This window comes from Apium graveolens, chromosome 3 (assembly GCF_009905375.1).
Source record: "Apium graveolens cultivar Ventura chromosome 3, ASM990537v1, whole genome shotgun sequence".
Lineage (NCBI taxonomy): Eukaryota > Viridiplantae > Streptophyta > Magnoliopsida > Apiales > Apiaceae > Apium > Apium graveolens.
Window position 1 is genome coordinate 72,747,008 of NC_133649.1, and position 72,089 is coordinate 72,819,096.

At 35.8% G+C, this 72,089-nt stretch overlaps 1 protein-coding gene, 1 non-coding gene and 1 pseudogene across 2 annotated transcripts; 1 reads left to right on the forward strand and 2 right to left on the reverse strand.

Annotated features, from left to right (window-relative positions):
• Positions 1-24,936: 24,936 nt before the first annotated feature.
• Positions 24,937-25,231, reverse strand: LOC141716114 (18S ribosomal RNA; annotated as a pseudogene).
• Positions 25,232-27,562: 2,331 nt separating this feature from the next.
• Positions 27,563-31,559, forward strand: LOC141710769 (phosphoglucan phosphatase LSF1, chloroplastic-like). The gene is made up of 7 exons (XM_074513301.1): positions 27,563-27,798; positions 28,368-28,454; positions 28,895-29,110; positions 29,633-29,738; positions 30,141-30,221; positions 30,305-30,401; positions 30,486-31,559. The coding sequence occupies exons 3-7, from the start codon at positions 28,914-28,916 to the stop codon at positions 30,503-30,505; spliced, it is 501 nt and encodes a 166-aa protein (XP_074369402.1). The 5' UTR covers positions 27,563-27,798; positions 28,368-28,454; positions 28,895-28,913; the 3' UTR covers positions 30,506-31,559.
• Positions 31,560-33,098: 1,539 nt separating this feature from the next.
• Positions 33,099-33,205, reverse strand: LOC141716144 (small nucleolar RNA R71). Its single transcript, XR_012572864.1, has one exon. It is a non-coding gene; the product is annotated as a small nucleolar RNA R71 (small nucleolar RNA).
• Positions 33,206-72,089: the final 38,884 nt, after the last annotated feature.

Genomic DNA, 72,089 nt, shown 5'->3' on the forward strand with positions numbered 1-72,089 from the left:
ACTTTAAAGGAGGAAGAAGCTAGATTTGCAGCTGAGAAGACAAATATTAAGTCTAAAGCTTCTGATGCAAAGAAACCTCCAAGGCCTAAGGCAAAAGGCATTGTGATCAAGGAAAGCTCTGAGGCTTCAAATCCCAAGACAAGATCACAAGTTGAAATTGATCCCAAGGAAAAGGGAAAGGAAAGATTGATGAACCAGTAAAGCCACATGAGATGAAGATTCCTCAAATCCTGATGAAACCAGTGTGCAAAATGGTTCAAGTTTTTGATGATACAGCTGCTGAAGATGAAACTGTTGAAACTCTAAAAAGAAGGAAGATAATAGAAGAATTCAAGACAACCTCTGATAGAGCTCAAATTGTTCAGAGGGAAGAATAACAAGCTACAGAAGAAACAACAAATTCTGATCAAGTCATCAAGAAATCAACCTCTGATAGTGCTCAAGTTGATTTGAATAAATTGACAGTTACTGATAAGAGAAAACTCCTATGGAAGAATGTTAATCCATCAGATCCTAAGAAAAGTCAACTGTTACCTGATTTCATGACTGTTGGATTGAAAGCCAGAGAAGCAAGAGACAGAGCTGGATTAGGTTCTGAAGAAGCCAAGATCAAGACAGGAGTTAAAGTACTTACTAGAGATCCATTTTTATTGACTGACAAACTTCTTGAAGAAGTTACACAGAAACACCTTGATAAGGTTATATCTGTTCACCTGGTACTGGACGCTCATGATAAAAGTAATGTCAAAGAAAAGCTGATTCTGTTTCTTGAAGATGGAAGAACATACAGAATGTCAGAATCAGATGTGCTGAACAAATATCTGAAATAACTTCAATTCTTTCATTATCTTTTGGAGATAAAGTCTGAGATTACTAGGAAATAGTCAAATTTCATCATGAAGACCATAAGGGATAAATCAAGAATTTATGGATCAAGGGTTACAGAATTCATTCCAAATATAGTTAAAGATGATGGAAGTGAAATTCCAATGAAGAAGGATTCTGCTAAACTTGAAGTTATTTTGAAAGAGAAATGTCTGTGCTATAATGAAGACTCATCTCATCCAAGAGTAATCAGACTTGGTGATGGATTGGAAATCACATCTCAACACTTAGGACTGCAATCTACCAAATTGGAAGTCAAGATGAAGCAAGTCAAAGCTACATTAGATCAAGTCCCGAGGAATGCAGAAGAGAAGCTGATATCAAACTTTATCAAGAATCACTTTGGATTCAGATTGACTCAATAAATTTGGTAAAAGCTACAAGGACTGTAAGTTGTAGTTAGTTGTCTAATTAAAACTCTTATTGCATTTGTACTTAAATGTTTTTGACATCATCAAATCTATTAACATGTATATTTTTCATAATTTACAAGTTGGGGGAGATGTTAGATATATTTGTGATGTCATGTCTAATCCGTTGTGTTTAGTTTTAGAACTTAATATCAGGACTTACTGGAAATCAAAACTTACTGAAGTCAGAACTTATATCAGAACTTAAGGCCATCAGGATTTATATCAGGACTTAAGTGCGGATACTTCAGATAAGCAAAGCAACTGATTTACAGGAAAGGATCGTGACTAAAACAAGAGAAGATATGCATGAAGAGTTAGAAGACTAAAAGACTTGTAGAAGATAATATCTGATTAATATATTTTAGGAGACAAAATTATATTCCATATCAATTAGAAGATATCTTGTAACTGTGTATTATATAAACACAACATATGGTTTACACTATAAGTATTATAATTCACGAGAAAGATTATAGATTGTAACCTAGCAGCTCTTAGTGGTATTGTTCATCACTGAGAGAGAATAACTGTTCTATTATAACAGAGTTTATTATATTGAATATACTTGATTACTGTTACATACTTGTGTTCGAAATTGATTTGATTGTATAAACACTATATTCAACCCCCTTCTATAGTGTTCTGTGACCTAACATCTGACTTCAAGCATCAACTAAAGGTCACTGCTCAGTACAAGAACTCTACAAGGTCTACACTCCAAGACTCATGCAAAGGTTGATAAGGTTCAGGAAACAACTGATAAGCTAGATATGATGCACAAACTAAACAAGAAGATGTTTATCAGACCAATTCAAATAAAAGTGGATGCTATTGAGCTTGTTCAAACCAAGAAGCAGGCCCAACTGGATGAGGTATTACAAAATCAAGCTCCTCAACAGACTCAGTTAAATGAGATCCAATCTTCAGTTAAACTCCTTCTTTCTCTACTCCTGACAGATGATGCCAAAAAGGGGTAGAAGGTAGTTAAGTCCAAATGCTCACCAAGCCAAACACTGAAGAAAAAGGATGATCATGGAGATGACCAGGGAAAATCTGAAAAGAGTAGAGGTCAAAGTCAAGGGAAGTAGCTGAGGAGAATTCCCACTCAACAAACAAGTTCTCATCAGAGAATGTCTGGTAGCAAGAACTCTGATAGATCTACTATGCAAGGGAGGAATAAGGAAGGAAATAAGCCAACAGATCAGGATGTTCCTTTGTTGATCACAAATGCTGATACTTCAAATACTGATGATCAAGTTCTGACAATTACTTCTGATGTGATAGTCCAAGCCGGAAGCCAAGAGTCACAGAAGTTTTTGCAAACTTTGAAATTCAAAGGAAAGAAAATAACATTCTTCTACAAAGATCCCAAAATTCAATCTATTGATGAAGAATTGGCCAATAGACTATTCCTTAAGGATAATCCAGGAGTGGATCTAGAGGAATTAAGAGAAGAAGAAGCTAAATTTGCTGCTGAGAAGAACAAGGCAAGTCAAAAGCTTTTGATGCTAAAAAGCCACTAAGGCCAAAAGAAAAGGGGATTGTGATAAGAGAAAGATCTGCAACAGAGATTCCTAGATCAAGGACTAGATCTCAAACTACTACTGACCCTAAAGATAAAGGAAAAAGAAAAGTTGGGGAGACAGTCAAGAAACATAAGATGAAGATTCCTCAAATTCTAATGGATCCTGTGTGCAAGATGCTTCAAGTATTTGATGATGCTGCTGTTGAAGATGAAACAATTGAAACTCTGAAGAGAAAGAGGATGATAGAAGAATCTAAGACAACCTCTGACATAGCTCAAGTTGTTCAGAGTGAAGAAGTTCAGAACTTAATAAATCCTGAAGATATTTCAGAACAACAAGCTACAGATGAAACTGCAAATCCTGACCAATTCATCAAGACATCAACCTCTGACACTGCTCAAGTTGACATATACAGCTTAACATTTGAAGACAAGAAGAAACTGCTATGGAACAAGTCTATTCTAGTTCAGCCTAAGACAAATCAGATGTTGAATCAACTTACAACATTTGGGGGTAAAAGCAAAGCAAGCTAGAGACACTTTTGGATTAGGTTCTGACAGAGAGAAATTCCATACTGGGATAGAAGTTGATATTAGAGATCCGTTCACATTGACTGACAAGCCATTTGAAGAGATCACACAGAAGCACCTTGACAAAGTATTTTCTGCTCAAGTAGTGATGGATACTCATGGTGATTATGAAGTAAAAGAGAAATTGATCTTATATGTGATTGATGGTAGAACTTATAGATTATATGAATCTGATGTGCTGAAGAAATATGTCAAAGAGATCCAATATATTCATTATCTACTGGAGGTAAATTCTGATGTTACCAGGAAATGGTCAGAATATATTCTGAAGACAATAAGAGATTTACTCAGAATTTCTGGTGCAAGAATGACAGAGTATACTCCAATGATGACTGAGGATGATGGAAGAGAAATTCTTATGCGGAAGAATTCTGCTAAGGTAGAAGTAATTCTGAAAGGAAGATGTTTATGCTATAATGAAGATTCTATACATCCAAGGGTAATCAGACTGGGAGATGGACTTGAAAGAACTCTAATTTCTGCCCTCAGAGCTGCCATATATCAGATTGGTGATACTGAAGATGAAGAACTACAACAAGTCAAAGCTCAGTTACTTGAAGTTAAAAGAAATGCGGAGACCAAGCTGGTATCAGACTTTGTAAGGAATCATTATGGATTCAGGTTGATTCAGTGAATTTGGTAAAAGCTGCATGGACTGTAAGTTGTATTTAGTTGTGCATATAAACTCTCATTACATTGGTACTTAAATGTTTTTGACATCATCAAATCTATAAACTAGTATATTTTTATAATTTACAAGTTGGGGGAGATTGTTAGATATATTTGTGATGTCATGTCTAATCTGATTTGTTTAGTTTCAGAACTTATTATCTGAACTTAACTGGAAACCAGAACTAACTGAAGACATGAAGTTATCAGAACTTAAGCCATCAGAACTTACATCAGAACTTAAGTGCGGATATACTTCAGGGATGAAAAGCGGCTGATTTACAGGAGAGGATTTGGATTAAACAAAAAGAGATATGCTTGGAGAGTTATACAGCTAAAGGACTACAGTTGATAATCTCTGATTGATGTATTTTAGGAAACATAACATATCATATCAATTATGAGATATCTTGTAACTGTGTAGTATATAAACACAAATTAGGTTTTATACTATATGTGTTATCATTCACGAGAATATTATTCATCGTAACCCTAGCAGCTCTTAGTGATATCATACATCACTGAGAGAGTAGATAAAACCTACTGTAGCAGAGTTTGATATATTGAATAAACTTGTTTTCTATTACATACTTGTGTTTATAATCGAATTGATTATAGATACTATATTCAACCCCCTTCTATAGTATCATTGATGGCTAACAATATAATTAATATATAATTGGTAATTTTATAAATGTTGGGCTTACTAAGCATGCCTAACTCCACATTAATATGATATTGTCCGCTTTGGACCGAGCCCGTACCGGTTTGTTTTTGGGTCACTCCCAAAATGCCTCATACTAATTGGAGTTTTCTGGCTGCTTATATTCTAGCAAACTGCCCCTCCCACAAACGATGTGGGAAAACTCTTAATAATTAGGCATGGCAAAAGGGACGGTAGAAACATGTTTTACAAATACCAAAACCGAATCCGGTTTTGTTTCGTTAACCTGAACCCAAACCCGAACCCGGTTCAAACCTGAATTACCTAAACCGAACCTGAACCCGTCGGGTTTCGGTCGGGTTCGGGTTTCACCGAAACCCAAAATATTTTTACTTCACTCTATAATTAGCACTCAACAGTTAGCAAAATTTAATTAATTTAGCAATTTTAGGATAAAAGATAACATGTTAAAAGATTGAAAATGATATATCAAAAGGATCAGTAGGCATGAAACCATAAAACCATAAATTGTAACACTTCCTTGAACATTCTTTAGAAATAAGCAAAAGGATTAAACATCTGCCTTGTCTAGTTAAAGAAAGTTGGAGAGAAGTATATTAGTAAAATATACTTCCAAAGTTTAAACATAAAAAATTTACAATAATACTGATTTTAAAGTTTCCAACTTTCTCAAGAGCATTGCCTGTCAAATTTCTCTATTTATATTAAACATCAATAACTGCTCCCTCGCTCCATTTGTAGATCATCACCGGCTTGACCAGAGGCAATAGCTCACTCAGGCACAACATTTTTCTTGAAAATGTAATCCCTAAAATCAGAAATAAGTTTTAGACAGAAAGATTTTAAAAATATAACTTGCAGCTTTCAAATTCTCGTAGATAGTACAATTGTACAATAGGTACTTAAAATTTCCACAAAACAAGTTCCAGTTTCTTTCTAAACTAACTGTGCTAAGAAAATAGGAAAACACCCTTTCACATAAATTATGCTAAATTATAAGTAATGACCCACTGGACGTGCCACACCTGAACATATGATAAACTTATAAAAACATGTGGTAAAACTACAAAACTAATAAAACTTGAAATAAAACAATTCTAAGTTAAATAAACTTGAAATGTACATACAACAATCTATACTAGAAGACATGATTATGAACTAGATTCCCCACTGATTCATTGATTGGGCTACTAGGAATCTGAATTAAAGTACAAGTAAAAAATTTCATTACCAGACTAGATTTGTATAATAAATTCAATATAGATGTTGTAGAGTTTCTCTGTACATTGAAAAAACTTGGGAATCAAACTGCCAGCAACATAAAATATTTATTTTTACACAGGTTTACCGGGGATTCTTTTTTCTAGTATCCAAATAAATATTTGGTTAGCTCTAATACAACTGAATTTTGAGCACATTTTATAAGAATGATAACTAATCACCAAATTCTTAAAGTTTACAAAAGTTCCATACTTTAAACATAAAGCAAAATGTAACAAGAAACAATGACAAGCCAGAAGATAAGATCAGATCAAGCCGACGAGCAAAATAATTGATTAAATGATCTAAACTTTTAATCTAAATTTAAGACAGTACAAATGTATTTAAACACCAGATAGTAGATACTACTAAATAAACAAACCTAAAAGACATTTTCCTATATTCTGGATCAGTTTTTCTCAGATTTCCCTGATCTGGCAATTTTAAAACTATATCAGCTATAAATTTCCTTTATTCTCCAACCTGGTTAACTTCTTCGGATTTTCTGGATATACATGTTCTCTCACATAGAGTAGTTAAATGTAAAATGATGATGTCCTAATATTGATGATACAATCTGCTCTACTTGGATAAAAATCTTAAATTTTAAATCAACACCAAATTACATTTTTAATATGACAACTAAAAGGAACACCTACAGAAGCACTTGTAAAGTAATTGAAACTCTATTTTTACAAATTTAAGTACTACATTAAAGCAACAGAAAGAGTACCAATACCTCAAACAATCAGAGTTCTCGAGTTATACCTGAATCCTCCACCTCCATATCATTATAAATAGTAGCATATCCCGAAGACGACTCACTTGAATTAAATAAGTTACATCAATAAATAGCAAAATAATGCGTGTATTTTATTTGAAATTTAAAAAATGATTATAAATGATACTATCTTTCACTTCAGCAGCCCACAACCAACTTTGAGCACACATCAAGGCTTCTATTGTGGTAGGATGAAGTCTATTACGATGTGGACTCACCAATCTTCCGCTAGAGCTAAAGGCTGACTCCGAGGCTACAGTTGATGCTGGAACAACTAAATAATCTTGAGCCATGCAAGCTAAGGTTGGATACTTAGGTGCGTTTAACTTCCACCACGATAACACATCAAAACCCTCAGCCTTTGTCCAAACATCCTCATCCAAATAATGTTCAAACTCATATTTTATGAAGTCCACCTTACGTTTTTTGGTACTAATAAATAAGTCATATTGTGAAGCATTTTCGGTACTAACTATTTTTGATAAAGTACCAGATTCATCATTACCTTCTACACTTGAATTTATTTTTTGATGGTACTCCCTTAGCAAAGAGAAACAAAGAGTACGAACCTTTTCAACTTAAGTGAGAGCGGGTGCTCCAAATTTTTTATCAAAATAGAACTCTAATACCTCCAACTTGTATCTAGGATCTAACACCGTGGAAACTCCAACAATACCATGAATCACATCCCAATATTTCTCAAATTTCAATAACATTTTCTCTGCCATTTTCTTTATAACAAAATTTGGACTTTCCCACCATTCCGTCATGGCAAGGCGAATCTCACAAATATTAAAAAGATTTCAACTTTTCACACACTTCTTTAGTAAATTCCCATTCTTTTGGAGAAGGGACACTTTTTATATTGAGTGTCCTTACGACTCAATCTAATGAACACATCCCTATACAGTAATGCAGTTTCAAGCATCAAGTAGGTTGAGTTCTACCTAGTTACACAGTCAAGTCCTAACTTTTTAGTATTTGAATACGTAATTATCGGACCGTTTCCTCAAATCTCTCTTCCCTTTTAGGTGTTGTTGTCCAATAAGCAACCGATTCCCTAATTTTTCCAACGCCAACCTTTATTTCATCGAATCCATCTTTTATAATTAAGTTTAAAATATGTGTTAAAAAATGCATGTGAAATAAATTACCACCTGCCAAAAGTGATGAATTATCTAACCTTTCTAGCATCGATTCAATCATGGCATCATTGGTCGTACAATTATCAACGGTCACACATGAATTTTTTTTCCAGGTTCCAATCAATCAAACAATCAACCAAATGCTCACATAAGACATCTTTAGTGTGTGGACAAGGCACATATATAAACCTAAAAAAAATTCCAAAATAGACAGCAATTACTAAATAGTCTAACCGGTCATGTACTAAAACTCAATATTTAGTAAAAAGTAATTTGCATACCTCATGATACGAATTTTCAAAGTTCATGAATCATCAATGACATGTGACGTGACTTCCTTGTATCCTTTTTTTGATTGCTCGCGATCCACATGTCCGTTGTGATAGCAATTCTACTTTTGTTGCTCTCCATCAAACTCAATGCTTTCACTTTTTCAAACTCAAAAATTCAAAAAATCTCACTTTTTGTTGTATTTCTACATGGAACCTTAAATAGCGGTTGCAATGAAGCTGAATACCTCTTAAATCCAATATGATCAATAATAGAAAGAGGGTATTCATGCATTATTATCATAGTTGCAAGCTCTTTCTTGGATGCAGCTTGATCAAAACTATAAGAGGTCATATGTGGATGATATTTATTGAAGTTTCTTGTCAAAAGTTTATGTCTTATATTTTCATTCTTCCAATGCTTCTTCGTATAATAATTCTTTAAGTGCGACGTTCCAGAAGTACCTTAGCACAAATTTCTTCTGGGCAATATTTACAAAATGCTCTTAAAACACTGTTAACTTTCCTCCTAACAAAATGGTTCCAGACTTCACTTCTTAATTTTGTACCACCCTTTCCTTCTTAATTGTTTGATTGTACTTGAGCATCATCATTACCGTTTAAATCCGGGCCAGTTACATCCGGGCTTGAATTACTATCATTGAAGCCTGACTGAGGTTCTGGTCCAGAGGGATTTGATTTTGTTGGTTCAGAACTTTTATCTACCGGTGACTCAGAGTTCATGATAATGATTGTGTGTTGGTGTCAGAGTCTGCCATAAATAAATACGAACATAAATCCACATTTTTAGCCTTTAGACATTTAAATTAATAAAAAAATCAACACATGAATATTATATAGGGTTCAGAGTTTAGAATTAATTAATAAGATACGAATCTTGTATTCTTAAATCTCAATAAATTATTTAAATTATCAAACAAATATAGAAAACCTAGGGTTTACAGTTTACTAATCTTACATTCTTACTTGCTTTGTTGATAAATCGAAGAACGTCGTAATTGAATATGATTGAAGAATGTTGTAATTCAACCTGCGCCGCACCTTGTAGATAGAAAATGTACTACCTAGGGTCTGTGTTTTGTGAAGAGGGAAAGGAGAGGAAGTCAGGAAGACGAGACAATTTAATGAGTTGGAATGTCGGGTCTATATCAGTAGTAGTACTACTAGCAATAATAAGTAACGTTAAATATTTTAAAACGGGTTTGGATTCGGGTTCGGGTTCAGGTCGGTTTGAAACGGGTTTTGGGTTTTCGGGTCGGGTTCAAAACGGTATGGCCTAAAACCAAACCCGACCCGAAAATACTTCGTGTTTAAAAATTAAACCCGAACTCCGACCCAAAATCAAAAAAATTGGGTTTGGTAAAACCCAATTGGGTAGGTAAGGATCAGGTACCCATCAATTCGGTACAAATTGCCATCCCTACTAACAATCTCCCCTTCACACATCGGGCACGACACCTGTCAATTTTTCCTCCTAATTGTATGATCTGGCTCCCCCTTAACCCATCCTGGAAGTCTATCTAGCTATCTGCTCCCCTTAGGCCCATACTGGAAGGCCCACCTGCCTTTATTCCTAGAGCCCATACAGGGTAGCCTATTTGCCTCCTTCTAGGTCCATTCTGGAGCCCACGTGAGATTGTTGTAGACCTTTATAACTTGAAGCTCTTGTACCACTTATTGGGCCTTTGCTGAGCAGGCCTGACTCCAGATTAGTATGATATTATCCACTCTGGGCCGGTCCGGGCCTACACGGGTTTATTTTGGGGCATATCCCAAAAGGCCTCATACTAATGGAGTTTTAGTGGCTGCTTATATACTAGCATTCCACCCCTTCCACAAACGATGTGGGATAACTCCTAACAATCTCTCCCTTCACACATCGGACTCTACACATGCCAAATCTGTCACCTGATTGTGTGATCTGCTCCCTCTGAACCCATACTAGAATCCTTTTGGCTTTATAACTCCCCCGAGGCCCATACTGGAAGGTCCACCTGCCTTTTCCTTGAGCCCATACTGGATTAGCCCATCTGCATTTCCCTAGGTCCATCTGGAAGCCCAACTGAGATTACTTTGGATCATGATAACCTGGCTCTAATACCACTTGTTGGGCTTGCTAAGCATGCCTAACTCCATATTAATATGATATTGTCCGCTTTGGACCTGGCCCAGAGTGGACAATATCATACCAATGTGGAGTTAGGCCTGCTCAGTAAAAGCCCAATAAGTAAATTATTGTTGGGTTTGTGGAGTCTATTAATTAAGCCTATAAAAATAGATTATTTATATTTAGATTAGTTTATGGATTAGTCTATTTTTCAGATTTGGACTATAATTTTGATTTAGGCCTAGTTTCTTCTCTTATAAATACTAATGTAATTGTAAAATTATAACACAAAAATTGTGAGAGATCAATACAAAATTAGTGTGGCTTGTGGAGTAGGAATTTCTGAACCATGTAAATCTCTGCTTGTGTGATTTTCATTTATTTTCTTGTTCTTTGTTATGGGTAAGAAATTAGGGTGTATTTAATGTTAGGGTTCGTGAGCTTCGAGGCTCTATTTGACTGCTCACGTGCTTCGTGACTCAATCTGCCTTCACAAGATGCCTACGTACCTTATTGTATGCTAAGGATCAAGTCAAAAACATAGTTTTGATTTGTAGGGTGAGACATTTTATATAGGCATGGGATGCCTTTGAATTGGATTAGGGTTAGGAGACTTGGTGGACAAGTCTCAGATTTAGAGTGGACTTTGGAGTCCTATTATGCAGTCAATGGGGTTTCTTGGAGGTCAATCTCCAAGGAATTATATCCCTATTTGGATTCCACTTATCAGCTACTTTTACCCGTATTAATTAATTATGAAATTAAGTAATATTCAGGATTTTGGGCCCTTTAAAATGGGCTTTATTGACATCCCAAACTGGGCATAATTAATGCGATATTAATTACGCAACAAGGCTTTATTTTACTCATTTTTTCCCCAACTTCTGGGAAATCGTAAAAGATTTTACAGAAGTTAACTTCATTTGTTCCCTTACAGGGTATTGTTTTTAACGCAAAGTGTGGAGTGACCTATACATTTACAACGATTTGTTTTATTCGAAGCTTTAGGATATTTTTTGGAATTTCCATATTTACTTTCTGGAATTTTCCTTAATTTCCAGGAATTTTCCTTGATTTTCTAGAATTTTCCTTAATTTTCAGGAATTTTCCTTAATTTTCTAGAATTTTCCTTAATTTCCAGTAATTTTCCCTAATTTTCTGGGATTTTCCTTAATTTCCAGGTATTTTCCTTGTTTTTTGGAATTTTCCTTAATTTCCAGGAATTTTCCTTACTTTTCTGAAAATTTCCTTAATGTTCAGGAATTTTCCTTAATTTCCTGGAATTTTCCTTAATTTTCAGGAATTTATAATTTTTCTGAGGCTTTCTTCAAATTTTCAGGATTTTTTTTGAAATTCTCATTTTTCTGTATTTTTCCAAAATATTTCCTTTTCTTTTTTTTTATATAATTTCGACCAGGAATCCCCTTCGACCAGGATCATGATCGGAATATGGACCAATTGCTTCTAGTCATGGCCATTTCGGTCTGGATGCATTTCGATCAGAATCCTGACCAAATTTGGTCAGGATTTTTGGTTTGACTTGCGTTCTGACCGAATTAAGGTCCTCAATATCCTGGTCGTGTTTATTTCGGTCAGGAAGATTTTCGGTCAGAATTCTGACCGAATTTGGTTAGGATTTTTGGCTTGACTTGTCTTCTGACCGAATTATACATCCATTATTTCTGGTCGTGATATTTTCGAGCATGAACTTTTTCGGTGAGAATCCTGACCGAATTTGGTCAGGATTTTTGGTTTAACTTGTCTTCTGACCGAATTATGCATCCATTATTTCTGGTCGTGATGTTTTCGAGCATGAACTTTTTCGGTCGGAATCCTGACCGAACTCGGTCAGGATTTTTAGCTTTGACCTAATTCCTGACCTATTTATACATCAATTACTTCTGGTCATGCAAAATTCGATCAGAATGACTTTCGACTAGAATTCTGACCGAATTAGGTCAGGATTTATTAAATTTAATTATAAGCCTTACTTGAGCTTTTCCAATCTACTAATATGACCTATTTGTGCTGGTCAAATTGGGCCTGTACTTGGGCCAACTGGATTGGGGCTTTGGGATATAAACCTTGAAGGAATTTACGGATGAGCGGAAGCGTGAAATAATATTTATTCCGTAAAAACCATATACCACACATATAGAAAAACATATAAAAAGGAAAAACTGAGGAATCGTACCATACCTTGTGAATCAAAGCTTTATAAAAATGGAATGCTAGCAGTTGCTCCTCAATATGTGAAGCACTCTATCGGTATCCACCAAGAACGATCCTCTTCGATGAACCTTTTTATAAAACTGAGCTTTTATAAAATGGAGTTTTGAGAGAGAGAGAGAGGAAGAAGATGGAGGCTAGGGTTTTCACAAAACCAAAATTGTGTGTAAAAAGAATGAGCCATCCATCTCATTCTATTTATAGGGCTCTCCTAGGGTTTTATAATATATCTTTATATATATTAACCCCCACATTTTATCTTCATAAAATGCTTTAATAATAATTAAAACTATTTTAATCATTATTTCTTTTTCTTAACTATTTAGAAAATAATTATCTCTCTTATTATTTCATCAAAGAAAATATTCTTTTATGGTATGACCCTGTAGGTTCAATATTATACCGGTAGTAGAAATAAATAATAATAAACTTTTATTAATTATTTACATGAATACTAAAATTCACTAAATATAATTAACTGATTAATTATATTTATTCTACATCGTGAGTGATGCTTCTCAACATATCGCGACTATCCGGATAATATGAATTCACTGCTTAGAATATCAAGAACCTGTCAGTGACTAGTTACCGTACAATGAATTCCTTCTACCCTTATAATATCCCGAATAAATACAAGACATGGATCTCGTGTCAAGCCTATCAAATTTAATCATATGATTTCTTATTCATAATACAAAGTTCATATTAATGTAAATTAGAAACTTCTTTCTAATTTCATACACTCTGGCCAGAGATTCCAGAACTCGCATACTAAGAATAACATAGGATATTCTCTTCCTATACTGGAAGGGGTAGATCCTCTATTGACGTTAACTATCTCTATACATAAATCCCTATGCCCAGAATAGACTTAATGGATGTCCTTGAGACTAAGGACTAAACCAAAGCACAGTTCATTATATATAAGATACCTTTAACGATCTCAAGTCTAAGGACACTTTTACAACTATCACTCAGTGAATAACTATTGACACATGAGTAATCTCCATTAGTTGTTCAACTTATCGAGTCATATTCAGTGAACTTATTCCCTAATAAGCACCTACATACTAGCTATAGTGTCACCACACAAATGCCTATGAGAACAGACATCCTCCTGAAGGGAGCAGGCATAGTATGTACCAATCTTTGCGGATTATTAATTACCAGTTAGTAATCTTATGACCAGAACTAATTAAGTTTAAAGTTATCATCTTTTAGGTCTCACTATTATGATCTCATCATAATCCATAAAAAGCTTTACTCTAAACTATGGTATATCTTATTTAAACACTTAAATAGATAGAGCCCGTAATAAAAACAAAACAAGTCTTTTATTAATATCAATGAAATCAAAACAAATTACATAAAAGTTATTCCTAAATCCTCGTACGTGATTGGACTTAGGACATATCTCTTTCAATCTCCCACTTGTACTAAAGCCAATCACTCTGGTATCTAATACCCATCTTGTCTTTATGACGATCAAAGTGACACTCTGGTATCTAATACCCATCTTGTCTTTTTGACGATCAAAGTGACTTTTCAGAAAGTGGCTTTGTGAGTGGGTCTGCTATGTTGTTATGTGTGTCAACTCTCTTTCAATACAATACAAGAAATGTTATCGCGCTCCCACTAACCCTTTTGTAGACACATGGTTCATCTACGTTTTTGATAAAACCAAACTTTTTGATTGTCTCATCAAAACGAATGTTCCATCTACGAGAATCTTGCTTTAAACCACATATGGTTCGCAGCAGCTTACACACTAGGTTTTCATTTCCCTTGGAAAGAAAACCATCTGGCCATTTGCCAGATCTCATAGTCGTAGTAAGCAGCAATCGCAAGCAAAATCTGAACTGATTTTAACAGGGCTACAGGTAAAAGGTTTCATCAAAGTCAATCCATTGCCTTTGTTTGAATCCTTTTGCCACAAGCCTGGCTTTAAAGGTCTCCACCTGGCCATCTGCTCTAATCTTTCTTTTATATACCGTATACATAGATTCCATTTCGGATTTCAAGGCACTTTGCCATTTTTCTGAGTCAACACTACTCATAGCCTCATTATAGGTCATAGGGTCGTCATCATCAATGATTGACAACTCATTGTCATTCTCAATGACAAGGCCATAATACCTCTCAGGTTGGCGAGACACTCTCCCTGACCTACGAATGGGCTGTTCCACAGAAGGTTGTTCAGTCTGAACAGGTGTTTCCACTTGATTCGTAGTAGTTTGTGCTTCTTGAACTTCATTAAGTTCAATTTTTCTCCCACTGTTTGCTTCAAGGATAAACTACTTTTCCAAGAAAGTAGCATGTCTGGATACAAACACCCTATGATCGGTGTAAAAGTAATACCCTAAAGTCTCTTTAGGATATCCCACAAAACTACATTTTACGGATCGAGATTCCAGCTTATCTGGGTCAACTTTCTTGACATAAGCTGGACATTCCCAAATCTTAACGTGTTTAAGACTCGGTTTCCTTTCTTTCCATATCTCATATGGAATTTTAGGGACAGATTTGGAAGGCACCTTATTCAGTAAATATGCTGAGGTTTCCAATGCATAACCCCATAAGAATACTGAAAGATTCGCATAGCTCATCATGGATCGAACCATGTCTAACAAGGTTCGATTTCTCCTTTCAGATACCAATCTGGAGGAGTCCACTGGGAGACTATACCCTTTTCTTTGAGATAATCAAGAAACTCTCCATTCAAGTATTCACCACCTCGATCTGATCGAAGAGTTATAATACCATTTTTGGTTTGTTTCTCCACTTCATACTTATACTCTTTGAACTTTTCAAAGGCATCAGACTTGTGTTTCATCAAACACATATCCGAATCTAGATCTATCATCTATGAAAGTAATGAAGTATAAAATTCACCCATGGCTTGCGTAGACATTGGTCCTCATACATCTGTGTGTACCAATCCTAGCAAATCCGCAGCCCTCTCTCCATGTCCACTAAATGGAGATTTGGTCATTTTACCCAATAGACAAGACTCGCATGTAGGATATGATTCAAAATCAAAAAGGGTCAAGTAACCCTTCCTTATGCAATGTCCGCAGTCTATTTTCACTAATATGACAAAGTCTGCAGTGCCAAAAGAAAGTGAGATTTTCATCATCCCTTTTCTTTTATTAGTTTGTTCAATCTGAAGTAAATTATGTCACATACATACAGACCATTATTTAAAATACCACATCAATAAAGAATATTATCTCTAAGGATAGAACATTCATTATTCTTAATAATAAAATGAAAAACCATCCAAATCCAATATAGGAATAGAAACAATATTCCTTACAATCGAGGAAACAAAATAACAATTATTTCAAACAATAGTCTTGCCCGTAGGCATATGTAAATGAAATGATCCTACATCTTCAGCAGCAACTCTTGCTCCATTTCCCATCAGTAGAATCACCTCCTCTTCCTCAAGAGTCCTACTTCTCCTTAGTCCCTGCAACGAATTGCAGATTTAAGAACCACAGGCGGTATCTAATACCCAAGTAGAAATTTGACTTAATGACATATTCATTTCTATCATGAACATACCTGAATCAGAAGCGGTAGTCTCACTCCCCTTCTTCTTCTTCAACTCTGCAAGGTAAACCTTGCAGTTCCTCTTCCAGTGCCCCACCTTGTTACAGTGAAAGCAAACAACTTTGCTCTTGGGGTCTTCAGCTTTTGGTGGAACCGGATTTTCTTCACCAACTTTCTTCTTCTTGGAAGGGTTCCTCTTCCTTTTCTTAGGATTGGAACCTTCACCAATTAGAAGAACAGAGCTCTTCTTAGGGGGTAAATTCGATTCCGCAGTCTTCAACATGTTGTGGAGTTCAGCCAGGCTGACATCCAGCTTATTCATGTGAAAGTTCACAACAAACTGCGAAAACGAACCTGGAAGTGATGGCAAGACCAAGTCTTGGCTCAGCTCCCCATCCATGGCAAAACCAAGTTGTCCAAGACGTTCAATCAAATTGATCATCTTAAGTACATGGTCATTCACGGATGATCCCTCGGACATCATACAACCGAACAGCTCCTTCGATATCTCATATCGAGCTGTCCTCCCTGCCACATCATACAACTCTTGTAGATGCATTAGGATAGTGTGAGCATCCATATGCTCATGTTGCTTTTGTAGCTCAATGTTCATGGAAGCTAGCATGATGCATTGAGCAACATTTGCATCATCTATCCACTTACGATACAAAACATGTTCATCATTATGTGCATCGTTAGCAGGTTCAGTAGGCTTAGGTGAGTCAAGCATATATTCCAGCTTCTCCACCCTGAGAACAATTCTCAAGTTTCGAAGCCAGTCAGCAAAATTAGGACCAGTCAACTTGTGAGCATCTAGTATACTCCGGAGTGATAGTGCAGAAGACATAACGAATATAGTAAATCTGTAAATGATAAACACGTAACAACACTTAGCAAATATTCAATTTTATTTCAAAACACTATATGAATTGGGTCTTTATTCATAAGTGGCTCCCACTAGTTTATCTAATTTATACACCCCCTAAGTGAAAATTAGGCATTCATAATGCTAGTGGGAATAGGGATCCTACATTCCATTACACAACCTCGGTTGTAGCACGAAACGTCATGTGATGTTCAATAGGCAGACAACTCTTATCAATTACATCTTATCTTATTCCCTAATATAATTTTAGCCTCTTGAATAATTGAGTCACGACCGTAGCACGACAAACTCAATATTCTAAGTCAAGTCTAACCCAACATTTCGTACAATTGAATCAGTCTACAACGGCCCACGGCTGTAGCACGTAACGACCTTTAGATTCTAATTCAATGTACACATCTCTATGTAATAGACAAGTATTTTTTATTTCGAAATCAAAGCCCTCAGCTGTAGCACGAAATGATAATTATTTAAAAATAAGAACCACTTTCTATCATGTTGAAAGGCTATGACCGACACAAGCCCGTTGTGTCATTGGTCAATTACTACTTGATATTATTTAATTTTAGAGGGAGTATATTACGTTACAATCATAATCATATTATAAAGAGATTCTTCCTTTTAAATTAAATATTTCAAATCAATAATCGATAATCAGATGATTCCCAGATCGGGTGGAGCATTGTCAAGAGGCGTCACTTAATAACCCTTTCTTACAGATAAAAATCTGTTGTTGACAGAATCATCCTTTCTCTCAAAATTAAAAATTCATATTTAATTACGTGTTTCATAAACACAAGAATCTCATGATTGTATTCATAATATTATTGTCAAGGCAAGAAACGATTCCTATTCTAGATTTTCTAGAACACGCCTTATATTGATTTAAGTTCACCTAAATCTATCATCGCATGGTAAACACAGGCATATATCTCATATATAAAAATAAATAAACAAGTAAGCATGCAATTAATATCATGTCACACATTGATATAATGATGTATGGATTTATTATAGCATTTAAAAGCAATTAAAATAATTAAAACATGCTTTAAAACACTTTCGGGAATATAAACAGTTCAAAACTTTTATATAAAAAATATTTGACCACTCCATTAGATCCGTCTCGGAAAAACGAATCCAACGATATATTGCACGTCCAAAACGGAGTTACGAAACTCCCAAAAATCAAATTTTAAAAAGACAGATGGGCTGTAACGCATTACAGTAATGCGTTACAAGGTCTATAACGCTTTCACGTAATGCGTTACAATACTGTTGAGCCATTTACGTTTGTAACACATTCCGTAAATGCGCAACAGTGTGTACACATTCACGGAATGCGCAACACACCCCCAACCCCGCGTGCGCTGCACGCGCCTGCAGCAGCCGACAACAGGTTTTTTTTTTGATTGTTTCTTCTTCTCCTGCCGTTTCCAGCCGTTACAAACAAAAAAGGTAACCCCCTTTTTCTTTTACTCCCTTCCTTAATAATTCTTTATTAATTTATTATTTTAATTTTATTATTAATAAATTAATTAACATTTAATTAATAAATTAATAAAAATCAAAATAATATGATTTCTTAAATCAGGGAGTAGCAGAAAAATACCAGATCAGCCATGGGTCCTTGTGCAAATTTTAATCATATTTATTCACATGTATAATTATTCCATTAATTTTAATTAAAACAATTTTTTAAAAAATTCATAACAAATAATCTACACATCACAAAATTATGAAAAAATACTTAGACAATCTACAACACTTGTAGAACCCAGATCAGTAGTCAAAATCTCATGCAAAAATTATTTCGAATTAATTCATAATTAAATCCAAATAAACTTGCAAAAATCATACTAAATCCATACATGCATAAAAAAATCTGAATTTTTTTATATGAATCTCTATATGCAGAACCTAGCTCTGATGCCAATGAAGGAATTTACGGATGAGCGGAAGCGTGAAATAACATTTATTCCGTAAAAACCATATACCGCACATATAAAAAAACATATAAAAAGGAAAAACTGAGGAATCGTAACCATACCTTGTGAATCGAAGCTTTATAAAAATGGAATGCTAGCAGTTGCTCCTCAATGTGTGAAGCACTCTACCGGTATCCACCAAGAACGATCCTCTTCGATGAACCTTTTTATAAAACTGAGCTTTTATAAAATGGAGTTTTGAGGAGAGAGAGAGAGGAAGAAGATGGAGGCTAGGGTTTTCACAAAACCAAAATTGTGTGTAAAAAGAATGAGCCATCCATCTCATTCTATTTATAGGGCTCTCCTAGGGTTTTATAATATATATTTATATATATTAACCCCCACATTTTATCTTCATAAAATGCTTTAATAATAATTAAAACTATTTTAATCATTATTTCTTTTTCTTAACTATTTAGAAAATAATTCTCTCTCTCATTATTTCATCAAAGAAAATATTCTTTTATGGCGTGACCCTGTAGGTTCAATATTATGTCGGTAGTAGAAATAAATAATAATAAACTTTTATTAATTATTTACATGAATACTAAAATTCACTAAATATAATTAACTGATTAATTATATTTATTCTACATCGTGAGTGATGCTTCTCAACATATCGCGACTATCCGGATAATATGAATTCACTGCTTAGAATATCAAGAACCTGTCAGTGACTAGTTACCGTACAATGAATTCCTTCTACCCTTATAATATCCCGAATAAATACAAGGCATGGATCTCGTGTCAAGCCTATCAAATTTAATCATATGATTTCTTATTCATAATGCAAAGTTCATATTAATGCAAATTAGAAACTCCTTTCTAATTTCATACACTATGGCCAAAGATTCCAGAACTCGCATACTAAGAATAACATAGGATATTCTCTTCCTCGAGTGGAAGGGGTAGATCCTCTATTGACGTTAACTATCTCTATACACAAATCCCTATGCCCAGAATAGACCTAATGGATGTCCTTGAGACTAAGGACTAAACCAAAGCACAGTTCATTATATATAAGATACCTTTAACGATCTCAAGTCTAAGGACACTTGTACAACTATCACTCAGTGAATAACTATTGACACGTGAGTAATCTCCTTTAGTTGTTCAACTTATCGAGTCATGTTCAGTGAACTTATTCCCTAATAAGCACCTACATACTAGCTATAGTGTCACCACACAAATGCCTATGAGAACAGACATCCTCCTGAAGGGAGCAAGCATAGTATGTACCAATCTTTGCGGATTATTAATTACCGGTTAGTAATCCTATGACCAGGAACTATTTAAGTTTAGAGTTATCATCTTTTAGGTCTCACTATTATGATCTCATCATAATCCATAAAAAGCTTTACTCTAAACTATGGTATATCTTATTTAAACACTAAAATAGATAGAGCCCGTAATAAAAACAAAACAAGCCTTTTATTAATATCAATGAAATCAAAACAGATTACATAAAAGTTATTCCTAAATCCTCATACGTGATTGGACTTAGGACATATCTCTTTCAAACCTCCCAACTGGGCCTATTGATTTGGGCCTTTGCTATAAGGTCCTTTTTTGAGCTTATTTATCTTGGCCTTTTAAATTGGGCCTTCCAATCCGGGCCTTTTTAGAATGGGCCTCTTTATCTGGGTTCTTTCGAATTATTCAAATATATCTAGGAATATCCCGAACGTTCTGGAATGCCCTAGATTGTAACTTTATACTTAATTTCTATTTACTTTTATCCCTTAGGAATGCTCTGGAACCTTCTGGAATTTGGGCCCTAGGTTTTCGGATGGGCTTTCTACCGGCTACAAACGGTTGGCATCCCCTTTTTACCGACCCAGTGACCGGCTAGGAGTAATATAAGAGGTTGGAGGGGAGAAGTGAAGTCTCACACTTCACTTTCCCATTTCTAAATCCTCTCCTTTCAACTCTTCTCCCCGCTCCTTAAAGTTTCTCCGGTGGTGAACAAGCTTCTCCGGCCAAGTTTCAGGGCTAGGTTTCCCCCCTTTTCTTCCCATCTCAGCATCAAGCTCCTCTTTCACCTTCCATTAATTGCGGGTAGAAGCTCAGAGAGGGCAGCCAAAATCACCTCAGCTTCAAAGAGAGGTAAATAAATTCATATTCATTTTTCTTATATGTCTTTGATAGAAATGATCAACTCTATGGGAGATGACTACCCATCCATAGCTCATTTAGATTATTTTGATTATTGTAACAAATGATATAATGTAGCTAGTATTAACCTTCTTAACACAACTTATAACGTTCGTCATCCCCTTAAAATAATTCCTGTTGACGGTAATGATCGAACATGCCATTGGAAATCAGATACTCTATTTATCTATGTAGATGCCTTTGATATGGGGCTTTGGGTTCCATTTCATGAGTTTATTCCTAGATTATTGGCTGACTTACACAAGTTAACTAATGCAACTTCCACCCAATGCTTGGAGAAATGTCATATCCTTAATGGTCTTATGCCTTAGGCATGGTTTTCCCATTTCTGTAGCCATTTTTAGGAAAATTTTCCAATGCTATAACAATGCCTGGTCCTCTTGTGGTTGGGTTTATACTAGGCAGAGGCCCAAGTGCCCATAAATTTTCAATAGTGCCTCCATCCCTGATAACAACCAGCACTGGAGAGATAGTTTTGTTGGTTTAAGATGGGCGAGCGGTGATTAGGGCACCCTTTTTAGGTCTTCCTTTGGAAAATTTAGTGATGGAAGCCCCAAAACCATTCGCCTATCAGAGGAGGAAAATATTATATATAGGGAACTTATTAAAGATTAGGGACAGACTCCCAGTTGAACTTTGTTGGAAGAGTTTTCCCTGATCCACGTGGGAATTTCTACATTCACTTAAAAGGGTATTTCTCATTCTATACTTTGTTTTCCTTTTTCTTAGACGTTATTAACATAGATTATCCATTGTTTTTGTTTCTTTTTCAGCGACCCAGGAGATAAACAACTCCGTCATCCCGGTGGTTGAGGAAAGAACTAGGATGAAGAAGGCCCGACTTGCAGGATTGGATCCTCGTGGTAAGGCTACGGAGCCTAGCTTCCTGATGAAGCATAAAGAGCCCATGGTGGAGGCCTCTTCAGGGGGTACTGAAACCCCTGCCACTCCTGCTCCTACTCCTACGGGCTTATTTCAGCCTATATGGGGTTTTCGCCGTGGAGATACCGTGGTTGGTTCCACGAAGTATGCTTGGGATTGGTCCTATCATTCCATTACTCCTAAGGACTTCACATATATTATGGCCGTCCAGGACCCGGAGCGTGTGAAGCTTTGGGAGCTCAGTCCATTGCCTCAGTATGTTTTTTTGGCATTCTAATTTTAAACATCTCATTTTTTAAAAAAAGCATGAAGCTTGTCTTTCCTTATCTCTTGTTTTTTCTTATTTCAGACCAACGCTCATTTCCAAGCGGCCGTGAGACATGACGAGTCTTGGAAGAAGGCTTCGGAGAAATATGACAGGGGCTTGAGGAAGCAGAATTCCAAGCATATGGCCCTGGAAATGAAGATAAAGCGCAAAGAGGAGGAACTTTCTGAAGCCAATGCGGAGTTGGTGAAGCTTAAACTTGAGAAAGATAGAGTCATCGATGCTTACTTAGACACAGATGAGTTCACTCAGACCATGCGGGTTAGGGATGATTCAGCTTTTCCCTGGTTTTTCAGGACCGACTGGGACACAACCCTTGGGATTGTGAATGATGCCTGTCCGGATATTAACCCGGCGGACTACCTTTCCTAGATGACGAGAATTTACTACAGAGGTTTCATACCCGCGTATTTGTCTCTGAGGATATCCCTCATACCCAATTGGTCCTTGCTCCAGAGTAATCTTCTAGGCCTGTCACAGAGGATATCATCTCCTCTTTCAGCAAGACCGGTACTGCTGAGACATCGAGTGAGAGCGGAGGGGATGATATGGACGTAGAGGACACTTCCTCTCCTTAGAGTTTTTTGGCCCTGCGTGGCTTTGTTACTTATATTATTTACGCTCAGGACTTGTGGTCTCTTAATTTGTCGAACTTTATTGTCCTTATATTTATCTGCATTTGGATTGCATATTTTCAATCTATAATGTTTTCCAGAAACTCAACATTATATATTGAAAACTTCACAAATTTCATAAATCTTTGGGGTCCATCCCTTACATAAATATTGTGAACTAAAACAGAAATCCTATTCAACTGATATATGAAATCCTATTGAACTAGAATACGAAATCCTTGGTTAGTACTTCCTTTCCGAGGAACTATATGTAATAATTTTTCAGGTTCTGAGCGTGCCAAGTCCTTGGTATTTTATCTCCATCCATAGTCTCTAACTTGTAGGATCCTCTTCCCCGAACGCTCTTAATCTTGTATGTGCCTTCCCAATATGGGGCAAGTTTTCCCCTCTTCCCTACTCCAGAAGCTTCCACAGACCAAATCACCTTGCGTGAAAAAACTTTCTTTCACCGTTAGGTTATAATAAAAGGAAGCTTTTTTCTGATATTCTGCAATCTTCGCATGTGCTTTATCCCACACTTCATCTATTAAGTCCAGGGCTAACCTTTTTCCTTCCTCATTTTCTTCAGCATTATATGCTTGAATTCTCGGAGTTGAATGTGATATCTTCACTGGAACGACTGCTTCTGCCCCGTATGCTAACATAAACGGTGTTGCTCCTGTAGTGACTCTACAGGTGGTCCTGTAAGCCCAGAGTATCAGAAGTATCTCTTCTACCCAGTTATTCCTGGATTTTTCAATCCTCTTTTTTAATTCATCCAGAATAATTCGATTTATCACTTCTGCTTGCCCGTTGGCATGAGGATGGGCCATGGAAGTGAACTGCAGCTCAATCTCATTCTCTTCACAATACTTCCTGAATTCCTCATTATTGAATTATGTTCTATTATCAGTTACCAGGATACGAGGGATTCCATATTTGCACATGATATTTTCCCACAGGAATAGTGCAACTTGCTTGGTCATAATCTTGGCTAAAGGCTTGGCTTCGATCCACTTAGTAAAGTAGTCAATAGTCATAATTAAAAACTTCCTTTGTGGCGTGGCCATGGGGAAAGGCCCGAAAATATCCATTCCTCACATAGCGAAGGGAATGAGAGTGTTGATGGAATTCAGCATCTCGGGGGGTTGTTGGACAACTGGTGCATGCTTTTGACAACAATCACACTTCTTTACATAGTCTTTGGCATCAGCCATCATTTCCGGCCAATAGAAGCCTAACCTGGTTATCTTATGCATAAGAGCTCTGCCCTCAAGTGTTGTCCACAAATTCCTTCGTGTACTTCTTCGAGGGTCAAACATGCCTCGTTGGGCCTAAGGCATCTCAGGTAGGGAACCACATAAGACCTCTTCTATAAAATCCCGTCAATCAAAGAGTACCTCAGTGCTCGTACAACCAATTTTTATGCTTTTATCACATTAGTCGGGAGCCAACTAGTTTGGATATGGGCCTTGATGGGATCTATCCATGATTTCCTAAGCCCTATAGGGGCAACAAGCTCAACATCTTTGTTACGTGTTTTCAAAACATGAAAATACCCGCTCACATAACTTTCTTTTACCTCTGACGAAGCGAACTTGGACAATGCATCAGCCTAAGTGTTTTCTTCTTTTGGAATATGCTCGATTGGCACTCATTAAATTGGGTCATCACAGCTCTCACCAGGCGTACACACTTCGCCATTATTTCATCTCTTGCTTCGAAATCTTCCTTGACCTGGAATATCACAAGTTTCGAACCTCCACAAACCTTCAAGTTTTTGACTCTCAAAGTCCCTGCTAGGGCAAGGCCAACTATCAGAGCTTCATACTCAACTATATTATTTATAGTCGGAAAATCTAACTTCATAGCATATTCAATCAATAACCCATCAGTTCACGACCCGTGGGCCTTCTACCTCCACGCGGCATTGCTCCGTCAGGCTTTCTCCCATTGTGGAAAATTCCCCACTGCTGCCTCCCGTAGGAGTCTAGGCCGTGTTTCAGTCCCAGTATGGATGATCATCCTCTCGGACCAGCTACTCATCATCGCCTTGATAAGCTATTGCCTCACCAACTAGCTAATCAGTCGGGGCTTTGTAAAATTAGCCCTGCTCCACAAGAATTTGTTTTTGATGCTCTATCAAAATAGAGAACCCAGAATTCTTTGTTCTTGTTCTGTCCTCCTTCATTTTCTTCTTTTCCCTCCATGTCATGAGGTACGGTTTCTTCTTTCCCCACGACTTCTTGGTTGGGGATGGTACATTCAACCACGAAGTTAGCCAAGGCATGGGCTTTTATCGCCGTTCGTGGCTTATACTTTATGTCGAATTCTCCCAGATCAATGGCCGAATTAATCAACCTTCCACTGGCTTTATGATTGTGAATGATGTTTCTTAAAGGATGATTCATTAGTACCTCAATCTTATAAGCTTGGAAGTAAGGACACAACTTCCTTGAGGCCATCCCAGGGCTAAAGCAAACTTTTCAATAGTCGAATAATTCAACTCAGCCCCATGCAGAATTTTACTGACATAATATATGGGTTTATGGACTTTAAGTTCCTCCTTAACCAATACAACGCTCAGGGCATTTTCTAAAATGGCCAAATATAAGTATAAACTTTCATTCAGGACTGGTTTGGCCAACAACGGGGCTTGAACCATGTATTTCTTTAGTCCTTCAAATGCCTCTTGACTCTCCTCGGTCCATATGAAACCTTTTACTTTCTTCAAGGCTTTGAATAATGACAAGCACTTGTCTCTAGATTTGGAGATAAATCATCCCAAGGCACCAACCCTTCTAGTGAGTTTTTGAACATCCTTAATAGACCGCGGAGGCTCATGTCCAAAATGGCCTTTATCTTATCAGGATTTACTTCAATTCCCCTCTTGGAGACCATTATTGAGTGGAATCTATGACACTTTATGATGCTCCATAAGCTTTGAATTGGTATTTTCGTACTCAAGTTATTGGTATTTTAATGTATTTTCTAGTGTTTTTGCATTTCAGGCATTAATCCGGATTAAGGTGAATTAGCATTGATTTGATGCTAATATGGTGTTAGGATGGTGTCTAAGGAATAAAGCTCACGAAGACCAACTCATTGTAGCAAGAAAAGAAGGAAAATAGAATTTTCTCGAGGAGGCCAGCGCGCCCGCACTCTCAAAGATCGCGGCTGCGCCCAAAGTACAGAGACACAGCGCCCACGCTGATCAAGCGCGTGGTCGCGTCGAGTCAGAAATTTAAATCCTGATTCTCTTGGGCTTTCGATTGGAGGACTTCTACCATACATGGGCTGCTATATATATATAAATAAAGGTCATTTTTCATAAGGAAACGTAACAGAGCTTAAGGAGAAGACGACAAGAAGACCTATAACATAATTCAACGAAGGCGGAGAAGATCTAGTTTATTCTTGTGAATCTTTGTTCTAAGTTGTAATCTTGGATGCTCATTTCTTGTTTTGTTGAACCTAATACTCTGGATCACGTACTTTGTTTATTATTTATTTATAAAGACTATATTTGTTATACCATGCTTTCTTCGGAACCTATGTTGATGATGAGTCCGATTATGGGCTGATCGTTATTGTGGGGTTCTAGCAGATTTATTTATGGATTTCTTTAGTTAATTTATTTTGATGCCTTAGTGTGTGGTGATTATATGATAACCTAGTTTTGGTTATGCTTATTCGTCTTATGAGCGTCGTGAACTTATAAGATAGTGTGTTAATTCTTAATGAAGCGAAAGTGAATTTAAGGGTTTAGAACTTTCCATGCTAGCATAGGTTCATGTGTTATTGTTATGCATGATTCGTAGGTAATTTCAACCATCTTACTTGCCCTATGTAATCACAATAGATAACTTGTGCATTAAATCGTTATGTTATTAAATTCTATAGATATATTGTGTCTCATTATAATTGGTGTCTATTTAGCTTATCTCTTTTTTGGATGTTTGGTAGTATATTATTCGTGCAACGAAAGTTGGCGTTTATCCATTTCGTGTTATCTGATTAGTGTCGTCACCATTACATTCTAAGGTTAAGAATGAAAAGGCTATTGAATGAAGTACTTAATGAAGTTAGAATCCCATGTTTATGTCATATATTATTCAACTCTCACTACTAGAAAAAGTAGAATAGACATCACCTCTTAGACATCGGTTGCTTTTCTGACCGATGTAAAAGGTGTTTTCTACATCGGTTTTTGACAACCGATGTCTTTTGTTGTTATAAACATCAGTTGTTTAGCACAACCGATGTTATATGTCTGTTTTAAAAAAATTAATTAACGCACCTTCCCCGTTCCCCCCTTAACCAAATTATTCATTCCCTCCAAGTGTTTCCCCCCCTTAACCAAATAATTCATTCCCTCTTTAAAATTCCCCCTTTTTTTTACCTTAGCAAAATTTCAAGCCTAAAATCTTCCCTCCCCTCTTTTGGACTTTACACATAAGATTAAAATTAAATCAGAAATTAAAATACGTATACATACAACATCTATTAAAACATCAAATATAAAACATAAAATCAAAACCCTATCCTCTCTCCTCTGTCTCTTTACTCGACCGAAGAACAACCCATCTCAACTGTGCTCATCTCTCTCTCTGCTTGACCGCTCTCTCTCCCCCTCTCTCTCTCTCTCTCTCCCTCTCTCTCTCTCTCTCTTTCTCGCTCTCTCTGCAAAGGTCGTTAGAGTTTGTTCAAGTCGAAGTTTAAAGCTCAAATTGGAATATAAAGCTCAAGTCGGAGGTTAAAGCTAATTCAGAGGTCTAAACTTGAATTGGGTAAATATTAAACCCTAACTTTTAAATTTGGGGTTTTAAATTAAACCCTAATTTTTTGTGCTTCTTGGGTCACTAATTATGTTGATGTGGTGGTTTTTTTTTCTTTTATAATCTGAGGTAGAGGATGTTTTTTCCTAGGGCCTATTAGTACTAATTTCGAGCGTTATTAAAGTTGAAAGCTTTACCTGTTCTGGTGGGTTTTTTTTCTTTTATAATTGTAGGCAGAGGATAGTTTATCTAGTATGTAGTGGCTAGTAGTGGTAAGTACGGGGGTTATTAAAGTTGATAGCTTTATATGTTATGGTGGTAATGGCTTTTATTGTGGTCTCCGATCTAAGTTGTCAACAAGTAATCTGTTTTATTATTTATTTTTGTTATTTATCACTTATTAATTTATCGGTGTCTGATTACTTGTGTAAAATATGTGGAGTTTTTGATGGATATTCATTTTATTGATTCTAGTTGATAATCTTCTGTATCTAAAGCTAGTGATCAATTTGGTTGACTGTTTTTAAGTTTAATTTTGGAGTACCAGACTGGATTAATTTGGTTTTACTGTTTTGTTGCAGTGCTGTTTCAGAATTTGATGCTCCACTTCCTATTGGTGCTGCATCAGAAGGCAAAGAATGTGCCGAGAAAGAATGCTCGAGAAAGAGGTATGGTGTTTTGCTATAAATCTTCCCTCTTATTGTTAATTGCTTAAATTTCCAAGGTAGATTAGTTAGAATATACTAAACAATGTAGTAGTTAAAAAATAAGTGAAAAGAGAATCTAAAGGCTGCAATAGATAAGTTTCATGTTCATGTCCTAACAAGAAGCACGATGTCATGTCAATATAATTGTTTTTTTATATTTGCATCCATCAGACTAAAACTAGTTAAACTTTTGAATTAGCTTAGAATTGCAGTCACCTGCATAAGTGCATGGTTTTTCTTCCTAGTATCCTTATTGTGCTTAAATAGGTTTTTAGTTAATTGGTATGCCAAATCATGCATATTTTTCCACACTATAGCTTTCTTTCATATTAGTTGAGGTAATAAGTGTAGGTTTCAAGTTTCTTAAATCATGAGCACTTTCATTTCATTTTTCTTATTAGGGAAGTAAATTCATTTGATATGAGAAAGAAATTGTCATTTTGTGTGGGTCTTCTATTACGTTTACTGAAGAAGAATCACCGTCTTTACGTGACTTGTACCACTGGTTTTGATCTCTCTCTCGCCTGCGTCATTGCGTACCTTCACTGGATGACAGATACCTCTCTTCATACAACATATAGTTTTGTAACCTGGTTACATTCATACAGACCTGATAGGTATTCCTTGATCTTCAGCTACCTTCATTTAAATATTATTTATTGAAGTGTGTTAATTATTGTTTGCATGTTTTCTGTTCTTTATATGGAAAGACAAATATCAGTCAAGAAGATTTATGGAAATGAATGTTTGAATGACTAATGTTCTCAAAGGTGTAAAATTTTGGCTTTCACGTGCAGGTTATTTGTGAGTCAGTGTTAGTAGGGTAAATTCTTTTGTAAATATTTTAATGTTTCAACTTAAAACAAATTACAAATCTATTATTTTGTGGATAACATGGATATGGGTTGTACTTAGTTTACTGTGAACCCTTCAACTTGTATCCTAGTAATCACTTGTACTTGGACGTCTCCAGTTATTTTGTTATATTAGATTCTAGCCAAGCAATATAGGGAAATTGTTATTGTATTGAAAAAGGAAGCACCATTTAATCTCAAATATGTTGTAGTAAAGAACAGTTTGGTTAACTTTTTTTCAATATGCAATCTCAACATTTTTACAGTAAACTTTATTCCTTGCAGACCAGCGATTGCCTGGGAAACCTGGCATCTCATTGCAATGGTGGAAGACGGGAAACATGATGAACCTCCAACCCATGCTGTAACTTTTGTGTGGATAGGACACGGGGTAATGGCTTCTGCTCTTTCTTTATTTTCCACCTTAATAATACTCTATTAAATTGAGTGATAAATTCCCTGTTTGTATCAATATCGAAAAATATTAATATTTTGAATACACCTGTTGGACGTGATTGCTAATTTGCTATACATTGAGAAGGTGTTTTGGATCAATTGTCATATGTAGATAGTATATGCAAGATGTGAATAACATAATTTGAAAAGTTTTACTTTTTATAGCTTTAAGATGGCAACACAAGGGAAACTAATGCTCTGGGGTGCTAAGGTCTTGCATATATTGATAATGTCATATTAAAATTGAACATACATAGTCTTCTATTATTTGGTCAGATAGTCTTCTATTGTCTGATATGCAATTCCTTAACTATATTTAAATTGCATATACTTGCAGATTAATAGTCTAATTGACAGAGGACAACTGTGGAGACTTGTGGCATCTTCATTTTTGCATGCAAATATCGGACATCTCCTGGTCTAATTAAATATCTGTGCACACAATTATAATATGGAAACTATTTTATAGTGTGTGTAATAAGAGGAGTTTGCTTTTTTCAGATAAATTGTTGTTTTTTGAACTCTATTGGTCCGACAGTGGAGAAACTTAGTGGTCGTGGAAGATATATGGCAGTTTATGTCACCTCTGCAGTTGCAGGTAACCACAGATAAATTATGTATCATTTCTCTTACATTGGTAGTACTTCTACTATTATCTGATTAAATTGTTACTGTGAATTAGGTATATCAATGAGTTATTAGTTCTGTAAAGCACCAACAGTTGGTGCATCTGGAGCAATTTTTGGATTAGTAGGTTGTCTTCATTCCTATTGTCTAGCACATGTATGAAAATATATATGTCATAGTACATAAGATATCTATTTTAAGAGCATCTCAGTTGCATCACTTGAAGAATAGCAGCAAACAAAAAACATTGGATGGTACCATTCATTTAGTGGATCCAAAGTATGAGAAAGTACTATTGTCTCAGTCAACAGGGGCACCAATTTATACTTCATATCACACCCCTGTCAACCATAATGAATCTGGACCTGGAGCTCTTCACTATATGTATTGTGAAGACGACTGGATGTTGTATGCGGACACTGAGATTGGCAAAATGGTATGTCCTCTTAGTCTTACTTTTGCCGCTTTGTAATTCTGGATCAACAAAGGTACCGCTCCCAAACTTGATTTTATTTTTAAATTTTCTTCTTTCTTGATCTCGGTTATCTTGATTCATCTTTGGATTGTGTGTGAGTTCTTCTAGCTAATAGATTTCTTTACAGTTGGCACAGTCCTATATAATTTAGTGTAAAGTTGAACGATATACCCATCCTAGATATTTTTGGCACAGTCCTATATAACTTTCTGTTTTATTGCTCTTCTTTACGGTTGGCACAATACTATATAATTTAGTCATATACATTCCATACTCTGAGTTTTGGTTGATTGACAAATTGCAGCTTTTTGGTCGGAGTGCATTGACATTGCAATCTGGGGCTAGCTTTCGAGGAGATATCAACATCTTGCTTCTTGGTGATCCTGGAACCAACAAGTCACAGTTGCTGACTTATATACATAAGCTATCCCCTTGCGGAATTCACACAAGTGGACGAGGGAGCTATATTGTTGGATTGACTGCCAATGTAGCCAAAGATCCAGAATCTGGTGATACAGTATGTTTGCAAACAATATGCTACATAAATATGTGCAGTACTTGATGTTTGGATTAGATTAAAGTGTTGTTCCTGATGTTTGGATATTGTTATTGGATATATAGACAATTGATATTATGCAGTAATTGGTTTTGTTAGTTTATTGGTTTGGAAAATTTTTGGCATCTATATTTATAAAATGTACAATAATGAAACAGGTAATCAGAAATCATTACAATGGAAAATGATGTTAATTTAACACTTTAACAAATGTTATAAAATAAAAAACTGATGTCTATCAAAACTTAATACATTAGTTTAAGTGGAACATTGACATCAGTAATATCGAATAAAACCGATGTTAAATATTACAACAAAAAAATCTTAAAACAGAAAACCGATGTTATTAAGCTTTATAGAGATCGGTTTGTCACCAATAGATATCGGTTTGAAATAAAGAACCGATGTCAAAAGTTATGTTTACATCGCTTTATCTTGAGAACCGTTGTTACTGGTATTAGTAACATCAGTTCAATAGGTAAATGAAAATATTTTGCTTATCTCACATATGTTTAAATTGATAAAAATATCATATTATGATAATATATTAAGATTAGATATGTGTTAGAAATTTAAATTTTTAAAAACTGATGTTATATGTCTTCTTTAACATCAGTTTAAAACCGATGTTAAATGGGGGGCCTTTAACATCACCCACGAAGACATCGGATTTATTTATTCATAGACATCGGTTTTTAGCCGATGTCTATTCTACTTTTTCTAGTAGTGTCTCTTCAATCTTTTAGTTAATGTTCTATAGTATAATTCTCAATAGTTAATTATAGTATAATCAAAACCCAAATTGTTATTCGTCTTAACATTGGATAGTAGCAATATCATTGTTGCATAAGTGCATATCACGAGTTAGCCTAAACCAGTCCCTGTGGGAATGAACTAGAAATAATTCTATATTACTTGCGAACGAGTATACTTGCATGAATTTTAGCGCGTGTTTAGCGACTTACAAGTTTTTGGCGCCGCTGTCGGGGACTCGGTGTTAACTTATAGTTTATGTGATTTTCATCAGTGATCGTTAAAGTTCATTAACTCGGACATTGTTACTTACCTACTGTTTTTCTTGTCGTGTTTCAGGTACTCTAGCGAGCGTTATGCATACGCGTTCGCGGGCTCGTAAGAGAACTCCAGATCAAGCCAAGGAAGAAGCTGTAGTAATTTGAAGGGAAGTTTTTGAGGATGAATAGAAAGTAAAAGAAGAAGAGAAAGTCAAGAAACCAGCTTTAGTAGTGATGGGAGATCAAGCAGAAAATCCTAAGGCTCAGATGGACTATTCTCAGCCTAAGATCAATGATATTCGGTTGAGCATCATCAGACCATCCATCTCGGCTAACACTTTTGAGATCAAGTCGAGCATAATTCAGATGATACAGAACTCAGTTCAGTTTGGGGGTTCTCCTACAGAAGACCCCAACATGCACATCAGGGATTTCATTGAGATCTGCGACACTTTCAAGTCCAATGGGGTAACTGAAGATGCTATCAAGCTGCGACTCTTCCCATTTTCTCTGAGGGATAAAGTAAAGTACTGGTTATATTCTCTACCACCAGGGTCTATCACTAAATGGAAGGATCTTGCTCAAAAGTTTCTGACTAAATTCTTTTCTATGGTGAAGACTGCTGCAATCAGAAATGCTCTTACTCATTTTGCACAGCAAACTGAAGAATCTCTGTATGAGGCTTGGGATCAATATAAGGAGATGCTAAGGAAGTGACCACACCATGGCATTCCTGATTGGATGATTATAAACTGTTTCTACAATGGTTTAGGCACACAATCTAGACCTATGCTCGATGCAGCATCTGATGGAGCCTTATGGGACAAAAGCTATAATGAAGCTTATGAGTTGACTGAGCTAATGGAAGCTAATGAATACCAGAATCCTACGCAAATAATGTTACAAGGCAAGGTAGCAGAAATTCTGGAAGTGGATACAGCTACTGCTATAATTGCTCAACTTCAAGCTTTGATGATGAAAGTTGACTCTTTGGCAAATTATGGAGTTAATCAAATCACTAATGTTTGTGAGCTTTGTGCGGGGGCACGTGAAACTGAGCAGTGTGTTATTTCTAGCGAATCAGCTCAATTTGTGAGTAACTTTCAGGGATCACAATAACAAGCTCCATCCACTTATTGTGGCGCCCTCCAAACCCGGGTCAGAAGTTTGGGGTCCACACACACACACACCTTATTTATAACCTGCTTATAACAAAGAATAAAGTTAATAATAATATGCAGTGACCCTACTTACCAACTACCACGGACCACAATAGGTTAAAGTATGCACACAAGCCAAACACACACTTATATTACAAACCATCCAAATCCCAACTATTCAAACTCAGAACTGAGTATTAAGTATTATTACAAACTTTTACAAACTTAAATTATCTCAAAAGATGCCTACTAACTTAACTCGATCAACCTGAACCCCTAGCTCTCGTGCTGGACTGGGGATCCTCGCTACCAATTAGTTCCTTCTTAACTGGAAAAGAACATAAACAACATCGCACGAATGAGCTAACTAGCTCAGCAAGTCTCAATGACAAAACTGAGAATAATGATCATCAAGTAAAAAGAGTTATGATATCAAGTGAACAATGGATGATTTAGAATTGGATATTATATTTTTATTTTAAAAACCAAGGTTAGGCTGCTGATCAGTCACACACTAATCCCGAGCAAAGCACACAACACTGCTCTACCTACTGGATCCAAGGCACACATTGGCCTAACTTGACCATTTATATGGTCTGACCACGAATCTGGTCCACAATTTTATAAAACAATCCAATTCTAACATAATAACAGAATAAACAATGTAAAGCAATAAACAGAATCATAAACAACATTGGATGTTCGATAATGAAATGGTTTCCACCTTCACAAAGGATCAATATGGCAATTTCAAAGCTTGGCTGTTAGGTAATGAAAGAATTGGATAACAAAGGAATCAACATTTCAAAGTTTCAAGGATTTGGTCTTTCAAAGCATAAGGTACATTGGTTAGAATATGTAAGTAATTCGGTTCAGTGTTTGGTATTTAGTTTGTATGTATTTGTGGAGTAGTATCGCATATTTGTGGTTTGTATTTGGGTATACAACAATCAATGGTTTAGAAAGAATAAGGTTTACGGCTCAAGATCAATAACTAGAATCAGGGTTTAGGGTTCAGTGCTTCAAAGCACTTGCAATATAAAACAGGACTATCAACCAACTACAATATATCTCGAGAAAGTTCAGAACACTTGCCTGGTACTAGCTTGCTATACTGCACTAACTTCCAATCACAACCGTCTACTCCTCGACTACCTGTTTCCCTTTCCTACGCCTTGCCTCTTCTGCTCACATATCATAAGCATCTATCAATATTCAACTCATACGATTCTATTCGACATACACTTCTATCTACCATTCGTTTTACCCAAATCCGCTTAACGGATTGAAAGTTACGCTAATAATAAGTAAACATCGAACATATAGACCGACAGTCAACCAACAAGTCACATATAGCACATAACACATCAAACAGTCAATGATATATTATTTATAAAGAAGCCTCGGGTTATAAACAAGCTTTCGGGTATTTAAAATGATTTTTAAAACATTTTTCGGAATTAAAACGGGTCGTTGGATCAATTTTAAAAATAATAAACAGGGTTCGATTGGCCAAATCTGGCTTCAAAATAATTTTATAATAATTATCGAGCCTTGAAAACAATTTAAAATAATATTTTAAAGCTCGAAACTATTTTTCGAAATTTTTAAATCATTTTAAATAATTAAATAATTAATTAAAATCAATTAATAATTAATTAAATCAATTAATCATTTAATTTTCGAATTAATTGACCAATTAATCAATTAAATATTAACTGAAATTAATTAACTAATTAATTCAGATTTATTTTTGAATTAAAAATAATTTTTGGAATTAAAATAATAATTTTTAGAATTTTCAGAAATTAAAAACGGATTTTTATAATTAAACTAAATAGAAAATATGATTTTTAAATAATTTAGAAATAAGAATCCAGTTTTTGAAACTTCTGGAAACCTCAGGGACTAATCTGTATCTTCTTCAAAAGTTCAGGGGCCTGTTTGCAATTTTGCAGCCCCCGCCGTCGACTCACAGGAGTGTGGCCGGAGGACACGATTCCAACCACCTCAGGTCACCAAACTCTCCACAGTTGGAGTACAGATTACCAGGAACATATACATACAATCAAAACACATAACCTATTACGGATTGGCCGGAAAATGGCCGGAAAATGAAGAACACTGTCGAACTTTCAAAAGACAACTCCCTTCGATTCACACATCCTCTGTTAACGAGCTATATACCAATCGATTGCAAATTTCATAAGGAACACAACCCACTATAATACAACAACTAATAATCCCTAAATCAAAAAGCCCTAAATTTCAATTAAGAATATTCATACGGGTTATAAACCCTAATTTTAAAATTCGAAGATTAAACTCAATTTTGAACATGTTATTGAACTCCAAATCATTCATATGACATGAAAATCATTAGGAAAACAAGCTCTATAACATGCAAGCATCAAATCATCCAAACAATCATCTAAACAAAAATTTATATTTTTAATCAAAATAATTCGAAAATAAATAAATGTATAAAAAATAAACCTTTGATTCTGCAGTACTATGGAGCACATATTCTGATAGTACACCTCAAGACCTTCGTTTTGAGTACTCGAGCTTTCCAAATGGATTCCGGTAGCACCTCCGATTGTTGGTTTGATTTTCAGAAAGGTTTATGAATATATAAATTTTCTCTGAAAAATTATGTAATTACTGTCTGCAAATGATTTTCGGTACGAAATAAAATACGATAAAGGCTATTTATAATTACGGAAAATTAATATCCCGTTGGATCATTCCAGATATAAAATGGTACGTTTATTTATAAAAATTGATCCAAACGGTACCGGTTTTCGGGATAATATCCAAACCAGTACAATTTGTACTGCGGTCTTGGTCTCAGCGCCTGGTTTCACGTATTACGAGGTAATAATTGTGATAGTTTAATAAAAAGATCCCGTTTATCGAAAATACGAGTTTTATTGATTTACCGAAACGAATAATGTATCGAAAATGTTGCGCCGGGACCCGCGCAGGACAAACCGTACGCCAGATCGAAAAAGTTGAAACATGGAAAATGCTCAGAATATTGTAATTAGGTTAGGAAGGAGTTCTCGGAAGAGTTTCGGGTTATAAAAACGTAAAAACGGATGACGTCGGTCGGTTCCCGATTATAGAAAATAGTTTTTAAATACTCGGAAAAAGATTTTATAAAATCCATATATTTCCTAATGCATTGAATGAGCGTTGGCCTGAAAGAAAGTGGGCAAGCATTAAGGAATTAGTAAAGCCGATTGAACCAATAAGGGTAAACTCAAGAAGATCCCTAAAAACAAACTAGAAAATTTGGAACCCCAGCATATCCGCTTCCAGAAGTGTTGAGTGGCATTTATGACACTTTATAACGCTCCGTAAAGCTTTGAATTAGTGTTTTGTACTCAAGTTGTTAGTATTTTTAACGTGTTTTTGTAGTGTTTTTGCATTTCAAGCATTTACCAGGTAACCAGGTGATTTTGCATGGTTTTAGTGCTAATTTAGTGTAAGGATGGTGTCCAGAATAAAAGCTCGTGAAAGACCAACTCAAACTAGCAAGAAAGGAAGAAGGCAGTAAATTTTTCTAGAGGCACAGCGCCCGCGCCGGGAAGGCAGAATGTCAGCATGGTCGCGCCAGTTCGAGAAAAGAAAATTCTGATTCTATTCTGATTTTGATCCAGAAGACTTCTACTTTGCATGGGCTGCTATATAAATATAATTTAAGGTCATTTTTCATAAATAGACGTACCAGAGCTAAGGAGAAGGAGTAAGAAAATCGTAGAGCATAATTCAACTATGGTGAATAAGATCTAGTTTATTCTTGTGATTCTTTGTTTTAAGTTGTAACTTTCGATGCTAGTTTTCTTATTTGTGAACCTTTACTCTTGTTTTGTACTTGGTTTTATTAAGTATAAAGACTACGTTTATTATACCATGCTTTCATCGGAACCCACGTTGATGATGAGTCTGATCATGGGCTACTCGTTATCGTGGGGTTCTAACGGATTTATTTATGGATTTCTTTAGTTAATTCGTTTCGATGCCTTAGTGTGTGGTGATTGTATGATAACTAAGTTTTAGTTGTGCTTATTCGTCTTATGAGCGTCGCAAACTTATAAGATAGTGTGTTAATCCTTAATGAAGCGGAAGTGAATTTAAGGGTTTAGAACTTGTCATGCTAGCATAAGTTCATGTGTGTGATATGCATGATTCGTAGGTAATTATAACCATCTTACTTGCCCTATGTAATCACAAGAGATAACTTGTGCATTAAACCGTTATGTTGTCAAATTCTATAGACATATAAGGTCTCAATATAATTGGTGTCTATTCAGCTTCTATCTCTTTTATGGATGTCTTGTAGTATGGTATTCGTACAACGAAAGTTGGCATTTATCAGTTTCGTGTTATCTGATTAGTGTCATCACCATTACATGCTAAGGTTAAGAACGAAAAGGCTATTGAATGAAGTATTTAATGAAGTTAGAATTCCATATTTGTGTTATATATTATTCAACTCTCATTAATCTCTTAGTTTATGTTCTTTAGTATAATCTCTTAGTTAATCATAGTATAAACAACCATAAATTATTGTCCGTCTTATCATTGGATAATAACCATACTAGTGTTGCATAGATATATTGATTAAAATTAACCTAAACCTATCCCTGTGGGAACAAACTAGAATTTATTTAATATTACTTGCGATTGCGTATACTTGCGTGAATATTCGGGCTATAATCAGATTTGCATTGCCCCGGAAGATCAGGAAAAGACTATTTTCACTTATCTATTTGGAACTTTCGCTTTTAAGAGAGTTTCCTTTGGTTTATGTGGGGCACCGACCATATTTCAGAGATGTATGATGGCTATTTTCTCTGACATGATTGGTCAAAATATGGAGGTGTTTATGGACGACTTCTCTGTGTTTGGAGATTCATTGATGAGTGCTTGTAGAATCTTGGCGATGTTTTTAAAAGGTATGTTGAGACCAACTTGGTTCTCAACTGGGAAAATGTCACTTTATGGTGCGACAGGGCATTATTTTTAGTCACAAGGTCTCTAGTAAGGGTCTTGAGGTGGACAAAGCCAAAGTGGGGGTCATCGAAAATTTTCCTCCACCAATTTCTGTTAAGGGAGTTCGCAGCTTTCTTGGTCATGCGGGCTTCTATAGGCGGTTCATCAAGGACTTCTCAAAAGTTTCTAAACCTTTGTGCAATCTTCTTGAGAAGGATATCCCGTTCAAGTTTGATGACGAGTGCCTAGCTGATTTTGAGTTCTTGAAGAAGAGTTTAATCACAGCACCTGTCATAACTGCACCTGATTGGAATGAACCTTTTGAGATGATGTGTGATGCAAGCGACTATGCAGTTGGAGCAATTCTTGGGCAGAGAAAGAACAACATATTTCATGTGGTCTACTATGCTCGTAAGACCCTAAATGGTGCTCAACTGATTTACACTACTACTGAGAAAGAACTTCTGGCTATTGTCTATGATTTTGAGAAGTTTTGATCTTATCTGCTGGGGACGAAGGTGACAGTTTTCACTGATCACGCTGCAATTCAATATCTCGTCTCGAAGAAAGACTCGAAGCCTAGATTGATCAGATGGCTTCTTTTGCTTCAGGATTTGAATTGGAGATCAAGGACATAAAAGGTACTGAGAATCAATTCGCTGATCATCTCTCTCGTTTGGAAGATCCAAGTGCAACTTCACTGGATAAGACATTCATAAATGAGTCTTTTCCCGATGAGTAGCTGTTTGGAGTGCAAGAGGAAGAACGGTGGTTTGCAAATATTGTGAACTACCTTGTGAGTAATATCATGCATCCCGACTTGTCGTATGCTCAAAGGAAGAAGTTTCTTCATGAGGTGAAGTGGTACATGTTGGATGAACCATATCTGTTTAGGCAAGGAGCTGACCAAATCATCGGGAGATGTATTTCGTACAGTGAAACGGGGGGATCTTGCGAGACTGTCATTCAACTGTTTATGGAGGCCACTACAGTGGAGAGAAGACAGCAGCTCGAGTCCTTCAAGTGGGATTCTTCTGGCCTACATTGTTTAAGGATGCACATCAATTTTTTTTGAAGTTGATCGATGCCAGCGTGTGGTTAATATGTCCAATAGGGATGAGATGCCCCTTAATGTGCTCCTCGAGGTTGAAGTCTTCGATGTATGTGGAATAGACTTCATGGGTCCATTTGTCTCATCTTACAATAATTGGTATATCTTATTGGCGGTCGATTATGTGTCGAAATAGGTTGAAGTCAAGGCTTTTCCAATAAATGATGCGAAGGTAGTGCTTAATTTTTTTCATAAGCAGATATTCACAAGATTTGGGACTCCAAGAGTCATAATTAGTGATGAGGGATCGCATTTTTGCAATCGCAAATTCATTGCCATGATGCAAAAATATAATGTAAATCATCATATTTCTATAGCCTACCATCCTCAGACTAATGATCAAGCAGAGGTGTCTAACAGGGCATCAAGCATGTTCTAGAGAAAGTTGTGTGTCCAACAAGGAAAGATTGGTCTTTGAAGCTTGATGAAGCTGTTTGGGAGTATAAGACAGCATACAGGACTCCGTTGGGAATGTCATTATTTCAGTTGGTTTATGGTCAGGGGTGTCATTTGCCTGTGGAGCTCAAGCATAAAGCATATTGGGCTTTGAAGAAGTTGAACCTTGATTTGGATGCAGCTGGTAAGAAGAAAATGTTTCAATTGAATGAACTCGACGAATTTCAGCTTCAAGCGTATGAAAAGAACAAAATGTACAAGGAGAAAGTCAAGAGGTGGCACGATAGGGGTTTAGTACTCAAGTTATTTATGTTGGGACAACAAGTTCTTTTGTTTAACTCTCGTCTCCGTCTTTTTCTTGGAAAATTGAAGTCGAGATGGTCCGGGCCTTTCATAATCAAGACTGTGTTTCCGTATGGAGATGTGGAGATTTTTTAGAATGATCCAGACCAAGCATTTAAAGTAAATGGTCAGAGGTTGAAGCACTACTATGGGGATACAGAAAACCGTGAGGTGGTTAGTGCCGTTTTATTGACTACTTGATCTCGTGATTCTATGTTAAGCTAACGATGTAAACCAAGCGCTTCTTGGGAGGCAACCCAAGTATGTTGTGTTAGTGTAGGTGCCCTAGAGGCAATACATTATTCTTTTATAATCTTTATGTCAGTTGATCATTCAATAAATGTATTTATTATGACCTTAATTACTGCGATATTTTGTTAGCATAATAAATGTCCTTAGAATCATGATACAAATTGTATAGTTTAAGTACATGACTTGAACTTGAGATTATATAATATATCATATTCTTAAAGGTCCCTAGTCGAGTATTATTATATAGGACAATAATAATACATAGATAGACTAGTATGTTGTTTGACAAGATAACCACATCTCATTGGTTATAAGTATGGGGATACTAAAGTCAATACATAGGTACATGTGAGAGTACATGGTACTGGACAGACCCACAGTGAGATTCTTCATGTTTAATAAAGTCATAAGAAAGACTCACAGTGATAATGGTGTAACGATCCTTTGACTTGAAATCATTATATTTCTATACGAGGATTAATATACTTTGACTACATTAAAAGTTACTTTTGATCGGGTGATGATAAAAGTGGACATCGGGTATATCATGAGTCGTATGAGAAATATGAATGATAGATAAAGGATTTAACCCTCCTATAATTAGGAGAGATATTATTGGCCTCTTGATTGAGTGAGATTATAAAAGCATGGCCATGCTCAAATAATGATTTGTCTCGATAATCTACTCATGGATCAAGTAAACCCGGATTAAATGTTGAAGAGGATGACTAAATACATGCCTCGAGTTTAATCTATAATATGTATGGTTAAAGAGATTATATTACACGAAAAATATTAATCACGAAAGGTTTTATCTAATCACGATTTAATTATTATTTAATTGGGTAACAATGATGTATTACTAGATACCGCTCATTGTTTATAATTTTATTAGAGAATAAAATTATTGTCAATTAAATAATAGCCTATAGGGTCGCACAAATAGAGCACTTAATGGAATAGTTAATTTAAATTATAGATTTAAATTAATTGATGATTATTTGAATTTTATTATAATTAAGTAAGACTTAATTGAGATAATATAAATTCGAATTAAAAGGAATGTTTTTGCCCATAATAATTAAGTATGACTTAGTTATTAATTAAATAATAGAAATTCGTTTTTATTATTTAATCCAATACCTACTAGGGTTGGGCTTTGCTATTATGGGCCTTTTTAATCAGCCATTATAAATAGATAATGATAGTATAAGAGGCTTGTACGTTTTTAAGAAAAAAACCCTAGCAGCAAAGAGAGGCAGAGGCAATTCAGATCGTCAAGAAGGAGGCTAGTACATCCATTCCGTAGTCAAGTTCGTGAGACGTTCTTGAAGGTGCTCGTGTGGATACCATAGAGGTGTTTCTCCGAGAGGTAGACACAAAGCGTGATAGCTAGGATCTCCGTTGAGTTCGTGAAAGTTAAGCTCTTGAAAGGTATGATTCGTTATCTCCATAATCTGCCCATAATTATACATGGATCCTGTTTTGGGTTTCGAAATTTTTGTTTTATTTACGTTTATCCGCTGCGTTTTATGCCTTCGGAACCCAACAATGGCATCAGAGCTACATGTATAAGGGGCTGATTTGGTTACGTGTTTACTGTATTTTTACAAGTATGCAAGTGTGATGAGTCTGCCATGATAACAATTATGTTATATGAGTCTGCCATGATAACAGTTATGTTATATGAATGATATGATGAATCTGTTAATGATCTATATGATGATACTAGTATGTTTAAGATCTGCCATAACTCATATGTATGCGATCTCTTAAAATATGTATACTGATACATGTTTTTGGTAACTGGGATATGGATCGTGTGTATACTGATACATGCTTCTGGAATAGTATTCTGATACATGTTTTGCTAGTATTCTGATACTTGATTTTGCAAAAATTTCCGCCATCGGGGGGCTCGCTGCCCCCCCGAACCGCGTGCTTAGGATTTCATTTTTAATTTGTGCTTATGACATATGCTTTACTTATTTATTATTCTTGATTGGATCAAGATAAGTGATAAATAATATGTCAACTTTATATGATCTAACATGTTCTTTATTGGTTACTTGAGCATGGTGCATAGTTATGGCCTTAAGACCTTAGTTGTAATGGTTTATTCTTTTGGTTTGTAATAAATACGACTTGCATGTCGTTTTCTATTTGTAGTTGTTTTATCTCGAATGTAACTCGAGTTCTTTTGTAAGTTCATTAGTATAATTCTTAATGTAACATCCAAGAAGGACAAGGGAAAGAGGAGGCATCCTATGGAGGCCAAGGAGACAATGGAAGCAATAGAGAAGACATATGTAATAGTTATTTTTACACCATAGACTGACCTTGATCTTTTCATTAGCCTGAAAAGATCACATAGGATTGGGCCATAACTATTGCACGTTTACTTTACGCACATTTCATATGATGTATAAATAGTATGTGTAGAGTAGAAAATGCATGTTTTAAATAGATTAATGATGCATGTATGTATTAGATACATCACCCATGCCATGCCTTTAAACAAGATAAAATCTGTAACGACTCAAGATTTAAAATTAACAAACGATCATGAGATTCTCGTGTTCATGAAACACGGAATAAAATACGAATTTTCTTTATTTCTGACATGGGGCGATTTTGTCAACAACGGGTTCATAGAACTTGTAAGGCTGTGGGTTTTAAGCGAGACCGATGTGACTCCTCCACTACCTGGAAATCAAACCATTGACGAGTATTGATTTGAAGTATTTTATTCAAGGAAAAATTGGGAATCTCTTTATGATGGGATCATGATCGTTCTAAATTAAAAATCCCTAAGTAAAAATATTAAGTTTTAATCAGATGCTTTCCAATGAATGAACACTCATTAAATCCTAGATCGATAAGGGGAAGGGCTGTCAGTGGCAGGGGACTCCTATCTATCATGGTGAAATGCGACGAATATAAACAGTTATATTCGGACGTTGTATCATTGGGTCTAACTTAACTGAGTCATCATAATAAGGTGAATATAAACGGTTATATTCAACTATTATGAACTTAGAAGCATAGAGTTTGGTTAAAAATCTATTAGATAGATAAGATCAATTGTTGTTCACCAAATTATCCAAGAATTATATATGATATAATTGACAACTGTTGTCTACCTAAATAATCATATTTTAAGGATACTAGTGGTTGACTTAGAACATGACGAAATATGGATCTTGGCTCACTAGAAAGATTTATGGGATATACTTTCCGAATTAATAGTTAGGGCTATTAATTTGATAAAAAATAGTGGGAGATATATTATGAATATATCATAATTATATGAACATAAAATTTTAACTCAGACAATCTAATGTTTATTTTGTGCTTTTATTATTGTAGATACTGAGTAATGGCAAACAACACAAACACACTGTCCGTACGTTCAGTCCTTGAGAAGGACAAGCTGACAGGAGAAACAACTTCCTAGACTGGAAGAGGAATTTGAGGATTGTCCTCAGGCAGGAGCGCAAGCTTCATGTCATTGATATTCCTCCTCCAGGCCCCCTTCCTGAGGGTGCTACTGCTGATGAACGAGCAGCACGCACAAGGGATGAGAATGATGCAAATGATGTTGCATGTCTTATATTGGCAACTATGAGTGCTGAGCTTCAAAGACAACATGTGCATATGGATGCATATACTATCAATGAGCACTTGCAAAGCATGTTTTCAAGCCAAACTCGTCAAGAAAGGTTCAACACGAGTAAGTCACTTTTTAATTGCAAACAAGGGGCGAGTGAACCAGTTGGCCCACATGTTCTGAAGATGATTGGTTACATTGAGTACCTTGAAACTTTGGGTTTCCCGATTGGTCCGGAAACTGGTATTAACCTAATCATGAATTCTTTGAACAACAAATTCACTCAGTTTGTTGTGAACTACAATATGAATGAATTTGACAAAACACCTACTGAATTGTTGCATATGTTGAGAACATATGAGACCAACATGAAGACAGCTGAACTTGCTCCCATACTGATGGTGGGAAATAAAGGTAAGGCCAAAGGGAAGGGCAAATGGAAGGGTAAGAAGAAGATTGGATCTGATTCTACACCCAAGCCAAAGTCAGGTCCCAAACAGGCTTTAAAGCCTAAAGGTGGTGTGGCCAAGGGTGAATGTCACTACTGTAAGAAAGATGGTCACTGGAAGAGAAACTGTCCAATTTACTTGGAGGATCTGAAGAAAAAGAAAGCAGTTCAGATTTCTGGATCAGGTATTTATGTTATAGAAGTTAATTTGTCTATTTCTACATCTTGGGTATTTGATACTGGATGTGCTTCTCACATTTGTATAAATGTGCAGGGCCTGCAGAGAAGTAGAACTTTGGCTAAGGGAGAAGTGGACCTAAGAGTAGGCAATGGAGCAAAAGTTGCTGCTTTAGCTGTAGGGACTTATTATTTATCTATGCCCTCTGGGCTTGTTTTAGAACTAGAAGACTGTTTTTACGTGCCTGCGATTCGCAGAAACATTATTTCTGTTTCTTGTTTGGACAAGAAAGGTTTTTCGTTTACAATAAAGAACAACAGTTGCTCTTTTGCTTTAAATGATTTAACCTATGGTGTTGCGCGTTTATTTAATGGTTTATATGTTCTTGATTTAGATAACCCTGTCTGTAATATAGAAAACAAACGACTTAAAATGAATGACTCAAATCAAACATACCTCTGGCATTGTCGTCTAGGCCACATAAATGAGAAACGCATATCCAAATTACATAAGGATGGATACTTGGATAAGTTTGATTTTGAATCATACCAAGAATGCGAATCTTGTTTGCTTGGTAAGATGACTAAAGCCCCTTTCACTGGTAAGGGTCAAAGGGCCACTAAACGTCTGGAGCTAATACATAGTGATGTATGTGGCCCAATGCGTGTAATGGCTAGAGGAGGCTACTACTACTTCATAACATTTACTGATGATTTCAGTAGATATGGATATGTATATCTTATAAAGAACAAATCCGATTCTTTTGAAAAATTTAAAGAATACAAGGTTGAAGTAGAGAAGCAAATTGGCGGAGATGCAAGTATTAAGATCTTACGATCCGATCGTGGGGGTGAATACTTAAGCACCGAATTTAGAGAGTATTTGAAAGAGTGTGGTATTGTATCACAACACACTCCGCCAGGAATACCTCAATGGAATGGAGTTTCAGAGAGGAGAAATCGCACCTTGTTGGACATGGTGTGATCGATGATGAGTCATGCAGATCTTCCAATTAGTTTCTGGGGTTACGCTCTAGAAACAGCGCCTTTCACACTTAACCGTGTTCCTACTAAGAAGGTTCAAAAGACTCCATATGAGATAAGGAAGGAGAAACGGTCAGGCATGAACTTTATGAAAGTTTGGGGATGTAAGGCGTTTGTGAAACGTCAAGAATCTGACAAGCTTGGACCTAAATCCGAAGAGTGCATTTTTGTAGGATACCCTAATGAAACAAAGGCGTATTATTTTTATAGTCCTTCTGAGCAGAAAGTGTTTATTACTCGAGATGCTGTCTTCATGGAAAGAGATTTTGTTTCCAAAAGAAACAGTGGGAGAACTATAGATCTCGATGAAGATCGAGAACCGCAAAATAGCATTGAACCTGAAGTGGAACAAGAGCAGAATAATGATAATGCTCAACAAACACAGGTTGTTCGTAGATCTGGTAGATTTCGCCATGAGCCAGAGAGATATGGATTTCTCATGACTCAGTGTGGTGATTTGATGCTCATAGATGAAGATGAGCCTCTCACATACCAAGATGCTATGAACAGTCCAGACTCTAAGAGATGGCTTGAAGCCATGAAATCCGAGATAGATTCCATGTACGAAAACCAAGTATGGACTTTGGTTGATCCACCTGAAGGGGTAAAACCCATAGGGTGCAAATGGGTTTTTAAGAAGAAAAAGGGCATGGATGGAAATGTTCAGACCTATAAAGCTAGGCTGGTTGCAAAAGGTTTCAAACAAATTCATGGTATTGACTATGATGAAACTTTCTCACCAGTGGCTATGGTCAAGTCTATAAGGATTTTACTTGTCATTGCAGCATTCCATGATTATGAAATCTGCAAATGGATGTCAAAACAGCCTTCCTTAATGGAAGCCTTGAAGAGGATGTGTACATGACACAACCTAAGGGTTTTGTCGATCCAAGGAATGCTGGCAAGGTATGTAAATTGCGTCGATCCATTTATGGATTGAAGCAATCCTCTAGGAGATGGAATATCCATTTTGATGAAATAGTCACAGAGTATGACTTTGTTCAAAACGAAGATGAACCGTGTGTTTACAAGAAGGTTAGTGGGAGCTATGTGGCATTCATAGTACTATATATTGATGATATACTACTAATGGGGAATGACATACCTTCTCTAAAGGCTGTTAAGACTTGGTTAGGGAGCAATTTCTCCATTAAAGACTTAGGAGAGGCATCCTAAATTCTAGGAATGAGGATCTATAGAGAAAGATCTAGAAGGATGATCGGTCTAAGTCAGAGCACATACATTGATAAGGTTTTGCATCAGTTTTGGAATGTAAAATGCAAAAAGGGGATATGTCCCCGTGTCTCAAGGGATAACGATCTCTAAGGACCAGTGTCCGAAATCATTGGATGAGAAGGACCACATGAATAAAGTTCCATATGCTTCAGCAATTGGATCTATCATGTATGCAATGGTATGTACTTGCTCAGATGTCTCGTATGCTTTGAGCATGACGAGCAGATACCAGTCTAATCCGGGTGAAGGTCATTGGACGGCAGTTAAGAATATTCTTAAGTACCTGAAAAAAACTAAAGATTCATTCTTGGTGTATGGAGGAGAAGAGAAACTCGTTGTAAAAGGTTACACCGATGCAAGTTTCCAAACAGACAGAGATGATACTGTATCACAGTCTGGTTTTGTGTTTTGTCTAAACGGAGGTGCTGTAAGCTGGAAGAGTTCAAAGCAAGAAACAGTAGCTGATTCTACAATGGAGGCTGAGTACATTGCAGCTTGTGAAGCAGCTAAGGAGGCCGTTTGGATTCGAAAGTTCATTTCTGATTTGGGAGTGGTTCCATCGATCGCAGATCCCATTGATCTATACTGCGATAATAATGGAGCCATTGCACAGGCTAAAGAACCTAGATCACACTCCCGGGCTAAACATATACTCAGGAGATTTCACCTTATTCGAGAGATTAATGAAAGGGGTGATATACACATATGTAAAGTGCACACAAATGATAACATTGCAGACCCACTGACCAAAGGCTTGTCGCAGCAGAAGCACGATGGTCACACTAGTTCCATGGGTATTAGATATATGGGTGATTGGCTCTAGTGCAAGTGGGAGATTGTTAGTGTAGGTGCCCCAGATGCAATACATTATTCTTTTATAATCTTTATGTCAGTTGATCATTCAATAAATGTATTTATTATGACCTTAATTACTGCGATATTTTGTTAGCATAATAAATGTCCTTAGAATCATGATACAAATTGTATAGTTTAAGTACATGACTTGAACTTGAGATTATATAATATATCATATTCTTAAAGGTCCCTAGTCGAGTATTATTATATAGGACAATAATAATACATAGATAGACTAGTATGTTGTTTGACAAGATAACCACATCTCATTGGTTATAAGTATGGGGATACTAAAGTCAATACATAGGTACATGTGAGAGTACATGGTACTGGACAGACCCACAGTGAGATTCTTCATGTTTAATAAAGTCATAAGAAAGACTCACAGTGATAATGGTGTAACGATCCTTTGACTTGAAATCATTATATTTCTATACGAGGATTAATATACTTTGACTACATTAAAAGTTACTTTTGATCGGTGATGATAAAAGTGGACATCGGGTATATCATGAGTCGTATGAGAAATATGAATGATAGATAAAGGATTTAACCCTCCTATAATTAGGAGAGATATTATTGGCCTCTTGATTGAGTGAGATTATAAAAGCATGGCCATGCTCAAATAATGATTTGTCTCGATAATCTACTCATGGATCAAGTAAACCCGGATTAAATGTTGAAGAGGATGACTAAATACATGCCTCGAGTTTAATCTATAATATGTATGGTTAAAAGGATTATATTACACGAAAAATATTAATCACGAAAGGTTTTATCTAATCATGATTTAATTATTGTTTAATTGGGTAACAATGATGTATTACTAGATACCGCTCATTGTTTATAATTTTATTAGAGAATAAAATTATTGTCAATTAAATAATAGCCTATAGGGTCGCACAAATAGAGCACTTAATGGAATAGTTAATTTAAATTATAGATTTAAATTAATTGATGATTATTTGAATTTTATTATAATTAAGTAAGACTTAATTGAGATAATATAAATTCGAATTAAAAGGAATGTTTTTGCCCATAATAATTAAGTATGACTTAGTTATTAATTAAATAATAGAAATTCATTTTTATTATTTAATCCAATACCTACTAGGGTTGGGCTTTGCTATTATGGGCCTTTTTAATCAGCCATTATAAATAGATAATGATAGGTTAAAGAGGCTTGTACATTTTTAAGAAAAAAACCCTATCAGCAAAGAGAGGCAGAGGCAATTCAGATCGTCAAGAAGGATGCTAGTACATCCATTCCGTAGTCAAGTTCGTGAGACGTTCTTGAAGGTGCTCGTGTGGATACCATAGAGGTGTTTCTCCGAGAGGTAGACACAAAGCGTGATAGCTAGGATCTCCGTTGAGTTCGTGAAAGTTAAGCTCTTGAAAGGTATGATTCGTTATCTCCATAATCTGCCCATAATTATACATGGATCCTGTTTTGGGTTTTCGAAATTTTTGTTTTATTTATGTTTATCCGCTGCGTTTTATGCCTTCGGAACCCAACATGTTGTACATTAGTAGATAGAGGAAGAAGAAAGAAAAGAGAAAAACACAAAAAAATCAGAAAAACAAAAAAAATCAGTGCCAACTACAGTTCATGGCGCGCCCACGCTAATCTAGCGCGTGGCCGCGCTGAAATTTCAGAAGCTGGGCGCGGCCATCGCTGATCTAGCGCGCGGCCGCGTTAATCTAGCACACGGCCGCGTCGGGTCCTGAGTTCGAAAAAATAAAACAGCAGAATAAAGAGAAAATTTGGGGATTTTAATACAAAATCAATTCCCACTCGAATTTTACTCTTCCACATCCCAAATTTCCCTCTCCAAATCAAACCCATTATTCCCATTATTCCCATAATCAATTTCGACTCCTTTTCCATAACTAATTCTCTTCCAATCTCCTTATTTTCTGTGAGACACCCGTTGTTGTGCCCATTAGTGTGGTGCGTGAGTTTTATGCTAATGCTAAGGCGGAGAAGAAAGGTTTCACGATGGTGAGGGGGATGATAGTGGATTACAGTACAGAGGCGATTCGTACGGTGATTGAGCATCCCGAAAGGAAGGAGGAGTAGGAGACTGGAACGAGAAAACTCCGGAGGAGGTTAACTTGGATTTGATTGTTGCTACCCTGTGCGTGCCTGAGACGCATTGGGAGTTCAAGGAGGGCACGAACGAGTATACCACGTTTCCTGCCTCGTGCATGAACAGGTTTGCACGTGCATGGAATTCTTTTATTTGTGCTAATATCATGCAATCTTCTCATGTGCATGAGATTACTGTGGAGTGTGCACGGTTGTTATGGGGTATTCTGCAGGGGGGTTATGTGGATCTTGGAATGGTGATCCATCAGGGTATTCTGAGGTTTTTGCGAGGGAGTACTACGGGTTCGATACCCTATGCGTCCATTGTGACAAAGTTGTGCGTGGCGGTTGGAGTTTTTTGGCCCACACATGAGCAGCTGTAGCTCCCTAGTGCTCCGATTGATAGTTCGACATTGTTGAACATGATAGAGTGGTATGGTGGGAATCCCGATCCCAAGGGGCTTGGTTATTCTTATGAGCATCTGCCAGGTGGAAGGCCAGCGGATCAGACTTATGATGGTGGGACTTCGCAGGCTCGTCGAGCAGCTTGGAGAGCTTAGTTGGGAGAGGAGGTTGGTCCTTTGGGATCACAGCAGCAGCAGGACGAAACACAGGGCAGTGCTAGTTTGAGTTCGACGCAATATAGGCATCTAGCTAGGAGGATGGATGCGATGCATGACATCCATAGCAGGTTTACACATGACCTCACCCAGGCGTTGGGGACTGCTTTCAGAGCCACATGAGTTGACATTCAGTGGCCAATATTCGGTGAGGACTCAATGTATCCACCTCTAGACACTCCTGACACTCCTCCGCCCCTTGAGGGTGATGATCCTGGTTCTGATTATGTATTCCTGATTCCTTGCTATTACCTTCACTGAGGACAGTGAATATTTTTAGTTTGGGGGTAGTAGTTAAGGAGTATATATTTTGTGTGAGTTGCATGTAGTTTGCATATTCATGCTAGTTTAGTTTCATATAGTTGCATGTTTTCCATGTAGTAGTTTTTTTATTTTTTGTAATTTTTATGATAGTTTGTTCATATAGTTTCATGTATTTGCATAATAAACATGATCCCATTAATGATTTTGCCGATTGATTTGTGATATTGATGCTAGTGTAGTGATGTCGTATTTAGTTATGTTAAGTTTTATCGAGTTGATTTGTATGCTAGAGATAATTGTATTTCACTAAGTCTTATAGGTTGCTTGAGTGCTTGATCATGGTCATGGTTTATTTGTTTGTCTAGGTTTAATCGCTTGTTTATATTTAGAATTTAGGATATTCTCTTAATGATAAAATAACATGGATATTTAAAAATTGGAGAAAATTGGATTTCATTGCTAGTTGTTGTGGTTAGGTGTCAAATGGCTAGTAGCCAGCTCATTTTATATGAGTAGTCTAGGGTTGAACGAGATGAGCGAAACGCACTCGTTTAGAAATTTATGAAAAAGAAAAAAGGAAAAAATATACCTGTTTATGCATAATTGATCACGAGTGGGCTCTTTAATACTCGAGTTATTAAGTTCTTAGGGGACTTTGTGCCTAGTGACCTAAGGCTTTTTATAGTCTGGGATCCACTAACCTAACGCTCGCTACATAGGTATTATTGTATAAGTCTTTTGTGGATCTCACTCATTGCACGATCAAATAAGCATATTTGTGTTGTTTTTATGAAAGCGTGAATCCATGTCACCTCAGATATAAAAATTGAAGTGTTATAAGTTATTTTGAGTCTAGCTTTTATTCTATTTATAACCTTGCGGTTGCTTTGCTGAGTAGTGAGTCATGATTATTGATCTAGTTGCGATAGTATATCCGTAAGCATTTGTACACACGCACAGTTTCTGGCTTGTAAGTTGATTTTTGGGGTTTGATTGATCTTTGTGCGAATAACTGCATTTGCTGAGATGTTGCTTGGTGATTGGGTTAGTTATTCTACGGGGATCATTGCATTCATATAGTTTGTATTAATGCATTTTCATTTCTTGTTCTTTGAGTCTGTTTATGCTTGAGGACAAGCATTGATTCAAGTTTGGGGTTATGTTGAGTGGCACTTATAACACTTTATAACGCTCCGTAAAGCTTTGAATTAGTGTTTTGTACTCAAGTTGTTAGTGTTTTTAACGTGTTTTTGTAGTGTTTTTGCATTTCAGGTATTTACCAGGTAACCAGGTGAATTACCATGGTTTTAGTGCTAATTTAGTGTGAGGATGGTGTCCAGAATAAAAGCTCGTGAAAGACCAACTCAAATCAGCAAGAAAGGAAGAAGTCAGGAGATTTTTCCAGAGGCACAGCGCGCCCGCTCTGAAGAAGCGCGCGCCCGCGCCGGGAAAGCAGAATGTCAGCGCGCCCGTGCTGAAGCAGCGCGTGGCCGCGCCAGGTCGAGAAAAGAAAATTTTGTTTCTATTCTGATTTTGATCCAGAAGACTTCTACTTTGCATGGGCTGCTATATAAACATAATTTAAGGTCATTTTTCATAAGGAGACGTACCAGAGCTAAGGAGAAGGTGTAAGAAAATCGTAAAGAACAATTCAACCAAGGCGAAGTAGATCTAGTTTATTCTTGTGATTCTTTAGTTTTAAGTTGTAACTTTGGATGCTAGTTTTCTTATTCGTGAACCTTTACTCTTGTTTCGTACTTGGTTTTATGAAGTATAAAGACTACGTTTATTATACCATGCTTTCATCGGAACCCACGTTGATGATGAGTCCGATCATGGGCTAATCATTATCGTAGGGTTCTAACGGATTTATTCATGGATTTCTTTAGTTAATTCATTTTGATGCCTTAGTGTGTGGTGATTGTTGATAACCTAGTTTCGGTTGTGCTTATTCGTCTTACGAGCGTCGCGAACTTATAAGATATTGTGTTAATCTTTAATGAAGCGGAAGTGAATTTAAGGGTTTAGAACTTGCCATGCTAGCATAGGTTCATGCATATGATATGCATGATTTGTAGGTAATTTTAAACATCTTACTTGCCCTATGTAATCACGAGAGATAACTTGTGCATTAAACCGTTATGTTGTCAAATTCTATAGACATATAAGGTCTCAATATAATTTGTGTCTATTCAGCTTCTATCTCTTTTGTGGATGTCTTGTAGTATAGTATTCGTACAACGAAAGTTGGTGTTTATCAGTTTCGTGTTATCTGATTAGTGTCATCACCATTACATGCTAAGGTTAAGAATGAAAAGGCTATTGAATGAAGTATTTAATAAAGTTAGAATCCCATATTTGTGTCATATATTATTCAACTCTCATTAATCTCTTAGTTTATGTTCTTTAGTATAATCTCTTAGTTAATCTTAATATAAACAACCACAAATTGTTGTTCGTCTTATCATTGGATAATAACCATACTAGTGTTGCATAGATACATTGATTGAAATTAACCTAAACCTATCCCTGTGGGAACAAACTAGAATTTATTCTATATTACTTGCGATCGCGTATACTTGCGTGAATATTAGCGTTTATTTTAGCCCTAACAAGCAGCTTGTCGGAGGTGGTGACCTCGATCAAGTCAGGACGTGCGATGGAACACCTAGACCAGTCTAGAGCAAGTGCTGGACTCCCGATCACAGGGTCTTGGACACATATTCCCCAATCGGGTTTAAAGGAAGTTTTGATGTTCGCATCGGAACCCTTAACCCTCTTCTTCCCTCCAGAGGACTCCTCCAAGAAAACGGGAACCTTAGGAGGAAGACGGCTTGCTTCCTTAGCAGCTTGATTGAGCATTCTTCTAGTGGGCTTGATTCCATTCTTGGTGAACTCTGCGTCTATGACATCAGCAGCTGATACAAAATAAGGAAAATATTGGTATAAAAACAAACTTGCTCAAAATTAAAGAATGAATAATTAAAATACCCTCAAGTGAAAGACCACTAAGTCCATCTTCGACTAGCGCTCTCTCGGTCAAAATATGTCGAAGGTGAGTCCGGCCTTGTCACTAGTAAGAGCGTCTCGGGCATACACTCGGGAATAGTAAGTTTCAAGATATGATCGGGATGGTCAACTATATTGCAAAATCTAGGCACGAAAATGTCTCCCCAGTCACTAGTCTTCTAGTTCAAGAATGAATAATTTCTTGTTCCATCCATGATAAGAATCTGGAAGTGAAAGTGAGTTAACAATGTTGTCTATTCCGGGTCTATGATTAATTTGAACCCATCCAGCCCTTACCAATGGAAAGTTCTTGAACAAGAAAATACTCCTGAAGATGGTAGTGCTTAAAGGAATCCCCAATTGATGGCATCTCACTATGAACAGAATGATCAAAGTCCATACATTTGGATAGAGTTGACAAGGATGAGCTCTTATATCTGAAAGCAGCTTCACGATAAAAGGATGGACGGGAAACCTTAGTCGCGCAAGGATAGAGCTTCTGAATACACATAAACGAGTTGGACTCCCATGACAAGTCTAATCATTGTCTCGAGCCATACGAACTTTCATCCCGGAAAAAAAGCTATATGTTTGTTTGATAAGCCTGAATTCCCTCTTCCTGAGCTTACTAACGTGGCTAAAAGCATAAAGGTAAACACTCGATAGGTATTCATCGGCCAAGTCTTGGAACATATTTGACGAGCTAAAACCTATCGAACAAGGTTTCAAAGACATAGAGCAGTTAAGAAGCATAACTCACTGTGAACTCGCCTTGGCTCGACGAGCAAGCATCTCGGACACGGAGGAAGAAGGACCGTTGTTCCCACAAGCATTCCCGCCGTTTCCATAATATGAAGGGCCGATGTATCCTTGAATAAAGTTGAGTGCTTCCCCCTCTTTTTCCAAGAAAAAAGGGTACCTGCTAAAGCAGGTCACCACTCAGGATGGTTCGCTCTTATAGGTTATTTACAGGTTAAATGCACACAGATGACTAAAACTACGCTAAGAAAATAGAAAAAGCGTCTAACTAACGAATAAAAGTTCCGTCAGGGCAGAAAACCGGGGGAACAATAGCAGAATTAATGGAGACAGTCTCGAGTACGCTTAGTTAAAGCTAAGATTGAGGGTTAGTCTCTAATTAGAATTAACAGCGCTAATCTCCCTAATTAAGCAAATGAATTAGGAAACTTGTAAATGAACTTCCAAGAAAACTGATTTCAAATATTTGAAGGCTTTTCAGCCATGGTAGTCACCACGACTAGTCGTGGAAGAGTGGACTCGGAAGAGTAATATTACATTTGAAGGCTTGTCAGCCATGGTGGTCACCGCGACCACTCGTGGAAGAGTGGACTCGGAAGAGTAAGGTTATATTTGAAGGCTTTTCAGCCATGGTAGTCACCGCGACCACTCGTGGAAGAGTGGACTCGGAAGAGTAAGATTATATTTGAAGGCTTTTCAGCCATAATAGTCATCACGAACACTCGTGGAAGAGTAGTCTTGGAAGAGTAAGATTACATTTGAAGGCTTTTCACCGTGGTTGCCACCGCGACCACTCGTTGAAGAGTGGACTGGGAAGGGTAAGATTATATTTGAAGGCTTTCAAGCCGAGTAAGAGACAACCACCCAACAAAAATATAAGAATTTTTTGAAAAATCAGTCAAGAAGGCCATGATCACACACACCCAACCGAGCAGGGGGGCATGAAAGACCCCCTTGGCCGAGTGGAGGTGGCCGAGCGGCCTCCAGGGGAGCCTCACAGCCACCGTCGCCGAGAAAAAAAAAAGGTCCAAATTTTCAATCAAGGGGGGCATGAAAGACCCCCTTGGTCGAGTGGCCTCCAGGGGAGCCCCTCGGCCACCGTATCTTAGACGGCGACGAAAAAAAATTCCAAAAAATTCAAAAAAATGGACTTTTTCAGATTTACTAATTAGCCCCGATTAGTAAAAAATAGATAAAAATTAGCCCCGATTAGGGCCAGTTAGCCTCAATTAAGGAAAATTAGCATGAAATAGCTTATGATTAACTTATATTAAGGATAATTGGCAACTTGCGCTCAATAATTAGGGCCAATTAGCCGCGATTAAGGCCAATTAACATACTTTACTATAAAATTTGGCTATGATAAGCCTGATTAGCATTTGTTAACCCGAAATTATCCCCTGTTAGAGCCGATTAGCCATATTTAAGGCCGATTAACCCCGATTAGGGTCTGTTGCTGGCTTTCACCTTATAATTAACCTTGACAAAGGTTAAGAGGTGATCATTGCCTGATGTATAGCCCCGATTAGGGTGATTTAGCATTAAACGCTATTTAATTAGTCTCATAAAGGCCTAAAAAGTGAAATATCACTTAATAATGAATAAGTCACTGTGAATTTGTAGGTCGCTCCACACTTCATAATATGACTGAACCCAAGAAAGGACGAAACTACCTCCGAGTCACGAATAGACCATTATAACTTCCACGAAAACTCGAGAAGTTTTTCCGGAAGTTGGGGGCAAATGATATGGATGAAAAGTAATCCGTAAAGAAATAATTAATGCTGAATTAATTGTGTCCTAAAGTTGATTGGTCAATCTCGTGACCCCACGGTCCAAAAAGCGGGTCGTCACGGTCACACCCCAATATGGATTTTAATAATACGAGTAGACTATGACAGGTCACGACCCAAACTGGGTCGTGTCGTGTAGCCCACGACCCAAAATCAGCTACGTGTTAACCCCGCTGAGCAGGCCTGAGAATGAGATTCACGAGGACACCTACATCGAATCCAACATGGAAACGGTCTCTCGTAGGAAGGATCCAGAATCCACCGTCTAAGAGAGTCATACTTACCATCTAAGTAGGAGACTTGTCCACCAAATCTCCCTACCTCATTCTAACCCTAGACTCAACATCTATATAAAGAATTCTATCTCTCAACCTAAAACTACGTTTTGACTTGATTATCTTCAACATTGAGATACGTAGGTATCTTGCAAGAATCGATAGTCCCAAACGCGAGAACAACCATTAAAATTCGAAACTCAACAACCCTAGTATTAATTAACCACAATCCTAATTTTTATTTCATAACATATGCGTATCGTTAGAGGGTTCATACAACACAGAACACACATTATAGCATTTATCTACTTCAATTAAAATAAATATTTCCCCAACTTATCAAAACGTAAAAAAGGTATAGCCGCCGCCTCCCTCCTCCCTCCCATCTCCTAGGGTTTGTCCATTTTCAAGTAAATCGAGGGGCTTTCACTGGTTTTTTCCAGTGGAAAGCCCCGATCCCTTCATTTTCTTTTATTCTGATTGATTTATTTTCAATAAAACCCAATTTTTTTTGGGTATTTGTGTGTCTCTCTTCTTGGAGTATGTGTTTGTCTCTCCTTTTGGAGTGTTTGTTATGTTTTTGTTTTGTCATGCTTGGGTTAATCTGGTATTGGATCTGTTGAGGACGAAGTTGCTGATATTTTTGGTGATCTGCAAAACCTGTATCGAATCTGGGACGGTGATGATTATTGCAAGAGCTCACCTTTCACAACCAAATATTGTTCTTCTTTTACGGGTTACACTTTCGGCATGTCTATAGCTGGTATCTGGACATGTAGATAGCTGGGGTGTTTTCGGCATGTCTATAGCTGGTGTCCGACATGTAGATAGCTGAGATGCCGCTTCTCCAATCTCATTTTATGTGATTGTTGTTTCTGAACATTGGGCTAACCATAGTTTTTACGTGATATGGTCAATTGCCATGTTGCTATCTTCAGAGATGCTAGTGCAATTTGGATCGCTTGGGATGTCTTTGATTTCGTTTTTAGCTTCAAGAATTTTTAAATTCTATGTGTTAAACGATTAGGAAACAAATCATCTAATTGATTTTAGTATGTTATTTGTTTCATCACCTGGTTGTATCGACAGTTGGGGGTTTGTCCCGGCTGTATTATATTCAATTTAATGAAATTTTCTGCATTTGTCAAAAAAAAATAAATAAATAAATATTTCCCCAAGCACATCAATCTTTTTTTTAATATACAAGGCACAAGCACATCATTTTTTCAATCATAACACTATCAATGTAACTTAAAATTCTGTTTAATATAATGACATAATTAAATAATTAGTCAAACATACCATATGAATTTTGTTAAATCCGTAAAAGGTTGCATTATATACAATTTAGCTTGCAGCAGATTTTCCAAATTGTTTAGAAGAAGATGAGGCAATGATGAATCATACGTTTAAGCTCACGATCACACATACAAGCCGAGGTCCAAGCAATCCGTTTTATTTTAAGATACGGGAATCCAATTTTTGAAGTTGATTATGATTGCTTTAACTACTGTGAATATCAAGCACTAGTAAAGACCATAGAATGACAAGTGTTTATTTTATAATTCATCATATATAGTGGATAACCCGAGATAATTATTTCGTAACCGATCACTGTTGGTTAGTTAGGAGAATATATTCGATCAATTTCGATGGCCAGTTATTTATGTCGATTAAAAGCTATTTTTATAATTTTATGTGAGTCGAAAATGTGTGGGTTAGAAATGCATGTTTTTCGGTAGTGATTCTATCAATTTGTAGTGCTGCATGATCAATGCAGTGCTTTTTTTTTGGATAAATTTGCAGTCTCATTTTATCCACACTCTCCTCTTACAATTTCGCTCTCTTTTAAAATTTTATTTAATTCATTTCCCATTCTATTCTCTTCACTTGAAGATAGGAACATAACGGTTGAGATCATAATTTGATCGTTTTCCATAAAACAAGACTTGCATTCCCCGTAGTTAAACATTAATATTACTTACATTATTAATTGATCGAAAAAGAACTAAGCAAAATGTGGCACATACTACATTACTACTCTATCTGATTCTAATGATCAGGGACTGGCTAGCTAGTGCTTAGCCAAGGAGGAGACAAGCTTTCGAAACGAGGATTCGTCGCAAGGAAGAACAATGGGAGACTGATGATCATAGCCATAATCTTCAGCAGCCTTTTGTAGAAGATTTTGGAATAATGCATTCTTCAAGTAAGATATGGGAACAACAAACCTTGTCATTTCAGTTCCTACATAAACCACAAAATGTCCCTTTGGGGCTCTTTTTGTTGTTTCAACCTCTACCGTTTTTGGCATTGTGTAGTAAATAGGATGATATTATATATATATTTGTAAGTGTATATCAATGCAATGGAGGAGCTATAATTGTAAGTGATGTTCTGCAAGTGGAGTGATTGGCATCTTCTATATATAGTGCAGAGGACAAGGTAAGTACCAAGCAAGAAGAGTGTACCTTAAATTTAAGTGATGAAAATTGACTATAACGTGGATTATTCAAGTCCTCTTGTTTAAAGATACATGCAGCTGTTAACTAGGATGGTGAAGGGAAAGTCAATATTTCGTTATCTATAAAAGTTTTAACTAAAATTTTAATAAGAGAACAGTCATATATTAAGCACAATAAATAATAATTTTGAAGCTTATAATTAACAGGAGTAGAACGAAAATATAGGGCTTCTGGTTGCACAAATATCTTAACTTGTAGGGGGTGCTAATTGAGTACAACGCAACGCAAGGCCATATCCATAGAATTAAAATATAGAATTTTTTTCATAAAAAGTAACAAGAATTCTTTCTATTTTCCTGTAGAGATCGCATACTACTTCAGTCATGTACTGTTTGCATGCCATTTGGAGACTTTATAAAATCAAGTTTTGTAATGTTTTATAAAATTTTCTTTTTTTTGAATAAAAATTTAAATATAAAATTTTTATTTAGATTTTTTTTTAAAAAGTTATGTTTTAAAAAAATATTAAAAAACGTGTAAAAAAGTAATATATAGAATTAGGAAGTATAAATTTACAGCAGAATTCCATGATTCAATATTTTCTGTTCAAATCTGATTCTAAAACAAAATATCATTGGTCTGATTACAGATGTGTGGGTGGTTTCTCACTTTACTCAAGCTCACTGAGTGTAAGCGTATTATATGTCCACTAATTTGACAAGTGGCTTAAATGACTTCATTAAATTAGTACCTTGGTTATATTAATTATTTTTCATTCTTTTTGACAACATAAATAGAGTATTACAGGTGTTCAAATGATGATTCAATTTTTGGATAAATAATTAACTTATAACTTAAATACAGTAATATAAATAACTATTGAACGCGTATATGCCGTTTATCTATAAAGAATAGATTTCTATAAATAGTTGATTATAAAAATATTATTAGCGAGTTTCCTTTAAAAGGTGCTAGAAAAACAATTTTCAGATAATTTATGTCATTTATTTACTAATTTAATTTTTTTACAATTCTTATTTAATTTTTATTATGTAATAAAATTATTTTATGCACTTTAATTGTTTATTGTTTTTATAATTTTTAGTTGATTTTTATTATTTTAAGTACTTTATATGTTTAAATTATTAGGGTAATTATTTTTTGATATTGAACAAGACACTCTAAATCTCATATTATTATTATTGTTGGCTAAATATTTTAGACGTAACAATTATTTAACATAATATTAGAACTCCCACTACAAGATTTTTACATAAAATTAAAACAAAAAATGGTCGAATTTGGCCAAGTACAAAATCATTTTCAATTAAATTCGACCGATATTTTCAAAATCATTTTTAAGAGATCAAATTAAATCAGGATTATATTTAACTAAATACAACCAGTTAGAATTATTTATTTAGCATAAATAATTTTTTGCAGGTTTTTCTGTAATACCGCGTTCCTTCCTTTAATAAGGAGCCGTTACTAAACAATTATACTTTGTACAATTCCTATATCCCTGAACTAAATTTGTAAATTATCCTCACATCGACCAATGGCTCGATTTTTGCAATGTACTAAGTTATCCTCATCTCATATACTTGCTTCTCAGCTAATTCCTATTGAGGTCAATTTCTAGTTGACTTAAAATGGCTACCCGGCCTCATTTGAAGAGACAAGAAAGTGCATTCCGACAAAATTGCTCCGTGTGGAGTTCCAATCTAGGACCTCCCAACAGTTGGCGAACCTTCTTGGATTCATGCATGTACCGTAAATTTGTGAGTTGTACATGAGTTGTAGAAAGATAGCTAGGAAGCGACTGAGCAAGGAGTACTACATAGCTTTGCTCTCGCAACTGTTATAGAACTGTTGAGATTTGTGGTGTACCTGTTTCAGGAGCACATGGAGTCATAAACACACAAACAAAAATGTCCATACTTATGGCTCCACTCTAATTACTACTAGTATTTGACATAAGAACAACATTCTCATATTCACACTCATACATAGACACCCGACATTTGATATGTGCAATGTCGAGGAATCAATCTCCAGGTTCATGAACTCAGTAAACTCTGAAAGAGTAAACACGGAATGTCCAGTGAATTCGAAGTGTAATGAGACTATGATATATTGTGAAAACACGTAGGAATTGTCGATTTAGTTTTAGTAGTACTAGTGACACTTGAGATTCGTCTGTAGTACTTCACCAATAAAATGAGGATAACAAGGCGAAACCCTACAATAGTACTGTCACCAATGCACAGTTATATCATTCTCCATTCCGTTAAGTTGCTTTCTTTTTGGAGTAGTGCTAATTACTCCTAATCGTTTTCAAAAACTCTCTAATGACAGTTTTAATTTGTGGGAGTATGTGTATGCACGTAGATCTCATATTATAATTAGGAAAATTATAAGTATGAACCTTATATATCAGCATTTTGAGAACGGTATTGAGAGATCTAGCTTTTCTCTCTTATTTTGGTCGTACCCTAGTTGCTGGTCCATCCCATCTAAGTTAAGGGAAAGGAAAACTAAATATATGTTGGATATGAACATGACAAAAAGAAAATGGACCATTAGATATTTGACGGATCATGAAGGATCAACAGATTAGTAGGTAATGGCAAATAAATATCAGCTATCCCATACACTTCCTGCTTCCTAGTATCATTCCAAACTTCAGCCTGTATACAAGGAGTCACTAAGCTATATATGCAGGGACCAATTTATATCTAGTTCCACTAGGCAAAAAATATAGTTCATATAAAAAATCAGGTTTATAAAGTTTTGAATTAACCAAAATTAGCTCCTCAACTAATACTTTTTCTGTGCTACATACATAAATTGAAATTTGTAAGAGTTGTATTGTCAACAGTCAACCCACAATATGTTAATATTTCTCTTGCCAAGTTTAAGCACGTTGTTGATTAAAGAAAGAAAAATTGAAAGATTGAAATTTTTATCACCGAAGACAGGGAGTTACGGACATTTTTAATACATATTTAAAAGCTAACTTCCTCCGTCTGAAATATAAGTCTTTTCAATTTTTTAAGCAAATTATGTATAAAAATCATAACTGAGCATACATTTTTTCTAAAATTTCTTTTGTTAAATTAAATTTTAATATATATATAGTCTATTAATTTTGCAATTCTAGATCAGGATATGAAGAAATGTAAAAGTAGAAGAAGAGATTAGGTCACCATTTTTTACTAGTCTGTGAAACAGATTACAACCATAAGAATTTAACTAACTCTCCTGTTCTACTTTCTATGATTATATACTACTCATTACCTTCTCTATTTTACCCTATACTGTACAATTTTGTTGCATTACTATAAATAGGATGACAGCTAATGACAGCTAAGCTTGTCAACTAATCCTAATCAGGAGGGTGAGTATGCTGAGTTGGTCTTACTGAAGTAGTATAATTTGGACCTAAAGCTATATCTGCAATACCCCCCCTCAAGTTGGGAGGTGGAGAAGACAACCCCAACTTGGAAAGTAATTGATGAAACTGAGGGCCAGGAAGGATTTTGGTGAAAACATCCGCAAGCTGATGATGTGTAGGAAGATAAGTAAGCTGCAATAGGCCTTCCAAGACTTTGTCGCGAGTAAAATGACAATCTATTTCTATATGCTTCGTTCGTTCATGAAAAACAGGGTTGCGTGCAATGTGCAAAGCGGATTGATTGTCACAATGAAGAGTGACGGGTTGGAGATTATGAACACCTAACTCAGTTAATAGTCGAACACACCAAGTAACTTCAGATGCAGCTGAGGCCATAGCTCTATATTCAGCCTCAGAAGAAGAACGAGAAATAGTAGATTGTTTCTTGGATTTCCAAGCCACAGGGGAGTTACCAAATAATAAAACATACCCAGTAATGGATTTGCGAGAATCCGGGCATGAAGCCCAGTCAGAATCTGAATAAGCCTGAAGTGTCAAAGAATCTGAAACTTTCAACAATATGCCTTGCGTGGAAGAATGCTGTAGATAACGAAGAGTATGATGAAGGGCAGCTTGATGCGATCTGCGAGGTTGATGCATAAATTGGCTTAGCATTTGTACAGCATAGTTAAGATCAGGACGGGTGTTAGTCAAATAATTGAGCTTCCCGACTAAAGAACGGTAATGCTCAGGATCAGATAAAATAGAACCCTCAGCTGTAGTAAGTTTGAGATGAAGAGGAAGAGGAGTATTAGCTTTGTGAGACAAATCAAACGAACAATTCTGCAAAAGCTCTTTGGTAAATTTATGCTGAGTCAAAGCAATTCCAGAGGGATAATAACCAACTTCAATACCAAGAAAGTAGTTTAACTTTCCTAAATCTTTAATACCAAAAGCTTGATGTAAATGATTCTTAATATCTGCAATAGTAGTAAAATCATTACCAGTAACCACAATGTCATCGACATAAACTGCAAAGATCGTAATTTGAGACCCAGACTTCTTCAGAAAAAGGCTATAGTCATTCTTTGATTGAGTGAATCCTTGATCAATTAGTTCATGAAGTAATTTTTCGAACCAAGTCCTGGAAGCTTGCTTGAGACCGTAAATCGATTTTCGGAGTTTACAAACCATATTAGGACCAGCTGTAATACCTTCCGGAATTTTCATGTAAACCTCTTCACTTAAATCACCGTGTAAGAACGCATTATTAACATCCAATTGATAAAGATCCCATTTTCTAGAAGCAGCTAAAGCAATCAAACAACGTATTGTGGTCATTTTGACAACATGGGAGAACGTTTCCTCGTAATAAATACCGTATTTTTGGTTAAAACCCTTTGCAACTAAACGAGCTTTACAACGTTCTAATGACCCATCAGCTTTTAACTTGACCTTGTAAACCCACTTGCAGCCAATCGGTTTTTTATTAGGGGGTAACGAGACAATATCCCAGGTTTCATTGTCAGTAAGAGCTTTAATCTCTTTGGCCATTGCCTCAATCCATAATGGGTGAGTAGAAGCTTCTTTATATGAAAGAGGCTCAGAAATAGTACAAACAGCAGATAGTAATGCTTTGTGTACACCATTAAAGTGTTTATAACTAAGAGAAGGAAACCAGTATGGTGTAACGGTACTAAGATTGCATTTGTAATCAGTGAGATATGCTGGTGGATTTCGTTGTCTAGCTGATTGTCTGATAGGAACACTAATGTCAACTAAATGATTATTATAAGAAGTACTGTTAGTATTGCTATGTGGAGGACTAGCATTATTAGCAGAGGATTGTGTTGCAGAAGTGGGTGTATCCATATTTGAATGTGTTTCAACTTGAGAAGATGCAGGCGTATTTTGTGTGGGCGGAGAATGAGTAACAGAATGGGAGGTGGAAATAGACCGAGGACTGGTATAAGTAGGATTAGAATCATAAACAGTATCAGGATGAGAAGTGACAATAGGTAGAAAAATAGAAGTAGTGGTAGTAGGAGATAGATGAAAAGGGAAATGATTTTCATAAAAAATGACGTCTCTAGAAACCAACAACTGATTATTATTAAGATTGAGAACCTTATAACCCTTTTGAGAAGATGTGTAACCTAGAAAAACTCCGGGAACAGCCCTTGGATCAAATTTAGTACGATGAGGCTTGGTAGTGGCAATGTAGCATAAACAACCGAAATTTCTAATGTGATCAAGGGATGTATCAGATTTATAAAGCTTGAAGTAAGGTGTAAGATTACCTATACTCTGCAAAGGCATCCTGTTGATAAGATAAGCAGCACAAATGATACACTCACCCCAGTATTTTTCTGGCACCTTAGACTGAAAGAACAAAGCTCGAGCTGTTTCTAACAAATGTCGATGCTTGCGTTCCACAACCCCATTTTGTTGGGGTGTGTAACTGCAAGTTGTCTGGTTTATGATTCCTTTCTGTAGATAAAATGCCTTTAAAGTACCTTCGGTTAACTCCAAAGCATTATCTGAACGTACACACAATACCTTGCCATTAAACTGTTTTTCAGCATAAGCAACAAAATTGGCAAAAATAGCAGGCACATCAGACTTATGTTGTAGTAAATGAACCCAGGTATAACGACTGTAATCATCAACAATTGTTAAGAATTGATTACAATTAGAATGAGTTTTGACTTTGTACGGACCCCATACATCAATGTGTAAAAGCTCTAATACAGCACTAGTTTTAATACTGCTATGAGAAAAAGGCAGTCTACATTGTCTAGCAAGAGGGCAGATTGAACAAATAAGCTGATCTTTACAACTTTTAATATCACAGTCAGGTTGTATGATCTTCAATTGTGAGAAAGGTAAATGCCCCATTCGTGTATGCCAAAGTTTGGCCTGATCAATTGCAGAGGAACAACTGGTAAATGCAGCTGAAAGAGAAGAAATGCAAGAAGAAGACTGTAGAGAATCAGCAGTGTAGAGTCCTGAGTTTAGTCTACCAAGAGCAATTTGTTGTCTGTTCTGAGAAAGGTCCTGGACATAACAATCTTCATCAGAAAAAACTAAACTGCATTGTAAATCCTTGCACAGTCGATGGACTGAAATCAACTTGAATTGAAAGTCAGGAGCATGAAGAACATTATGCAGAATAATGTGATCATTCAAGGGAACTGTTCCTCTATTCAATACCGAAATCTTACTACCATTTGGAATGGTAATGAAAGTAGGTTCAGAAATTGGTTTAATATCCATAAATTTGGTAATATCAGGGCATATGTGGTCAGTGGCACCACTATCTATTATCCAACTAAGATTAGAAGTACTCATTAGACAAATATTACCTGCAAGCAAAGCATGAGGTTCAGCGTCTGAATTTACTGCAGAGTTCTGTTGATTAGTAATCAGACTTAAGAGATGATTGTACTGTTCCATTGAGATGAGAGGAGAATTATTGTTTGCACCCTGATTAACAGCATTAGGAACTTCTGGAACATCTAGAACATCTGATGTAGTTACACAAGATACCATTGTTTTCTTCTCCTTGAATCCTTTGAAACCAGGTGGGAAGCCATGTATTTTAAAGCACCTGTCAATACTGTGTCCCTGTATCTTACAGTGTGTGCAAAAATAATTAGCACCAGGTTTCTGTGGTTTCTTAAAACCAGAAGTAGAGTTACCAGCATTAGCCCAAGAATTTCCAGTATTAGGCCTGAAACTCTGACTTCCTGGATATGATCTCTGAAAATTTGCATTATTAAAAGAAGGTCTCTGAAACTTCTTTTCTGCAAAGAAAGCCATGTTATCAGTCTGAATAGACAATTGGGAGATATCCTTATGATTCTCTTCCTGAGCTACTAAACGATAAGCTTGTGAGAGAGAAGGAAGTGGCTGCATCATCATGATATGTGCCCTGACAGCAGAGTACTTGTCATTCAGCTTCATCAGGAATTGCAACAAACGCTGCTCTTGTAGTTTCTGTTGAAATTTTTGACCTAAATCACAAGTACACTTTGTACAAAGACAAACAGGCAGTGAAGATATGTCATCAATGCTATCCCATAGAGTTTTAATCTTTGTGTAGTATTCTGACACAGATTGAGAGCCTTGAGAGATTTCAGCCAATTTCAGTTCTAAAGAATACAATTCAGTAATAGAAGGACATCCAAATCTATCCTCTAAGTCCTTCCAGATTGCTCTGGCACTCTTCAAGAACAACACACTCCGAGCTATAGTTTCATCAAGATTGAATAATAACCAAGAAGTGACCAAGGCATTACATCTTTCCCAAACAGCAAACTCAGCAGAAGATGAATCTGGTATAATGATTGTTCCATTAACGAATCCTAGCTTGTTTTTAGCAGAAAGTGTGAGCATCATAGAACGTTTCCAGTTATTGTAATTGATTCCATTGAATTTCACCGAAACTAGTTGAGTAGTACTAGCATCCGAAGGATGAATGTAGTAAACGCTTGAAGAATCATGATTTGTAACCGTATTATTATATTCAGTATCGTTTTGTGTAGACATTGTGTTATTACTCAAGAAATCACAGATCTGAAATCAGAATCACTGTAGATTCAGGAAATACTTTGTAATGCTTAATCAGACTGAAATACTAGTGTTAATTTGTAGAAAACACTTAGAAAAACATGAATCTCTTAACAATTTGTAGTATAATCAGAACGAGATCAGAAATCGAGAATCGATTATGAACAAGAAACTAAGATTCAGAGAAACGATATCGAAGAAAAAAAAAACAGAAACTCAGAGAAATTAAAGCTAGTCGTACAGCTTTAATTGGAGAAACAAAATATGAATTTTAGTTCGGAGAAGATAACACCTTGAATGATGAATCAGCGGTGTAACAATGGCGAATCGACGACGAAACTATCGGCGAAACCACAAACTGATGTTGATATAACGATGAGATGAACTTTGAGTAAAGATCTATCAATTCTTCAATAGAATCCGTATAATCTGCTCTGATACCATATTAACTTTGCAATTCTAGATCAGGATATGAAGAAATGTAAAAGTAGAAGAAGAGATTAGGTCACCATTTTTTACTAGTCTGTGAAACAGATTACAACCATAAGAATTTAACTAACTCTCCTGTTCTACTTTCTATGATTATATACTACTCATTACCTTCTCTATTTTACCCTATACTGTACAATTTTGTTGCATTACTATAAATAGGATGACAGCTAATGACAGGTAAGCTTGTCAACTAATCCTAATCAGGAGGGTGAGTATGCTGAGTTGGTCTTACTGAAGTAGTATAATTTGGACCCAAAGCTATATCTGCAATATAGTCATTCAGAAAAATAAAATTTGAAAAAGAATTATGAAATTATCCTTTTTATTCATTTAAAAATAGCAGACAATATATGGACCAGGAGTTGCTAACTTATAAGCATTATAGAACTAGATGAAAAGAAATAAATTAGAACAATCCAAGATATAACGAGTTTAAAAGCATTCTTAGAAATAACAACTAAACAAGCTTTCCTTTCAGCTTTCTTGCTACTTGCACTTCCCCGTCTCCTCCAAAATGCGAGGTTACGTGTAAGAGCACCTCTAACCAACAGGTAACTTAACATAATTGGGTTTGATACCATTGTTACAACGTAGATTAACACTGCTAACCATAAAATATTTTTTAAAACTGATGTGATAAAGTTAAAAACCCTTGAAAGGCAATAATACTCTAATGACCCCAAAGAGAATAAAAAAAAAAATCAACGAGGAAGAGCTTTAAAAAGTAATCTGGTTATATTAGTTTCGTCAACCAACATATAAATTTTGTTAGAACGAGTTAAATATCGATCAAGTGTTTGTTAGTTCGTGCAATCAGGGATGAACATATGTCATTTCAGGCTCCAAAAGTATTATCACCTTCCTTGATTGGCAAACCCAAAACCTATATCCAACTACCCTGATCCCCGAACGGGTTATTTTACTCTTGAATCCTCCACAAAAAACGGGGATATACACCCGGGAAATGGGTTGTTTTAACTTAAATTGTGATTTATCTATAACGGTTTGGTTTAACAATACTTAGCTAATTTTGATTATTACAAAAATATATAAATAGTGTTATATATATAATAAATTACTAAATTATTAAACTAATACTATATTATAGTATACTTATCCTACTAAATTACGAATACAGCTTATCCTATTATTAAAAGATATAAATAATAATGCTAAACTACTAAATTGTTAAACTACTACAAATAGCCTATTTATTCTACTAAATTACGACCACATGTTATTTTATTATTTTTATTATAAATTTATAATCATTATATATTTATATAAATATTTTAAAAATATAATATAACTGGATAAATAAAAATTTAAAATATTAATGGGACCCGCACATGATTTATGCTAGTATTTTTTAATATGAATTAATATGATAAATTATAATATTTTAAATTTAGTACTGAATTTAAACTTTAGTTTGAATTAATATTTATTTATTTATAATATGAATAATAAACAAAAGTAATTTTATTTACTTTAAATCAAAGAGATGATTAAAAATTTAAAAATTATAATATTACACATATATATATATATTAAATAATTTATTGAAATAAGTATAGTGATTAATGCTGCTAAGTAAATGAATTTTTAATGTGAATTCAGGAGTTATTTTTGTAATTTTTAAATTTATTAAAAAAATTAGAACTTCGAACTGCGTGTATTTTAAATAATTACTCATCTAAATAAGTACTTAGGAGGCATTTTTCTCATTATTATATATGTAATATTATATTATTTAAAATTGGATTCGATGATCGGGACAGGATCCCAAAATTTGTATACATTTCTTCTCGTTACCCGTGGCCTGTACCCGGAAAATTCCCAATTCCCCGCGGATCAGGGACGTCGGACAGGGCAGGAAGAATGGCCCTGCGTGAAGTACTTTGCATAGATTTAGACAGAATCACGGCCCTTTATATAATTATATATGTAATACCTCAACTGCAATCAAACAAGAAAACACTTCCTTTTCTAGAATGGGAAATTGTGAACCACTAGCGTGTAGCAAGAGTCAATTTACACAAGTACCGTTCATTATTCCACGAAAATGAATTCAGACAGGAGCCTGGATGATCCAATCAAGTTGTGGGGATGGAAAAAATGACATGCATGAGATATCATCATCTCAGTCTTCAATGTATAAAACAAAAAACCTGCAGACACTTTTCTATAATAGTAATGCATCATGACTGATGACTCCATCCCGTACTAACAAGAGATAAGAAACATGGAAATGAACATATGTGTGTTAAAGTACTATGCATGTAGAGGATTATGAGAGATGTTGTCCAATTGCCTCGATCATTATCATATATAATGCACATGGAACAACACCTACAGCACCATCTCAACAGTAGTACTGTAACTATCACTCTCCATGCATTTCATATATACCTATGTAAGGGGCGCAGCTCAGTATGTAACCATATCGAATCTTCTTATTTTCCTCGACAATCTCTGGGCGTTTTATACGTACTTCTGTCTTTCTGGACATGGCGGTATGGTGATAAATTGACTTCTCTATATATATAGATGAAAACTTAATTAATTTATTATGACTCGGCCTTTTAATTCTTGCGGAAGCTATATAGTCTATGCATGCAGTTATAATTTACAATCTTCTAACGTATGTATTTCGTAGTAGAATGTGCTTCTCCAGTTCAAGATTTCGGTTGAGGACATATTTTTCCTGTGAAAACTATTTATGATGACAATTTCCTAGTAAAAATTTATAAGCACGATTTGAGATTGATAAATAAGCGTCCGTTACCCGGTGTGCATCCTAACGTTAGCTGATAAAAAAAATACAATTTTATCCTCATGTAGGTAATCCAAAATTTATATCAAATAGTTATAAAATGATGTGCCATGACACACCTAGAGTCTCATATTATTATATTATTATGAGAAAAACTACTATTTATAAAGCATTTTGGCAAAAAAAATTGTAACAATATTTCGAACCTCTAGGTATTTTCTTAAAAAAATGATCACCAATATTGAAAAGTAGGGTGATCACGGTACGGTCGGTGCGGTAGGATCGAATCAATGACCAGATTTACGAATTGATCATGGAACCACTTGGTCAATTTAAATTTTCAACATCTGTTAAAAATGCCAAACAAGCAAAAAAAATTAAAATTTTTATTTATTTTATATGCTCTTCCCGTCCCAATGCAATATACATGTCCATTTTAAAAAAATATTGTTCCAAATTACTTAGTTGTGTCTTGTTTTAATATAAATTTAAGGGTTATTTTTTCAAAATTATCCTTACATATATTATTCCCAAATATTGACTTTTTAAAACTTAACTTTATTTTCATTTTTCAATACACTAATAAAAGTATTTGGTGAAAAAATTTATCCAACTAACTATTTACCTATATGCGTAAATGTTTTCAAAAGGGTTGGGATGAATCCGGTACTTTTAGGCGTTGTTCTAAAAATTACCAATTTATCCAATTTCTCGTTTTTAACTCTTCACCATATCTAATTTCCGAATAATCGGGTTTAGAATCGATTTGATAAAGAATTTGTCAAAATTCAATTTTCACTCCGAGTACTCGAGTTCAAACCCGAGTTTATTATTGTTTCCTAAAACTATCCCAAAAACGACAAAACGTGAAATTATATATGTATTTGGTTTTATTAAAACATTGACATTTATTTAAAAAATACATGCAATTTTATTAAAAATAATATTTGATTATTTTGTCAAAAATATCAAATAAACAATCTATCCTTAAACTCTATTATTTCTAGCGTGTTATTAAATTTTAAGTATTATTCACAGTTCCACAAATCAGCACACTATTTCCATATTTCACCAGTAAAAGCATATGTTGAAAAATAAAAACAAGGAAAAGCAGCATTGACATATAGCAGTAGCATTGATACTTTTTACTACTTTTGACAGCCCTAGGTAGCAGTAGCAGTAGCAGTATCAGACTATCAGTGCGAAATTGAGATTTTAAACATAGACGAAATTTTATAACAGTGGTATTATTATATAAATTTACACATTTAGTACTCCGTATAATATGTGTTATCTAATAAAAAATATATATAAGTTTTCATACAAGTAAAAAATTGAACAAAATAAAATTAATATATGAAAAATAAAATTAATAAAATATAATAACATATGATTAGTAATTCAAATAATCATTTCAAGTACTTTCTAAATTCCGGTACTCGTTCTGCAGAATAAAATTGCGTCGACCAAAT

What these genes read in the sequence shown, in the direction of transcription:
- LOC141710769 (XM_074513301.1), top strand. Translation starts at nt 28,914, where the DNA reads ATGAGAAAGAAATTGTCATTTTGTGTGGGTCTTCTATTACGTTTACTG. An exon ending in CAAATATCGGACATCTCCTG is followed by an intron (nt 30,222 to 30,304) that starts GTCTAATTAAAT and finishes TGCTTTTTTCAG; the next exon opens with ATAAATTGTTGTTTTTTGAA. An exon ending in TGTCACCTCTGCAGTTGCAG is followed by an intron (nt 30,402 to 30,485) that starts GTAACCACAGAT and finishes ACTGTGAATTAG; the next exon opens with GTATATCAATGAGTTATTAG.